General features: G+C 35.2%; 1 protein-coding gene and 1 pseudogene across 1 annotated transcript; both read right to left on the bottom strand.

Annotated features, from left to right (window-relative positions):
- Window positions 1–805: 805 nt before the first annotated feature.
- LOC133088011 (flavin-containing monooxygenase 5-like) lies at window positions 806–10,948 on the bottom strand. Its single transcript, XM_061185775.1, has 5 exons — window positions 10,814–10,948; window positions 6,308–6,496; window positions 4,981–5,143; window positions 3,204–3,343; window positions 806–1,012 (listed from the first exon to the last, which is right to left on the bottom strand). The coding sequence occupies exons 1-5, from the start codon at window positions 10,946–10,948 to the stop codon at window positions 806–808; spliced, it is 834 nt and encodes a 277-aa protein (XP_061041758.1).
- Window positions 10,949–19,777: 8,829 nt separating this feature from the next.
- On the bottom strand, window positions 19,778–58,711 carry LOC133087016 (flavin-containing monooxygenase 5-like; annotated as a pseudogene).
- Between the last annotated feature and the right edge of the window lie 13,378 nt (window positions 58,712–72,089).

Here is a 72,089-nt window from a genome sequence, read left to right on the forward strand (position 1 = left end):
TTTGTAATGAGTGAATCAATAATAACCACATTCTTTTGTCTCATTTGCTAAAACATTTCAGAAATTTCTCTTCAGAATTGCCTTTAAAGATAACTAAGTAGTCATTTAAGAAAAACAACTACTGGTTTATAATCCAGACCACTATTCCTTAGATTGATACTTTGGTTGATACTCTTATTTTACTCTTTTAAATCTCATTTTCTTCATTCTATACTTTCCTTTTTCTTAACTCAGCTTAGTACTGATTCTCATTTCTGTTTTTTGCCTGTTAGCCAGAAGCTGTAGCCTCCATGGGATAGACCTGGAGTCATGGGGTACTCATGCTGAGGAAAGGATACTTAGGTAACTCCCCTTCCTTGTGGTTCTTTCCTGACATTGGCACCCCAACCTCAGTAAAATTACCTACTTCTTACTTTGAGCCTCACTGTACTCTATCCTGACATCTGTCATGACACCAATCACACTTCTTTGCTTTAACCTATTTTCATGTCCATTTCTCTCCTCTAGACTTACAGCCTGGATGAAGGAAGGGGCAATGCATTATTCATTTTTGTGTTTGGCACATAGCAGTTGAATATGAAGTGATTGCTGAATGAATGAGAGTGAATAAATGGCATCAGGAAACAAACTCAACATTTATGTGCAATAATATATATTATATATGTGTTACAATATGTGCTTATGTTAACAAATGCATGAGATTAATTGACCACAATCAATGTTAATTGCCAAAAGTTGAATTATCTTTAAGGCAAATTCACTTTTACACATACACACAATTATACAAATTAAGACACTTTGGTTATCACCTGTGCTGAGGCTGCAGGCCATAGTGTGCATGATTGAATCTTGAGTTCAGTATCTTCTCTAAGTGGTTATTTATTATTGCTGTAGTTCCTATTTTCTGGACAAAACTATTGAACCGAGTGAGGAATGAGTTATCCATGGGATACCCATTTTCCCAAACATGGTGTAAAATCCATGCTCCTCGTCGAGTACTGAGGAATACCTGAGGGAGACAGAAAGCAAGTCAGAGAAGGAGAGAGAAACTTTTACATAAGATTCTTTTTATTGGGAACACTCTTGCACTGTTGGTAGGAATGTAAATTGATACAGTCACTATGGAGAACAGTATGGAGGTTCCTTAAAAAACTAAAAATAGAATTACCATATGATCCAGCAATCCCACTGCTGGGAATATACCCAGAGAAAACCATAATTCAAAAAGACACATGCACCCCAATGTTCATTGCAGCACTATTTACAATAGCCAGGTCATGGAAGCAACCTAAATGCCCATCGACAGACGAATGGATAAAGAAGTTGTGGTACATATATACAATGGAATATTACTCAGCCATAAAAAGGAACGAAATTGAGTCATTTGTTGAGACGTGGATGGATCTAGAGACTGTCATACAGAGTGAAGTAAGTCAGAAAGAGAAAAACAAATATCGTATATTAACGCATGTATGTGGAACCTAGAAAAATGGTACAGATGAGCCGGTTTGCAGGGCAGAAGTTGAGACACAGATGTAGAGAACAAACGTATGGACACCAAGGGGGGTAAACTGCGGTGGGGTGGGGATGGTGGTGGGCTGAATTGAGCGATTGGGATTGACATGTATACACTGATGTGTATAAAATTGATGACTAATAAGAACCTGCAGTATAAAAAACAAACAAACAAACAAACAGAACAACTAATACTAAACTTTCTTTGGGTTATTTGTATGGAAATATGTTAATATAAATGTTTCAGACATAAAAAAAAAGATTCTTTTTATTAATATTCTACCCATTACCCAGTTTTTGGAATCTTGGCTACTGAGAATTAAGAGGTAAAGACTATTCAGTGGTCACCATTCACTACTTTACCAGACTTGTCTACTGATTTCCAGAAAAAGGATGCTCTATGATACTAAATTTCTGAATGAAAAACAGAAAATTTCATTCATTAGTCTGTATGTTTCTGAATTACTACTTCAAAAAAAAATCCTTGGATATTGATATAGCTGTGCTTTGTATGTAAATAACAGTGAATTTAAAAGTGAGTGAATTGTCATCTTAACTACTACATAATTCTACGATATTGTTTACATCAAAACAAAAATGTACATTAAAAACTTTAATCAATCAAGTTATTCAGTGTCCTGCTTAATGGAATGTAACCAGAATCACTTTCAAATCTTTCTGTAATATATTTGTAAGCTTTTCTATATTCTGATGCAATTAGAAAATATGTTGAACTATTTGTTTGATTTTGGTGCTTTCGCAATCTTAAGGTGATCGTGTTGAATCTCAATTCTTGTTGGTCAAATCTATGAAGTAGAAGATAAATTAGGTGGGCACTAGTGACCAAGCATTTACCTCTTGAAATGCTTATTTAATAATCTTTAACTATATCCTTAGTAAGTGGCTTAGCAATACTTTCTCTTAAAACTTAAGATAAATGATAATAAATAAAGATAAATATGTAAACATAATCAAGATATCTGAACATCCTAGGAGGTTGGGCTTTCCATTAATTAAAGTTTAATTATTAATTAAGCTTAATAATCCTGAATTCAAAAGTTATCTCATTTTCTTCTAAACTCAGAGTATTGTTAATTTTTCAATGGAAGAAAGAACACTGACTGATCAATCATAAATGAAGTTCTTGGATAACCTGCTTTCATATGAAATGAAATATGCCTAAAATAGAATTTATTATTTCTTCCTATCTTCCTCCATCACTGTAGATACAATAGTCCTACTTAAAGAGGATCATATGTTTATCATCTTCATTGATTTTCCTCTTTTTCCTGTTCTTTAGTTCTACCACTAAGATCTTCTGATACCAGATGTATTCTCAGTTTCTTGTCTTTACCGCTATTTGCAGTCTATTTCAGGACACAGGTGCTGCTATGGTAGTAAGAAAAGTCAGATTAATTATCTAACATTTTGTTTTATATATGCTAACGTTTTACCTCATTAGCTCAGTTAATGATAATTTGTTTATATGTGTTTTCCATTGTGAATATGAGGTATTTATTTTGCATTTATCATCTGCTTCCCATGAATTTAAACATCTTGAGGCCAGGGTCCATGGATTTTGCTTTCTTATTTTTGTTCCTCATAGACCAAACTTGCATTCTGGATGGCATCCATATATGCAGAGGCTTTTATTAGTGAAAGCTGTGGTTTTCTATCAAACAGATCTGTTTTGCTACATGACTGAGCTCCACAGCGATATCCACTCCAGAATTCCCAATGCCAACAACTATAATTCTCTTTCCTGAAAAGTCCTCAGGACTTTTATACTCCCGACTGTGGAAATAACAGCCTTCAAACTTCTCAATGCCTGTGGCGGAAGAAGAGAATTTCTCATTATAATGAGTACTTTTCACTTTGCTAATTCAACACAGAGAAGAAAGTTGTGTTTTACATAATTTGAAAGGGCAGATTCTGAGTTTAGGTCAGTAAATTGAATATCATCCTTTGCTTTAAAAATTTAAGTTTATATTTCACAGAACTCAAGGAAAGAGGGAGTAAACTCAGAATCAGTACCTGTGGATACAAAATAAAGACTAGTGACCTTGTAACATTATAAATGGTAGATCTGCCTTAGACCTGCCCAAAATGAAAGTTTCACAACAATTTCACTATGATATAATTTTATTCATTATTACATTGTCTCATGTAGTCTTAAGTAAAATGATGAAGCAGGAAACTGGGAGTGGTTGTTTTGTTTTGTTTCATTACTCTCTAAGGAGGTATAGGGCTTTTCTCCTTCAATTTGACATCTCCTCTGACTTCCAAGTGTCTAATGCCCTCATACTGTTCCTTGCTCTGCTGAGGGCTTCATAACAGTACCCACTCTGTGTCTGCCATTCTCAGAGATTGTCACACCCTGAACATGTTTAGCCCCTCCCTATTGAAACCTAACCAAATAAACATATCCCATATATCTCTCTATAAGGAGTGTCTCTCAGGAAGGAAGTGAATCAAAAAGAAGATGAAAAATATGTAACAGTAATATAAACCATAGATTATATCATATTCATATCATGATTTTCAGAATATATTGCATCTTAACATTCAGAAGATCAAGCACTTTCATTTTACAGTGATTGTGTTGATGTGTAGACACAGAAAGGTTATATATTTATCATACATAACTCAGCTAGTCAGTTGGACAATCATACTCCAAGTTTAAGTCCTTTGATTTCCATCTAGGACTCTTCTATTTTGAGTTTTCCTCAACCCCTGAACAGTTTCTTATGATGGTTTTTTAAGCATCATAGAAAGGCACTGATAAGTCAAATATTTCTTGATTGACTTTTGATAGCAATTGATGGAAAGGGAAGGAAAATGGAGTAGGAATAAAGGGAGAGGGTTTAGTTAGTAGTGGGGAGGTTTTTTGTTTGTTTGCCTGTTTTGTCTGTTTGTTTTTGTTTAAGTAATAGTATCCTTTAAAATGGGAACCATTTACCACAAAGAATTAGAAGGGAGCAATAAGATAATAGTTTGTTTTTATTAACCAGTGAAAAATACATGATAAATAAATGCTACTTTCAGATCTTATCCCATACTCTTTTTTATATTGCAGGGAAGCAAATTTCTATGTTTATGGATTTTGCTTGTTTTGCTTGTCATTTGTCTCTAAATTTTATTAATTCCATTTTTCTCTGGAAGAAGATAAGATCAAATGAATGGACATGAAACTAAAACCATTTAAATGTGGATTAATTTTTGTTATTTATTATAAGCTATAAGAAACTTTAGTAAATAAAAAATAGAAATTGTTGTCTTTGCCTACTTTTGTATTTCAAGGTACTACATTATCCTGTTAACATAAATGTTGGACAGTTAGTTGTTTGTTATTGAATGTTACCGGAGATATTTCATTAATTATAGTAATAAAATTTATGCTCAGTCACTTTGCTCTGTAAGCTATTTGGCAAGTACTTTTTTACCAAGTAGATTCTTATGACATACCTGGGAAGGACTGAAGTGGTAAGTAGGGGTCTGTGTGATGTCCGCTGCAGACCAAAATCCCATCAAAGACCAAAGTCTCCTGTTTTCCATTAGCCTCCACAACAACATCCCATTGTCTACTGAAGGAAAAATCTGGATGTTTCCTCACACTTTGCACTTTGGTCTGAGAAAAAGGGCACAAGCACAAATCATATGCAATCACTTTCCTCAGGTTAATTCCTCCTCTTCAAAACCCCATATACCTGAACAACACAATTCATCTGCGGCATCCATACTCATTTATTTCCACTCCTGGGTATTCCCATCATGACTTTGCTGTGGGTGCATGCTTTGGTCTGAATGTTGTGTCTCCCAAAATACATATGTTGAAATCATAACCCCCAAAGGAGATAGTGTTAGCAGGTGAGGCCTTTGGGAAGTGGTCATGTCATGAGGGTGAAGTCCTCATGAATGGAATTAGTGCTCTTATAAAAGAGATCCCACAGAGCTCCCTAGCCCCTTCCACCATGTAAAGAGAAAGAAGGCATGGGCTATGAACCAGGAAAAGAGCTCCCACCTAACCAAACTGGAAACTTGATCTATTTCCAGTCTCCAGAACTGTGAGAAATAAATTTCTGTTGTTTATAAGCTACTCCATCTGTGGTATTTTGTTATAGTAGCTTCAACAGACTGATACAGCACATTTTCAAGATATTATGAGTATTTCATAAAAAAAAAAGTTTTCCACAGAAATAGTTGAGACTTACCTATGAGAAAACAAGGAAGTGACTGAAGCCACAGGAATAATATCCCTTTTCCAGGAAGACTTCCAAATGAAAGAAAATAGTATTCCTTGTAGTTTTCATACTATAGCACAGGCCTGTCCAGTTTCCCTGGTCTCAACTTTTTCAGAGAGGAATTAGTGCTCCACCATGACTATAGGGATGGAGTTTTATGTGACTGTTGAGGGTGGTGGTTGTAGATAGATGGTGGGAGCTATGTGGATCTGAAAATGTCTTCCTTATAGTGTTTCCATGACCCTGGTTCTATATAATTTGGCTCAGTTACTATTGCCATTATTATAAGTCCTTAAACATTTTGAATTTAAGGCTAAGATACCACACCACACCAAAGTATTATCAGAATGGGTAAAACTCTCCAACTTTACATTCAAGTGTAATCTTCAAAACATTGTTTCATTATAAGTGATGGTTTTCTAGTGTGGAAGCGCACTAATGATCTTTTCCTCTGATCATACGATAGGATGCCAAGTATACCTCCTGTGTGTGCACAAGTGAGTGTGTCTGCACCCACCCACACACAATGCAATATTTCATTTATATTGTACCTTAAAACGAATGTATTTCATGAGGCCAAAGTGTTTGACATACATCCTGAAGTAGTCCATGAACTTGGAGTTGTGCATATAATCTGGAAAGTGATCAGGTATGGGGAAGCCACTGAAGCACATCATCTCTTTGGAAGTGTTGATGGTCACAGATTTGTAGATACTGGGCATTTTCTCTGAAGTATTTTTCTACAGCAAAAATAACCCTCTCTTAATAAAATAAACTTTGCAATAGCATGAAAATCAAAATAAGATATTTTAAAGAAGGAAAATAATCTCAGGTATAATAAAGTGGTACTTTGTCTTTTATATTCTCAAAGAATATTTTCTCCCTCACTGCCATATCTGCTAGAAAAAAAAAAGTTTTATTGGATGAACAATAAGGCTTATGACTGACTTTTCAATAAAAGTAATGGAAGTAAAAAACAATGGAATAATATATTTAAAATGCTGAAATAAAAATGTTTACCTACACTTCTATACCCAGTGAAAATATACTTCAAAAATAAAAGTGAGGGGCTTCCCTGCTGGTGCAGTGGTTAAAAATCCGCCTGCCAATGCAGGGGACACGGGTTCAAGCCGTGGTCTGGGAAGATCCCACATGCCATGGAGCAAATAAGCCTGTGTGCCACAACTACTGAGCTTGCGCTCTAGAGCCTGCGAGCCCCAACTACTAAGCCCGCGTACCACAACTACTGAAGCCTGCACGTCTAGAGCCCGTGCTCCGCAACAAGAGAAGCCACGACAATGAGAAGCCCACACACCACAGCGAAGAGTAGCCCCCACTCACCGCAACTAGAGAAAGCCTGCGCACAGCAGTGAAGACCCAAGACAGCCATAAATAAATAAATAAATAAAAGTGAAATAACACGTATTCAGACAAACAAAACCTGAGAGGATTTGTTGCCAGCAATCCAGCACTACCAGAAATATGAAGAAAGTTCTTCAACTTGAATGAGAATGAACCATGATGGAAATGTGCAAACATGGGAAGGAATGACAAACACTGGAAATAATAAATATGTGGATAACATAAAGTCTATTAACACTTAAACAACAACAACAACAACAGCAATAATCTCTTGTGGGGTTTATAGCATTTTTCAGAAGTAAAATATATAATAATACAAAAGATGGGAAGGGGAAAATGAAAAATCTTTGCTTTATTCAGAAAGTGGTAAAAGTACAAAACATAAAATAGAAAACAATGTCAGGATGCATATTGAAATTTTTTGGATAACCATTAATTATAATGCAAGACTGGGTATCTAATAATGTACGAGAAAAATAGAAAAAATATTTGAGTGATATCAAAAGAAAGAAGGAAATAGAATAAAGAACATAAAGATATAAAACAAAAACATGCTAGATATTAAACTAAAGCTCAACGATATTCATATTTCATTACACATAAACACTCAAATTAAAATAAAAAACCAAAATTATCACAAAGATATTTTTTAATGTTGTTTACAAGAGACAAAATTAGACTGAAAGATTGGCTATATCATGTAAAGACTAATCAAAAGGCAACCAGATTGGCTATATTAATGTCAAACAAATTAGACATTATGGCAAGATTAGAGATAAGGAGGGAGAGGTCAATTCTACAGGAGCTATAAAAGGTCAATTCTACAGGAGATATAAAAAGTTAAATATGAATTTGCCTAGTAACACAGTTTCAAAATATATAATATAAAGGTTAATAGAATTAAAAGGAGAAATAGATAAACCCATATTCAATAGCTGGAGAATTCAAATCACCCCACTAAGTAACTGATAGAACAAAAAATGGTAAAAGCATAGAAAAGTGAAGAACACCATTAAACTTAACTGACATACATAGACAAATAAACTCAGCAACTTTAGACTACACATTCTTTTGAAGTTCATATGACACACAAATATAGGCCCTATGCTTGGCCATTAAAATAGTCTTTTAAACAAATTTCAAAGGATTAAAATCAGTGCACATTCTCCAACCATAGTGAAATTAAATTAGAAATCAAGAAGAGAAAGATAACCAGAAATCCATACCCTTCAATTGTTTAGAAATTAAGCAGCACATGTAAATGACCCTTATGTCGGAGAATATATCACAGAGATATTAGAGAACAGTTTGAACAGTCCAGTAATGAAAAAACTGTGAATGAAACAAACCAGTGATGGTAGGAAAATTTATAGCTTTAAATGAACATATTAAATACGAAAAAAGTTACAAATCAATATTCTAAGCTCCAAATAAAGGACCTAGATAAACTGCAAAATAAACCCAAAAATGTAGAAACAGAAAATAATAAAGAAATGGGCAGAAATCAATAAAATACAACTTAGATGTGCGGTAGGGGGAAAAGACATGACTATAAGCTTGTTAATAAACCCCTAGTAAGATTGACCAAGAAAAAAAGAGAAATTATAAACTATCAATATCAGGAATAAAATGAAACATCATTATGGAATCTACATATAATAAAAATAATTATAAGAGGATACTATAAACAATACCCCCCAAACTGACGACTTCCTTGACAAACAATACTTATCAATCTGACATGAAGAGAAAAAGAAAATTGGGAAGTCTTAAATCTTATTAAAAACCTTCCTACAAAGAAAACTCAAGGCCCAGATAGCTTCACCATTGAATTCTTCTAAATATTTAAAGAAAAGTATACCAGTTGCATATAAATGCTTTAAGAAAATAGAAGAGGAAAGTACACTTCTCAATTTATTTCATAACTTTGAGGTTGAATAATCTTGATACCAAATCTGAATCAGACATTATAAGAAGGAAAAATTATAATACAATATCTTTCATAAATGTAGACAAAAATGTTCAAAAAGTTTTGTATTATGTTATCAATTTACAAATATCAGTAAAAATTATGAATCTCATCTAGGAACATATAAAACAAAAATTACCAAGTAGGGGTTTTTCCAGGAGTGAAACTTTGCTTTATCATTTGAATATGAATCAGTACAAAGCATTGCACTAACAGAATAAACAGAAAAAGCATATGATGACCTCAGGTAATGCAGAAGAATTATTTGATAAAAGTCAATATATGTCCATAATTTTTAAAACTTCTTCACAAGTTATGTGGAAATTTTCTTAATCTACAAAAACCTTAGCTAACATGATTACTGATAAAATATTGAACAATTTGTATCTGAGGTTGGCACAAAGAGAAGGATGTTTTCAATCAGCATTTTTATGCAACACTGTTCTAGAGACCCTAGCTAACACAATAAGTCAACAAGAACAACAACAACAAAAAAACCCAAAATCATAAGTATTAGGAAGGAAGAAGTAAAGCTGTTTTTGTGCATAGAAGTTATGTATATGTAGAGAGAAAATCCAAAAGAATCTACATGTAAAGCATTAATAAATTCATCAAGTTGTTGGACACAAATTAATGGTTCTTTATACCAGCAATAATGTGTAAATTGAAGCTTTTGTGACAGCTAGCATTTACTAGAGTAAAAACATCAAATACTGAGGAATAATCTAACAAAAGATATGAAAGACTTCCACACTAAAAAGTCATAAATAAATGGAGAGATAAGCCATTCAATGAATGAGATGATTCAGTATTATTATGATGTCGATCTTTTCCAAATTTATCTATAGATTCAATAAGATCCTACATAATATTCCAATAGATACTTTTTTGTGAAAACTGATAGGGCAATTAAAAAATTTATATGGAAATGTAAGTATCCTTGTAAAATTAAGACAATCATTATGAAGAAGAACAAAAATACCAAACTTTACTATAAAGTCACAGTAAGATAGTGGTACATGGATAGAAAAATGGATCAATGGAACAGAATTAAGAAATAAATTCACCCATAAACAGTCACCTAATTTACAAAAAGAGACACTCTTTCAATTTAGTGGGATAAAAGATAAATAGTGTTGTAACCACTGGATATCTGTATGAGAGAAAAAAAAAAAAAGAATTTTGACCCCTATATCTCACCATATACAAAGAGTAATTCAAAATGGACCATAGACCTAAATATTAAAAGTAAAGCAATAAAGGTTCTGGGAGAAAACATAGTAGAATACCTTTAAGACCTTGGGATAAAAAAAAGTTACTTATATATGACACAAAAGTACAAACCAAAAAAGAAAATCTCCATCCTATTTACCGTATACCGATGTTAAGTCAGAAAAAATAATCTGTGACATCCCTAACCTTAGGCACAATACCATCTGATCAGCTGAAGGAATCCTCAACTACCATCCCCTTCTAATATTTCTCATGGTCACATGGAATCTCAGCTACCAAGAATAGAATCTCTTAAATTTCATGCCTAAGTCTGAAATTGACATATATGTACAAACTTCTTCAGTCAGTCAGTAATGCAAGCAAGATTAAGGTCATCAATTTATTCTTAAGAAGTGTGGTGTACTGTATGTTCCATTTGAGGAAACCACCATCCAAACAGTTACAGATATTTTTAAAAGTGACCTTCTTAAAACAAAGTAAAATCCAAACTTACTCTAAATTTCCAGAGACCTCCAATATCATCATTTCTTTCAAAGCAGGTGGGCTCCAAATTTTCCTCTAAGCAGCACTTAAAGGCACCCAGTCCACTAATTCCAGCTCCAATCACAGCAATCTGTTTCTTGGCCATGGTGCCTCAAAACTCAGCTGGGTGGTAGAAATGGAAAGCTCTGTCACTACCATCCATCCCATTTAAAAGAAAATTAATTTGTCACAGCACCTACAGTTCGCTGTCCTAAAGTCTGGTTTTCCTTATTAGCAATGAGAACACCAATATGTTGATCATCTGTCAGAGGCTATGATAAGTTCACAAAAATATACAAAAATAAATGCATTCCCTCAAAAAGTTCTGCATATATTCGGGATAGAAACACAAACATGTAATTACCAGACTATGTAACAAATGCAATAATACCACCATACCATGTGTGCTATAGGCAGGCAGTATAGCGAAGGAATACTTGAACTGCTGGAGGAAGTGACATATACTAAAACTTAAGGGTGAATGAATATAAATTCACTAGGTAAGAGACTAGGAAGGGTGGTGTGTGTGTGTGTGTGTGTGTGTGTGTGTGACATTCCAGACAGGGGAGACAACTTGAGTGAAGGCAGAAGTGAGAAAATATAGAGAACCACATACAGTCTAGTAAAACTGAATTCAGTAAGATATGGACTGAAATAGGTCCATTAGATTTGCCAAGGTAATGGTCATGGGTGATCTTTGCCAGAGAAATTTCACTGGAGCAGTGGGGTAGAAGCCATCTTCCAACAGTTTGAGGAGAAAATAAGACCAGATAGAAGTAGATACAGTGACTGTTAATTACACTCCAGAAAAGCCTATGAAAACAAAATAAATTCAATATATTGATATTTTCCTCTTTCTGAATGACCTAATACAAGCTAACTGAAATAACTTGGGAACTTTATAAAAAATAAACTGTATTTTCGAAGTATGTAATACAGTATTGTTGACTATAATCACAAGGTTGTGCATTAGATCCTCAGAACTTATTCATCTTCTATCTGCAAGTTTGTAGAGTTGCTAAGAGACTAGATCTTAAATGCTCTCACCATAAAAAAGAAATGACGGTTATATGATGTGATAGAGGTGTTAGCTAAAGCCACAGTGGTAATCATATTGCAATACATAAATGCATCAAATCAACATGTTGTATGCTGTAAACTTACACAATGTTATATGCCACTTATATCACAATAAAAAATTTAAAAAATTAAAACACATGTAATTAAAGATGGTCTAAGAGTGAAAAAACTGTATTTTTGAAATTATTATGGAAGTATCAATACTTATTATCTCTGAGCCTTAGATTGTTTATTCACTTGTTTGTTTACTCATTTATTTATTTGTTCAACACTTACTGTTCTCCAGCTACGGACCAGGTACTGTGTCTGTTGCTGAGGCCATGAAGAATATGACATAGTCCTTGACCTCAAGGCTTCAATGTAAAGGAGGAAAGCAGTGCAGATAAAGAAAGACACCACATCATAACTGCTAAGGTTAAGACACATAAAGTTGTGCCTCGACCTTGTTGAACCACTCGTAGTGACTATTTAGACCCATGCCTTTTCTTGCTGAAAACGCCATTTGTTGCAGATGCTGTTTCCACTGCAGAAATATCCTCCCTTGTCTACTGGTTACCTCCTATGTAACATTTTCCATGAAATTCTCCAGCATAGTTAAGCTCATCCTAAGAAGGTAACCACACAGTATAGATCTCTTTTATTGCATTTAGCACATCCATTTATTTATTCTTCTATCTGACTTATTTTACTGAGTAATAAACACCTAGCAAGAGTTGAGACTCAGCTGATATCTAATAAATGCCTTTAGAATAAAATTTGAGTGAATAAATTAATTTCTAAACTTCCCTACTTTTTTGTACTTGCTAACATAGTTGGACAGTAAGAATACTATACAACTATAATCAGATAAAATATACTGGTGACTATCCCCACAAAGCAATATATGTTATAAGGCAAAGTTAAAAGACCAACCTTTGGAAAAAAGAAAAATCAAGTTTAATTTCAGCTTCTCAATGAAAGTAGATCTTTTGCTCCCTCTGTCTTCTTTAAAACAAAGTCATTCCACGGCAATTTAAAGATTTTATAGCTTATTGAACGAGTTACTGTGTAATCCCTTCCCATGACTCCTCCTATTTGGATTCAAAAAATTGCCATGAGCTTTGTAGGGAAGGGACCATGTCTAATTTGATGAGATTTAAAATTCAGCCACTGGTATTGGTCTGTAATACATTTTAATGCTAATTGGCACGTTGAAAAGACCATCCAAACTAAATCATTTGCATTGGCCTGGGAAAGCATAACAAATATTTTGGAAAATAAGCAATGTTGTTAATTACTCTTCACAAGTTGAAACATTTTTATCACTTCAGATAATTTTATGTTAAGAAAATTTTAATGTATTTATGTTAAGAAAATTTTTTATGAAAATAATGTTTAGTTAATGCTTATAACATAACTTTTAAAAGAAGACAAAACAAGCTGTAAATTACAAAAAAAATAGCAATTGTTATTAATTATTGTATTTGGGTGATGGAACAATAGATGATAATGTTTTTAAATTAAATTAAAAAATTTTTATTGGAGTATAGTTGCTTTACAATGTTGTGTTAGTCTCTGCTGTACAGCAAAGTGAATCAGCTATACGTATACATATATCCCCTCCTTTTTGGATTTCCTTCCCATTTAACTCACCACAGAGCATTGAGTAGAGTTCCCTGCGCTATATAGTAGGTTCTCATTAGTTACCTATTTCATATGTAGTAGTATGTATATGTGGAGGATAATGTTTTTAATCTTTATACCTTTATATATTTAACAATATATATATGTAAAGCAAATTAAAAAATGATTGCTGCTAAACACTTAGGCATTGGGCTCTCAGTTATAATCCAGGGGGAATTAGAGATTCATATCTTGAGTTGGAAGGGAACTTAGAGGTCGCCTAGTCCAATCTTGTACCAAATGTAGAAATTCTGTTTATAGTAACCTCACATATGTTTATCAGGTCTTGACTATATATAGTGATGGGGCTGTTGTTGTTTCACAAGTAGTACATTCCATTTCCAGAAAGTACTAATCTTTAGAAAGGTCTTTCCTACCATATATTAACATCTACTTCTCTAACTTACGTATAATAATCCTCATTCAGTAAGTCCACTCTGTTTTCTATATGATGACTCTTTTAGACAGCTATCATATACCATCTAAAATTCTCTTTAACTAGGAAAATTTCCACAATTCACTCAACTGTTCTCTTAACACAATGTGAGACACAGTACCTATTCAGGGTGTTGAAAAGGCATTTGTTGGATTGACCAATAAAACTAAGTAACTAGATCTTTTTATCAACTTAGTTACCATCCTCTGGATGAAGAGAGTTAAGATGTGCCATGCAGACTTGTGAGAACTTGATTTCAAAGACAATCTGCTCACTCCTTTCCTGGTTCTAACGTAAATTACTTACGTTGGTTACATCCAATGTAATGGGGGAACTGATGAAGGGGCAAGAGAGGAAGAAGGAGGATAGAGTGGCAATGCAAGATATAATGAGTCCATTATTTTCTGGGGGTGTCTCAACAACTGACATCAATATCAAGTCCTCATTTAGCTCTTTACTTCCAGGATACTGGTGGTGGTGTTTGGAGATGGGGATATAAGTCGATGGAATTGTTCTAGTTACTCTGGTTTTATTTATCTTGTTTATTTATTTGGCTCTAAGACTTGGAGAATTCATGTGTTGGAGGCAGCTGAATCAGGGACTCAGGTATACCTGAAGTAAGAGGGAAGGTGTCAGACTCATAACAAGTGTAATAAATTGAAGATGACATCCTGATAGTGGGTCCACTTAACCCTCATTTACTTCTTTCCCTGACTCAACTCCCTATATGCTGAGAGTTAGGTACAAAGGAGGCTGGAGAGCTCCACTCTAGGGAAACATACTGATCTAAGAGGGAAAAACCATCTAGATACTGACATTTGGGAGTCTCTCTCTGAAAAATCGTGTTCCCTGACTGACTACCTTCCAGTGAAACTCACCATTAGATGAACCCTACCTATGCATAAAGAGCTTCCAATAAATCTTTCTCCTCATTCTTAAAATGAACAACCACTGAGGGCTGGGTGAGAGATGTTGAATTACAATAGTGATGGAAAGAAAGGATCTTAATTCATATTTAGCAGATAGAATTGATAAACGTATATTCTAGCTGATTAGTCATTTGTGTCTTGGAAGGAGCAACAAAAGTGGAGTGAAGACAATGAAAGAAATTCTTAATATCTTTATTATATCCCATCCACTTTTCAAATTGTGTTGTTTTAAAGATATAGTTTATTGTAATCAAAAATATAAATTATTTACTTTTATTATGATGGGGCATATATTTTCCTGAATAAAAAGTTTTTATTTAAAAATTTATATTAAATCCAAGAGAATATTACAATAAACTCTTATGTACACATCACTAGCTTCAACAATTACAATATATGGTCAATTTTGTTTCATCTGTAGCACTGCCTACTTTGTAATTGGATTATTTTGAAGAAAATCCCAAACATGTTATTTCATTTGTAAATATTTTATTATCTATTCTTAAAGGCAAAGGACTCTTCTTTTAAAATATAACTATGATATAATTAGCATACCTAAAATAATCACATTACTTCCTTAGCATCATCATATATTCAGTAATGATAAAATTTTTTGCATTGTCTTATGAAGTTTTGTTGCTTTTCAAATCATCATCTAAGTCCACACTTAAAAAAAAAAGAACAACCAAAGATATTTTAGGAAAGACTATATCATGAAAAATAGAAACCAAAATAAACAAAGTGGAAAAAATAATCTCAGAGAAAAAGGACAGTGAAGGGAGAAGAAAATTAAAACAAAAGACATAACTAATATTCTTATGAATAAAAGAAGATATATATGCATGAAACAAGTCTGGATGGCTTTAAGGAAAGAACATCAGAGAAGCAGAACTTTTGGAAATTGAAAATATGGTAGCAGCAATGTAAAACCTCAGCAGGAGATCTGGAAGAGAAGACTGAGGGGAAAAAAATCTTCCAGAGAGTAGAATAAATAGACAAAGAGATGGAAAACTTAAGAGAAAAGATGAAAAAAGCAGGTCATCAGGAAAAGAGATTCAATACACAAAAAATAGAACCTCTAGAAAGAAAATAAGAGGAAATAGAATAAATACTTTTAAAAATATATTTCCTAAAATGGAAGGATTCAAATTTCTAAACTAAAACTTCTCTGCATACCCAGTACAAAGAATAAAAAAAAGATCTCCTCCAAGGCACATCATCATGAAATTTCAGATCACTGGGAATAAAGAGACTATCATCAAATATCCCAAGGAGAAAACAAGCCACACTTAAAGCTATAAGACAATGCATAAAATCCTCAACAATTCAAATAAAAAATCATTTTGAATCCAGAATTCTATATCCAACTACAGTATCAATTAAACACAGAAGTAAAATCAAAACATTTTAAGGTCTGATAAAACTTACCATCAATGAACTCTGCCTCAGGAAGCTACTGGAGGTTATGTTCAACCAAAACAAAATGGTAAACCAAGGGGAAGATGACACAAGATCCCGGAAACAGATGATTCAAATCAAGAGTAGGGCAAAGGAAATTCTCAGATGGTGAAGAAGAAAAGCCCTGGGATGGTAGCCAGTCCAACCTTAGTAGGAGGTCAGCAGACTCCAAGAGACATGCCTCCATGAAGGAAAAAAGAAGAGAGAAATATTCTTAACTAATGTCTTTAACCAAATTAAGAGGAGATTTTCAATTTTGCTGGAAGGTTTGGGTTATATAAGTAGATGGAAAATTAAGGAAATAAAAATGGAATAATTAACCTGAAAGAAAACAAAAATTTATAACAAGAAAATAAATGTAACCATAGTGTTTTTACTCAATACCTAACTTTGTCCTACAGCTAAGTTTGCAGCCTCATATGATATACATATACCTTATGAAATAATCACCACAATAAAGCTAATGATCATATCCACCACCTCACATAGTAACCATTTTTCTTTTATTTCTCCTTTCTCTCCTCTCTTTCCTCCTTTCTTCTCCCTCCCCCTTTCTTTCTTTCTTTCTTTCTTTCTTTCTTTCTTTCTTTCTTTCTTTCTTTCTTTCTTTCTTTCTTTCTTTCTTTCTTTCTTTCTTTCTTTCTTTCTTTCTTTCTTTCTTTCTTTCTTTCTTTCTTTTCTTTCTTTCTTTCTTTCTTTCTTTCTTTCTTTCTTTCTTTCTTTCTTTCTTTCTTTCTTTCTTTCTTTCTTTCTTTCTTTCTTTCTTTCTTTCTTTCTTTCTTTCTTTCTTTTCTCTATAGAACACTTAAGATCTACTTTCTTAGAGCATTTCAAGTATACAATACAGTACTGTTAACTATGATCCTGTACATTAGATCTCCAGAGCCTATTCATCTGGATAACTGAAACTTTGCACCTCTTGACCAACATCTCCACATTTCCTCCTCCTTGGAGTTCCCGTCAACCACCATTCTACCCTCTGCTTCTATGAGTTTGTCTACTTTAGATTCCACCTATAAGTGCAATCATGCAGTATTTGCCTTTCTGTGTCTGGTTTATTTCATTTACTATAATGTCCTTTGGGTTCATCCATTTTGCTTCAAGTGGCAGGATCTTTAGTGATGGATTTTGTTTGTTGAAAGGTCATTCTGCTTCAGCAAATAATGTCAAGATACAGCTCCACTGCATGGACTATAGAAAAATCTAACCAAATTCTTTGAAATTTCTGATACAGCAAAAGTTGAAATGCCACATATTTAAAATGACTGGATAGCAAATTGATTACAACTTTTATCCTTTCTTCTCATCTCCAATTACTCTTCCCTTTTGGCTCTTTATAAACATATATCCTCAGAGTTTACCATATCTGTTCATTGGTTCCCTACTTTCTTTCTTCTGGTTTATAGTGGAAAATAAAAAAGCAACTTTGTATTGTATCTAAGTCCATGGGAAACACATAAGGACAAAAAATCATTACATAGTGGATGAGAATTGGCCAGAGAGTCACAAGGACCAGGTTTTGATCCTGATGCTGCCCACCAGCTAGCTATATATTTAATGCAAGTCACTTAGCCTCTTTCATTCTGTGTCCTCATTTATAACACAAAGGGTGAAGTAGATGACCACTAAGCCCACATCTAGCCCCCAAATTCCATGGTGTATAGACAAGCAAACATGTATGTAAGGGCTGAGATAGTGTGGAGTTCTGCCTTGGTTATCCTGCTTGGAAATTTTCACAGAAGCTAATAAACATTCATTATAACTATAGAGAAGTACAAACACCTGAATGACTGTAGTAATTTTCTATTACCAAACAACAAATAATAATAAACATAAGGAATTAAAACAAGACTCATTTATCACCTCATACTTTCTGTAGGTCAGAGTCTGGGCACAGCGTAGCTGGGTTCTCTGCTCAGGGCATTACCAGGCTGAAATCAAGGTGTTGGCCAATGCTGAGGTCTCAGTTGAGCCTCTTCCAAGCTCATATGCATGCTGGCAGAAGTTATTTCCTTGTAGCTGTAGATCTCATGGATCTGTGTCTTCAGAGTCAACAGAAGCATGTCTCTCTGATGCTTCCCTCTCTTTTAAAAGCCTTAGGCCACTCTAGATAATCTCTTTTGATTAACTCAGAATCACTGATTAAGGAATTTAATTACACCTGCAAAATCCCTTTTGTCATATATAAAGGAACATAATAATGGAAGTGATACTTCATCATGTTTACAGGTTCTACCCATGTTCCACGGACGGGCATTATACGAGGGCATAGTTACCGGGGTTATTTTAGAATTCTGTCTATCCTTCTTCTGATCTTCACTGATTATGTATAAAGAATCTTATAACAATATCATACAATAAGATGTCTCTTTATCAGTCAACACCCTGTAACGTCAAACAGCAGGGTGAAAAGCTTTTAATGAGAAAAAATCTCAGCACACAACTAATTGATAAAATTAGATATGTAAAAGCAAATAGGAAAACTCCAAATGCACAAAAGTTCTTTGAACATATTAGATTCTAACTTCATCAAGTAATAATGTAAACCTCAGCATTCCACTGTTGCAAGCATCTAACTGAGTGTTTTATTTAGTGTATTTCTTCTCTGTGCTTCAGAGGCTGTAGGAAGTGGAGGACATCATAGACTTATTAAATTTACTGAAAATTTCTAATGGATTTTTTTTGTTCCTCTGAAAGCTTATTTTCTCATTTTTGTTTCCCTCTTTCCAAAAAGATCCATGGATCAAACTCTCTCCACTTCTTTGATGGACCACATCCAAGCTTAATTTCTAAGTCATATAAAAGTACAAGATTTCTATTCCTACAGGCTCCCCTCTCTCCCACGTCCTATTTAAGACACACACCATCTTGTATACCTGCTTTTCTCATCCTGATGATTAACTCTCTTCTTCTGGATATAGATATGGAAAAAAAGAGATAACCATGCATTTATAACCAATGAACATGTTTTCCTAAAGCATTCACGAAAACCCTTGTCTGAATATATAATATGCAGTAACACTAATTTTCAGTAAAAGAGGATTCATATTTGACTCAGTGTGCTAGGTATGGCAGAGAAATGCAGTCCTATATTCCTGAAATATAAAGAGTGAATGTTCTACTTTTCTCTCTCTTGGCTTAAGTGTATCTTTCGGTGATGGTTCACATACAAAGAGGACTCTTGTTTATCTTTCTTCTCTGCTTGGATTTAATAAGTTTGATATGGCTGTAGAAATTAGCATGCTGTCAATGTTTTCTAAACCCAGTATCATGGTTGACTTCACAGGGAGGAATTGAGCTAAAGGTTTGTATTGAAAAAAATAATCTGCTAATGAAGTGTTCAATCTCATTGGAAATTTTCAAGGAAATCCTAATTTGTAGTGCAGATTTCGTTGAGAACTGTGGCCACACCTGCTGCACTAACTTGACTTCTTCTCGGTGCTCCAAGTTTACCATGACCACCACCACCAACAACAACAACACTTGGTGCCTCCCCAGCTTTGGGCATGTCTTCTCCAAGGTCACCTGCGCAGCACTCCTCCTCTGTGCTATCGCTGTACCTGAGGTACATTTTATTTCACTGCGTTAAAAAATAATTTCTCTGTATTGTTACATTTTTACATGTCCATCTCCTCTCCTAAGGAATGAGATCCTTATGTACAGAGTCCATGTCATTTATCTATGTTATAGGATAAGGAACAAATTAGAATAGAGGAAAAGGATTGTAAACATTGAAGAGATGGGATGGTTTCTGATGTCTAAAAAGAGTGGGCCAGAATTTAGTGCCTAAGCTTTCTACTCAAATTTCCCAACACCATTAGCATGATGTACCCCTTTATGTCTACTTATGGGAAATAAACTCCATTACGAAGTTAGTTGAAAATGCATTAAAGAAGCAGAGCAAGCTCCAAGTCTTTCCAGTCAAGGGTTTGGGCATTTCATCATGGTCCCTATCACTAAAATACACCACCCCCCAACGTCCCTCTCTGGTTTCTTTTCCTGTGGCTCCTGTTCTGTCGCATGTTACCACATCAATGTGCTTCCACAGACTCAGTCCACCTGAAACTCCAACACTTCTGCTGTGAAGGCTTAAAGATTTAACAGCCTACACAATTCTAGCTTTATCCTGTTAGGAAGACATTTTACTGCAACCCCATTTTTGCCTAACATATTTTGTTGAGAATCTTCTACTAAGGTCCCTGAGAAGTGTATCTTCTCTTCCAGTCAGGGCTTTTCAATAACTCAAACATACAGAAAAGTATAGAAAATAATATAAAGCAGAATTTCCCCACTGTGTGCAAAGGGGTACTGGGGTGTGGCAAATGGGCTATGGGTGTGCTGGGACTTTATGAATCCCCTCAGACCTCAGTGGTGGCAAGAGTGTCCTGGGGCTGCTGGCTGTCTCAGGCCAGCCTCATTAAACTGCCAGAAGCCTCATATGTTTACTCACTATGCCATAAACAGTTCATTAAATTCTATGTGTGCCATAAACTAAAAATGGTTGGGAAATATTGATATAAGACATTTGTGTATACACCAATTAGATTTAACATATATTGTCATTTTGCTATGTTTGTTTTAGAACATTTTTGAGGGAATAAGATATCACAGATACAGCTAAAGTTCCATATCCTCCCCTCTATGCCCCTTCTTTCTCACTCTCCCTAAAAGAGAGAGTGGTGTGTATCTTTCCTGTGCATGTATAAGGCTAGAATTATACATGTATATTCACTTAGCAACCTAAATTATGTGCTTATGAATTTTGCCTAAGTGATCTCACACTGTATGTAAGCATTCTTTCACAATTTAGTTTTAGTTAGGCATTATATTTTTATCATTCCTTCTGTATTGATTTTCAGTTTCATAATGTTGTGGCTGGAAAAGATTCTTGATATAATTTCATTTTTCTTAAATTTGTTAAAAATTATTTTGTGGCCTAACATATTATATAATTGAGAATGATCCATGTGCACTTGAGAAAAATGTATTTTCTGCTATCATTGAATGGAATGTTCTGTATGTGTCTGTCAAGGTCATTCGGTCTATACTGTTGTTCATATCCACTGTTTCTGTATTGGTTTTCTGTCTGGATGATCTATCCATTGTTGAGATTGGGATACTGAAGTCCCCTGCAATACTAATAGTATAGTAATAACATTACTGTCTATTTCTCCCTTCAGTTCTGTTAATATTTGCTTTACATATTTAGGTTCTTTGATGTTGGATACATATATATTTATAATTGTTATATCTTCCTGATGAATTGATACTTTTATCATTATATAATGACCTTCTTTTTCTCTTGTGACAGTTTTGACTTAGAAGTTTATTTTATCCCTGTAAGTAGAGCTATCATGACCATTTGCATGGAATATCTTTTTCCACTCCTTCACTTTCAGCCTATGTGTGTCCTTAAAGCTAAAGTGAGTCTCTTGTAGATAGCATCTGGTTGGATCTTTTTTTTTTTAAATTTATTCAGCCACTCTATGTCTTTTGATTGGGGAAATTTAATCCATTTACACTTAATATAGTTATTGATATGTAAGGACTTACTATTGCCATTTGTTAATTTTTTTCTGTCTGTTTTGTAGCTATTTTGTTCCTTTCCTCCTCTCTTGTTGCCTTCCTTTTTGATTTAATGATTTTCTGTAGTGGTATGCTTTGATTCCTTTATCTTTTGCATATCTACTGAAAGTTTTTTCTTTGTGATTATCATGATGCTTATATAAGTCATTTTATATTTATAACAGTCTATTAAATGCACAATAACTTTACTTACAAGTGTCTGTACTTTTACTTCTCCCCATGTTATTGATATCACAATTTATATATATTTTTAACTTTGTGTATCCTTTCACTACTTATTGTAGTTATAGTTATTCTTAATATTTTATTTTTGTCTTTTAACTTTTATGTTAGAGTTAAAAGAGATTTTGCACCCTTATTATGATATCAGATTATTTTGTATTTGTCTAAATATTTACCATAATCAGTGAGTTTTATGCTTTCATTTTGTTATTTAGTTTCCTTTCATTTCTACTGGAAGAACTCCTTTCAGCATTTTTTGTAAGTCAGGTCTAGTGGTGATGTACTCCCTCAGCCTTTGTTTATCTGGAAAAGGTTATCTCTCTTTCACTTCTTAAGGACAGCTTTGACAGCTGTAGTATTCTTGGTTGACAGTTCTTTTCTTTTCTTTGAATATATCATGCCACTTCCTTCTGGTCTGCAAAATTTCTGCTGAAAAATCTGCTGATAGTCTTATGGAGGTTCCCTTGTACTTTAGTTGTTTTTCTCTTGATGTTTTTAAGATTCTCTCCTTGTCTTTAACTTTTGAATATTTAATTATACTGTAACTCTGTGTGGCTCTCCTTTGGAAATTTTGAACTTCCTGGATCTGGGTACCTGTTTCTTTCCCCAGGTTAGGGGCATTTCAGCCATTAAAAAATATATATATTTAATAATTATTTATTATTTATGGTTATAGGAAACAAATTTTAAACAAATCTGCATACATGTTTTGTTGCTGTGATATATGAGAGAGTGATCAATAAAACTGTCAAGCATAAAAATATCAATGCATTACATCAAGATAAAATTCTGTGGGGGAAGTTAAATGGAAATTCAGCCATTATTTTTTTGAATTAGCTTTTTGTCTATTTCTCTCTCTCTTTTTCTTTTAGGACCCCTATAATGTGTATATTGATCTGCTTTATGGTGTCCTTTAAGTCCCTTAAGCTACTTTTATTATTTTTCAGCCATTTTTCTTTTTGCTCACCTGATTAGAAGAATTCCACTACCCTGCTTTCAGGTTCACTGATCCTTTCTTCCACTTGATATAGTCTGCTGTTGAACCCCTCTATTGAATTTTTTAGTGCAGTTATTCTTCAACTCTGTGATTTCTGTTTGGTACTTAGATTTTCTGTCCCTTTGTTGAAGTTCTCACTTTGTTCATGCATTGATCTCCTGACATTGGTGAGCATCTTTATGACCATTATTTTGAACACTTTATCAGATAAATCTCTTATTTCCATTTTATTAAGATCTGTTTCTGGAGTCTTAGCTTATTCTTTTGTTTGGGACATATTGGGTTGTTTCTTCATTTTCCTTGACTTTCTGTGTTAGTTTCTTCACATTACTTAAAACAGCCACCTCTCCCAGTCTTGACAGAGTGGTCTTGTGTAGGAGATGAACCTTATTGTTCAGCTCACACCAAGCTCTTGGTTGTGTCTCAAACCCTTGTGATTGTCCAAGCTGACTTTTTTGTTCTTAGTAGCTCCCTGTAATTGAAGGTGTGCCAAGACCTGTCAGTGTCACAAAAAGGAGGATAGAAATCTAGATGCAGGTTGATAGGAAGCCAGTTCCTCAGGCAACAGCTGGGAAAGTATGTAGTTAGACACCTTCCAGGGAGAAACTGGGAGATGGTCTCTTTTCGCCTGTTCCCTCTCTGCCCCACAAAAGCTGGGAACCAGACGCGTGTACAAACTCTTTCCATAGAGATATTGGCAATTTGGAGTGGGTTTGAGGGGGAAGTTAGATTTAATATCTGCTGGCTCTGGGAAGTCTCTGGGAATGATTGCAGTCAGCCTCTAGAGTTGTGCTAAATTAGAGGGCTTACCCTCAGGCAGAAGTTTGTAATGTATGCTAATAGGCCTTTTTCAGGGGAATACTGGAAGATGGGTGTTTTTTTCCCTTGTTCTTCTGCAGAGTCCTGGGGGTAGCCCTGGAGAGTCCTTGTGACCCACAAGGAACTGTTTCTTTGGTTGTTATAGTTCTGTGGGTCTCATGGAAGCAAGCTCCGTTGACCTTTTGAGCTAGGTGTTTTGGGATTCCCTCTCTCAGGTGGGAGTCTTAGAATTTGGAGTGCTGGTGGGTGTACAAACCCTTTGCTCCTCAAGGAGAAGTTGGGAATTTGGAATTCCCTCCTGGTTGTTTGATGCTATGCCAGAGTGGGGAGCATGTCTTAGCCTTTCCTACTCATTTCAGTGTGGGTGATATATGCATTTTCTCATTTGTCTGATGCGTAGGAGTTGCTCAGCTAGTTTCTAGATTTCTTTCAGAAGAAATTGCTCCATGTTTAGCTATAGATTTGATATATCCATGTGAGGAAGTGAGTTCAGAAGGCTCCTATGTCACCATCTTGGACTGGAACTACACTAGTTTGTTAATATTTTGTACACTGTTTCATTTTGCATCTCATTTTTCCTTCTGAGTTAAATTTCCTTTACTTTGAAGAATATGCTTCAGAGTTCTTTAAGTGTTAATGAATGGTAAATTCTCAATCTTTGGGGGAAAAAAACTTAGTTTTATTTTGCCCTCCTGAATTATAGTCTTGCTGGGTATAGAATGTTTAACTTTACAGTTGTTTTTTCCTCATAATTTTGAATTATTTTTTTCTCTCTTTTCTTGCTGATAAAAAACTTGTTAATATAATTATTTTTCCTTTGATGATAATGACGACAGTGTCTGGATAGTTTTCTTTCTCTGTATGGCTGTATTTCAGATTTTTTCTTTTTCTTTAGCATTATGTAGCTTCATTACAATATCTTTGAACTGGAATTTGTTTTAAGGCTTAGTCTGCTCAAAACTATTCAATATAAGGGTTAATGTTAACAATGAATTCTGAAAAATCTCAGTCATTACCTCTCTGAACATTGTCTCTCTACCATTCTCCTGATTCCTTCTTTCTAGACTTCTTATTAGTCATATATTCAACTTTCTCATACTAGCCCAATGTGTCCTAATTTTTCTTTAATTATTCTATCACTTTATTTCTCATATTGCATGCTGGATAATTCCTTGACTATATCTTCTAGTTCTCTGATTCCTCCTGCAGTTATGTCTAGTCTATTTCTCTTTTTTTATAAATTTATTTATTTTTTATTTATTTTTATTTTTGGCTGCATTGGGTCTTTTTTTGCTGCACATGGGCTTTCTCTAGTTGCAGAGAGCAGGGTCTACTCTTTGTTGTGGTGTGTGGGCTTCTCATTGCAGTGGCTTCCCTTGTTGCGAAGCAGGGCCTCTAGGCATGCGGGTTTCAGTAGTTGTGGCTCACGGGCTCTAGAGTGCAGGCTCAGTAGCTGTGGGACACAGGCTTAGTTGCTCCATGGCATGTGGGATCTTCCCAGACCAGGGCGCGAATCCATGTCCCCTGCATTGGCAGGCGGATTCCTAACCACTGAACCACCAGGGAAGCCTTGTCTGTCTATTTCTATAATAATATATATTTTTAGAAATTCTATGTATTTTTCCATAGCCCTTTTAATGAATTATATTCATTCTTTTGTCTCCTTAATAATCTAAAACTCATATATTTTTGACATTGTGCTATTGTTCTGAGATTGCTCTATTGTCTTCCATTTGAAACTGTCTTATCTCAAATGTCCTATTATCTTAAATATTTCAGGAACTAATTACACTATTTTTGTGTGTTGATACTGTATCATCTTGGACAATTTCGACTTATGTCATTGAAATTTTTGATCTCACCTTCAGTAGAGATGTTTTTTTCTTCTGGGACTTCCTTGCAGCTTGATGTAAGAACAATTCCACAATTGCTTTTGCTGTGTACTCTAGCTATATTATGATCTATCAATTTCTTGCTTTAGGAATTTAGACATCTTGTACATTTGGACACCACACCCGTGTATGTCTTAGGCCTGAAGTTTCTATTTCTCATGGGAATCTATTTTCCCAATCCAGAAACCCATACAAAATAAATCTTAATGTTTTCCTGTGATAAAGGTAAAAGTTTTTCTAGACTCCATTTCACTCAGAGGGTAGCTCTCTAAGCTCCCTACTATATGCAGGAGTCATACTTTGAAATCTGCATGTCATGTGTTCCCTATGCTTAGTTGGGTTTTAAAATTCTAGCCCATAACTCATAGGGTCTCTTTAGCCCAATATTTCCTCTGGCCGTCTTGATATCAGCTCATGTACGTACTGCTCTGGCTTTAAGTTCCCTTTTCATTTCTGAGTCCAAGAATTTCCTATTACTTATTTTGAATCCACTTTATATCATTATTGTTATATTTATCTGTAGTGGGAAGAGGTGAATAGTTGTCAATGTTAGCTCAAGCTACCAGACTGTTAGAACCGGAAGTCTCTCAATCCTGTTAATCTTAGAACCCAGAGAATTTTAATAATTTCTACAGAATCCTCTTTTATTATGCACTATTAATTAAGATATATATCAGGTATATTCATATATATTCATATTATATATACATATAAATTCAGGTGTATTCATATATGTATTAACACGTGAATATACCAGATTTTATTAAAAATTCAATCCCATGAAATAATGTGTATGTGTATTGGCTCACTACACGGACAGCATCTGTGTTACCTATTTCATTGATCAAGTCTGAGCTGCTTCTTGGCTGTTGTGCATAAGATCAGACTGATTTCTTGGAGATCACAGACAATCCAGACTCTGGGGAAAATGAGATAATTAACCCTTATGAAGGCTCTGAAATCTCTTTTTGTTAGAGAATCATAGAATTTCATGTCTGTTCATGTCATCAATCAGATCTCATCACGTTTCTTACCGTCTACTATTACATCCTTGTGTAAGGAACACCCATTCTTTCCTTAAACGTTTCTAGAAATGGGGATTGTGTCACTTCCCAAGTTAGCCTGTTCATTTTCAAACAGCTCTGGGTATTAGAACAATCTTCTTTACTTTGAGCTGAAATCTATTTCTCTCTAGTGTCTATTCATTAATTCTAATTTTGCCTTCTCAGGTGACATAGAATGAGTGCATGTTCTTTATATAACAATTCTCAAATATTTGAAAAAACCATTATCAATTTTTTGGTGAAATATTCCTCTTTTTAATGATTTTAAATCAGATTACCATCCTAGTTGTTTACTTCTTGACTTGCTCCAGTTTGTTAAGGCTCTTCATAAGATGTTGTTCTCAGTGCATAGTATTCCATATAACAGATGAAAGTATAGTGCAGAACCATGGATGAATTCCTACATTTCTTTTCCTAAAAGAGCTTTTGTTGAAAGTTGAGGCTTTAGTAAGAATCATTAATACACAATACTATGATTTGGTCGGGATTTGTTTCAGATTTTTAAGAGTAATTTGTTAATCTTCATAATTATCATATATAACATAATAACTAAAGACATCTTAATAAGTTATGGCTTTTAGGAAGCAATTTGGGAAATTGAAGGTAGTAAGACATAAAATAGAATAGACATCTTTCTTATGTTAATTACCCATACTTTGCATACCAGTATGTAGTATCAGGGGATCACATCTTGTTTTGTGCTAATCCAAATATTTGTACAAATGGGTCATTAAAAAACAAGAGGTCTCAACAGAAATTAAATTCTCGGTGAGTTTTTCTGGGTCTCAAAATAAAACCACCTTACAGTGGCCAGTTTTGCCTACTAACATACAGGTGGTCAAATCAATAAAGACTAGCTTACACTTATAAGTTTTCTTAAATAAGTCTCCTATGGATTCAAAATATTATTGCTTTCTGGTTTCAAGCAAATATTTAGTCAGAAAAAGGCAAAATACATTTAATAATAAAAGTCACACTTATATTCTAGAGGTTATATCCAATGAGTAGGGCATAAAATTAACGGTTTTAGACTGCCAAGATTCAAATTCTGATGGGATGTGATAAAATAGCTCTAGATGAAAAAACATGCATTTGGAACAATACTGAAGTAGAGAAAAAAGACACCGGCCCCTGGCATTGTGCTGAAACAGAATGTTGACTCCAGTAAGGTGGAATGAAATTTAGATGAGCTTCTACCTCTTACGGGGCACTGAGCAGAAAGTCAAGACATCCTCATTGCATTCAGTTCGGTAGTCAATTTTGAGACATAAATTGATTGGTTTAAGCACGCATTGAATTAGACTTGGGGTAGAATCATGAATAAGACAACACTCCTTACCTTCAAGCGTCTTGCTATTAGTGGCAAATACAGATTTACAAACAAATAATATGCTGTGATAAGGGTATAGGAAGGTGCCCTGAAGAGAGGGAGGGATCATGGAGAGCAGTAGCTTTGGCAGTTGGGGAAAGCAAGCAGTGAGATATATGGATTTAAAGCTGTGCTGTGGAATGATTGGGGTTGCAGATGTTGCAGGAGAGCAGGATGCAAGGGTGTAAAAGTGTTCATGAGATAATTTGCCTTAGGTAGCCTATGGGTATAAATGGGACTGGAAGCTTGCAGATGTCCGAAGTTCAACTAAGTTCAAGATGCACAAACAAAACATTCCAGACACCACCCACTGATGGCACTCGGGCTTAATGCACTTCGTCCTGTCAAGGTTGACTGAGGACCTGGGAAGGGCTGCACAATGACATGAAGGATTTTAATGACTATCACTGACCAGGGAAGGGAGACAAGAGGCAGGAAATTGCATGTTCAAGTAATTAGGGTAGTTTGAAATGGAGAATTGTCTCTGGCTTTATGTAGAGTGTGATTTTTTAAAATTAATTTTTATTGGAGTATAGTTGCTTTACAATGTTGTATTAGTTTCTACTATACAGCAAAAAGAATCAACTATACATAGACATATATCCCCTCTTTTTAGGATTTACTAAATGACCATTTAGGTCACCGCCGTGCATTAAGTAGAGATCCCTGTCCTATACGGTATGTTCTCATTAGTTGTCTATTTTATACATAGTATCAATAGTGTATATGTGTCAATCCCAAGCTCCTAATTCCTCCCAACCCTCCCTTTCCCCTTTGGTATCCATGCATTTGTTCTCTACATCTGTGTCTTTATTTCTGCTTTGCAAATAAGATCGCCTATACCATTTTTCCAGAAAGAGAAAAACAAATATCGTATATTAACACATATATGTATAGTGTGATTTTATGTAGGCTTGGTTAGCAAATCATATGCCAGTTTAGTGATCTTCAAAGAGAAGTCAGTGAGTGAAACCATCCAATGGGGAGCAAGAAGAAAACATTAGACTTTTACTGTATTTTTGTTCTAAATATAAGAACTACATTAAGCCTTATTGTACTTAACATATGTGTTGATGCTGACATATATCTGCGTCAAAAGGTGGAGGCACATGCCATCCGCGGTGACTCTGAGGGATGCGGAGAGGATGGCAATGGTGCCCCCACTTGGTCTTTTGCTCTCAGTGTCTTGTGGCCTGAGCTGGGTTATGTGGGTTTATAGATTATATCAATCAAGTTCAACCAAACTAACGTCTGCAAAGGAACATGTGGCTTAAAAATGGTTACTGCCAAGAAACCTTGATTGAAGATAATATTAATAATGTTATTAATGTAATAATAATTGTTAATAATCAGTTAACAAGAAAGTCTGAGCTGACACTTCTTTTATTCCAAGTATGAGCTCTTTATCTACTCCATTAGAGGTAAAAAATAATGATGACACCATCAGATTTGTCAACATCTTTTGTTTGGTCAGTGTAGAAAAGCACTCGAGTGCCATGTACTAGAATTCCCTACCTTTAACAGACTTCTCCTAAAATCTGTTAGTGACTCTCCTTTTTCATTTACAATATGATTTGATTTGTGAAGGGTGATTTATAACAGAGATTGTCAAACTATGGCCCATGGGCCAAATCCAGCCCACAGAATGGTCTTTACATTTTAAATAGTTGGGGGAAAAAAGAATATTTTATGAGATGTGAAAATTATATGAAATTCAAATTTCAATATCCATAGATAAAGTTGTGTTGTGTTTTATCCACAGATAAAATAAACAACCACGCTTATTATTATTATTGTTATTATTATCATTTTACCTATTATCTATGGCTGCTTTTGCACTACAACAGCAGAGTTGAATAGTTGCAACAGAGACTATATGACTTGCAAAGCCTAAAATATTTTTTATCTGGTCCTTTGTAGAAAAAGTTTGACACCTTTTGGATTGTATACACAGATTGTAGAACTCATATGATATGTAAAATAAAAATCTCAATATAAATTTTTTAAAACTTGCATTGCAGGATTATTACGTGAAATTAATTTCATGAGTAAGTGGCAGACATTGTTCTAGTTGCTTGGAATACATCAGTGAAGAAAACGAAGGTGCCTGCTCTTGTGGAAGTTACATTCTTGTGGGGGTAGACTGCCAAAAATCAATCAACATGATAAATAAGTAAAATATAGAGCATGTTGGAAGATGATAAGTGTTATGGAAAAAAAAGGTAGAGAGGATTGAGAATATAGCTGGTGGAATAGGGGGTAGGGGTGCCTTATTCTTTAATTTGTTTCCTTAAACTTAGTAATTTATTATCATTTTCCCCTCCAAACTTCTTTTGAAAATACAGGACCAATGATTTACTTTAAGTATTTTCTGAATCAAGTTATGGGATAGAACACAAAATGAATTATTGGACTATAAGACTTATGTGTTCCTCTGAGTTGCTGGGAAAAAAGAAGAAATACAGATAAAATATTCTACTCCTTGGAACACTTACTTCCAGAAATGGAAACTCAATTGTAAAGATGCTTGCGGAAACTCCTTGGCAGATAATGCACATAATCCTCTAAGTTGGACCCTGGGCACAGGTCAATAGTTTTCCAATAAGATTAAATGGAAATAAGTAATGTTTCTCACAACATCCTGTTGAAGCATCATATCAATAATAATAGCTGACCTACCAGCTAAGCTACTCTTCTGCTTCTCACTATTTGCTTGATTTTAATTATATGTACGATATGTTTAAGACCATTCTTTAGTAGTCATTCTGCTCTCACTGGTAAACATGGAAACAGGTGAAGTTGACATCGCCACAGTCACCTGTATCCAGTCATCTGTCCAGTGAGGCTGGAAAGGTTTGTTCCACTCAGCTTTGTTTTCTCCTCAGAGTACCTCTCTCTCCTTGTTTCTGAAACCTCTTCGTTCAAGCTTATGGAGTGCCTTCTAAGTATGACAATCTGCTAAGTACCAAAAAGGATACAATAACAAATGAAGAAAATAAAAGAACAAGAAAGAAAATAAAAGCAGAAGATATAATCCCAGTGTTTGAAGAATTTGCATTGGGGAAGAAATACTCATAAAAGTAGGTGCTCCCAGCATTTCTGTTCCAGCAATCTTTCTTTAAATTTTTATTTCCTTCATTAAGAAGTATAAATAAATTCTATTTATCTTGCCAAGGAAAAAAATGTACTGGGACTATCCTCTAAAAAGATCTTTCACTAGCATGATCCTTGGAAAAAACTAATTATTGTAACTTCATTTTTTTTAGATTTAACTCTTTGTTAAAAATTGCATTATAATTGACATATAACATTATATTAATTTCAGGTGTACAATGTAATGGTTAAATATTTGTATATATTGCAAAATGATCACCACAATAAGTCTAGTTAACAATTGTCGCCATACATAGTTATAAAATTTTTTTCTTGTGTTGAAGACATTTAAGATCTACTCTCTTAACTTTCAAATATGCCATAGAGTATTACTAACTATAGTCACCATGCTCTACACTATATCCACAGGACTTAATTATTTTATAACTGGAATTTTGTACCTTTTTGTCCCCTGCACCCATTTCACTCACCTCCTATCCCCTGCCTCTGGCCAGCAGCAATCTGTTCTCTGTATCTATGAGCATTTTTTTAACATCTGTATTGGAGTATAATTGTTTTACACTGTTGTGTTAGTTTCTGCTGTATAACAAAGTGATTCAGCTGTATGTATACATATATCCTCATATCTCCTCCCTCTTGCATCTCCCTCCCACCCTCCCTATCACACCCATCTAGTTGGTCACAAAGCACCGAGCTGATCTCCCTGTGCCATGCAGCTGCTTTCCAGTAGCTATCTATTTCACATTTGGTAGTGTATATATGTCAGTGCTACTCTCTCACTTTGTCCCAGCTTACCCTTACCCCTCCCCATGTCCTCAAGTCCATTCTCTACGCCTGCATCTTTATTCCTGTCCTGCCCCTAAGTTCATCAGAACAATTTTTTTTTTTTTTTTAGATTCCATGTATATGTGTCAGCATATGGTATTTGTTTTTCTCTTTCTGACTTACTTCACTCTGTATGACAGATTCTAGGTCTATCCACCTCACTACAAATAACTCAATTTCATTTCTTTTTATGGCTAATATTCCATTGTATATATGTGACACATCTTCTTTATCCATTCATCTGTCGATTGACACTTAGGTTGCTTCCATGTCCTGGCTATTGTAAATAGAGCTGCAATGAATATTGTGGTACATGACTCCTTTTGAATTATGGTTTTCTCAGGGTATATGTCCAATAGTGGGATTGCTGGGTCGTATGGCAGTTCTATTTTTAGTTTTTTAAGGAACCTCCACACTGTTCTCCATAGTGGCTGTATCAATTTACATTCCCACCTACAGTGCAAGAGGGTTCCCTTTTCTCCACACCCTCTCCAGCATTTATTGTTTCTAGATTTTTTGATGATGGCCATTCTGACCGGTGTGAGATGATATCTCATTGTAGTTTTGATTTGCATTTCTCTAATGATTAATGATGTTGAGCATTCTTTCATGTGTTTGTTGGCAATCTGTATATCTTCTTTGGAGAAATGTCTATTTAGGTCTTCTGCCCATTTTTGGATTGGGTTGTTTGTTTTTTTGATATTGAGCTGCAGGAGCTGCTTGTAAATGTTGGAGATTAATCCTCTGTCAGTTGCTTCATTTGCAAATATTTTCTCCCATTCTGAGGGTTGTCTTTTTGTCTTGTTTATGGTTTCCTTTGCTGTGCAAAAGCTTTTAAGTTTCATTAAGTTCCATTTGTTTATTTTTGTTTTTATTTCCTTTTCTCTAGGAGGTGGGTCAAAAAGGATCTTGCTGTGATTTATGTCATAGAGTGTTCTGTCTATGTTTTCCTATAAGAGGTTTATAGTGTCTGGCCTTACATTTAGGTCTTTAATTCACTTTGAGTTTATTTTTGTGTATGGTGTTAAGGAGTGTTCTAATTTCATTCTTTTACATGTAGCTGTCCAGTTTCCCCAGCACCACTTATTGAAGGGGCTGTCTTTTCTGCATTGTATATTCTTGTCTCCTTTATCAAAAATAAGGTGACCATATGTGTTTGGGTTAATCTCTGGGCTTTCTATCCTTTTCCATTGATCTATATTTCTGTTTTTGTGCTAGTACCATACTGTCTTGATTACTGTAGCTTTGTAGTATACTCTGAAGTCTGGGAGCCTGATTCCTCCAGCTCTGTTTTTCATTCTCAAGATTGCTTTGGCTATTCGGGGTCTTATGTTTTTCCATACAAATTGTGAAATTTTTTGTTCTAGTTCTGTGAAAAATGCCAGTGGTAGTTTGATAGGGATTGCAGTGAATCTGTAGATTGCTTTGGGTAGCAGAGTCATTTTCACAATATTGATTCTTCTAATCCAAGAACATGGTATATCTCTCCACCTGTTTGAATCATCTTTAATTTCTTTCATCAGTGTCTTACAGTTTCCTTCACACAGGTCTTTTGTCTCCTTAGGTAGGTTTATTCCTAGGTATTTTATTCTTTTTCTTGAAATAGTAAATGAGAGTGTTTCCTTAATTTCTCTTTCAGATTTTTCATCTTATTGTATAGGAAAGCAAGAGATTTCTGTGCATTAATTTTGTATCCTGCTACTTTACCAAATTCATTTATTAGCTCTAGTAGTTTTCTGGTAGCAACTTTAGGATTCTCTATGTATAGTATCATGTCATCTGCAAACAGTGACAGCTTTACTTCTTCTTTTTCGATTTGGATTCCTTTTATTTCTTTTCCTTCTCTGATTGCTGCGGCTAAAACTTCCAAAGCTATGTTGAATAATAGTGGTGGGAGTGGACAACCTTGTCTTGTTCCTGCTCTTAGATGAAATGGTTTCAGTTTTTCAGCATTGAGAATGATGTTGGCTGTGGGTTTGTCATATACGGCCTTTATTATGTTGAGGTAAGTTCCCTCTCTGCCCACTTTCTGGAGGGTTTTTATCATAAATGGGTGTTGAATTTTGTCAAAAGCTTTTTATGCATCTATTGAGGTCATCATTTGGTTTTTCTCCTTCAATTTGTTAATATGGGTTATCACATTGATTGATTTTCATATATCGAAGAATCCTTGCATTCCTGGGATAAACCCCACTAGATCGTGGTGTATGATCGTTTTAATGTGCTGTTGGATTCTGTTTGCTAGTATTTTGTTGAGGATTTTTGCATGTATGTTCATCAGTGATATTGGCCTTTAGTTTTATTTTTATGTGACATCTTTGTCTGGTGTTAGTATCAGGGTGATGGTGGCCTCGTAGAATGAGTTTGGGAGTGTTCCTCCCTCTGCTATATTTTGGAAGATTTTGAGAAGGATAGGTGTTAGCTCTTCTCTAAGTATTTGATAGAATTTACTTGTGAATCCATCTGGTCCTGGGCTTTTGTTTGTTGGAAGATTTTTAATCACAGTTTCAATTTTAGTGCTTGTGATTTGTCTCTTTATATTTTCTATTTCTTCCTGGTTCAGTCTAGGAAGCTTGTGCTTTTCTAAGAATTTGTCCATTTCTTCCAGTTTGTCCATTTTATTGGAATATAGTTGCTTATAGTAATCTCTCATAATCCTTTGTATTTCTGCAGTGTCAGTTGTTACTTCTCCTTTATCATTTCTAATTCTGTTGATTTGAGTCTTCTCCCTTTTTTCTTGATAAGTTTGGCTAATGGTTTATCAATTTTGTTTATCTTCTCAAAGAGCCAGCTTTTAGTTTTATTGATCTTTGCTATTGTTTCCTTCATTTCTTTTTCATTTATTTCTGATCTGATCTTTATGATTTCTTTCCTTCTGCTAACTTTGGGGGTTTTTTTGTTCTTCTTTCTCCAATTGCTTTAGGTGTAAGGTTAGGTTGTTTGTTTGAGATGTTTCTTCTTTCTTAAGGTAGGATTGTTTTACTATAAAGTTCCCTCTTAGAAATGCTTTTGCTGCATCCCATAGGTTTTAGGTGGTCATGTTTTCATTGTTATTTATTTCTAGGTATTTTTTGATTTCCTCAGTGATCTCTTGGTTATTTAGCAGCATATTGTTTAGCCTCCATGTGTTTGAATTTTTTACAGTTTTTTCCCCTGTAATTGGTATCTAGTCTAATAGCATTGTGGTCGGAAAAGATACTTGATAAGATTTCAATTTTCTTAAATTTACCAAGGCTTGATTTGTGACCCAAGATATGATCTATCCTGGAGAATGTTCCATGAGCACTTGAGAAGAAAGTGTATTCTGTTGTTTTTGGATGGAATGTCTTATAAATATCAATTAAGTCCATCCTGTTTAATGTGTCATTTAAAGCTTGTGTTTCCTTATTTATTTTCATTTTGGATGATCTGTCCATTGGTGAAAGTTGTGTGTTAAAGTCCTCTACTGTTATTGTGTTACTGTCGATTTCCCTTTTATGGCTGTTAGCATTTGCCTTATGTATTGAGGTGCTCCTATGTTAGGTGCATAAATATTTACAATTCTTATATCTTCTTCTTGGATTGATCCCTTGATCATTATGTGTGTCCTTCTTTGTCTCTTCTCATAGTCTTTATTTTAAAGTCTACTTTGTCTGACATGAGAATTGCTACTCCAGCTTTCTTCTGATTTCCATTTGCATGGAATATATTTTTCCATCCCCTCACTTTCAGTCTGTATGTGTCTCTAGGTCTGAAGTGGGTCTCTTGTAGACAGCATGTATATGGACCTTCTTTTTGTATCCATTCAGGCAGTCTGTGTCTTTTGGTTGGAGCATTTGATCCATTTACATTTAAGGTAATTATCGATATGTTTGTTCCTATTACCATTTTCTTAATTGTTTTGGGTTTGTTTTTGTAAGTCTTTTCCTTGTCTTGTGTTTCTTGCTTAGAGAAGTTCCTTTAGCATCTGTTGTAAAGCTTGTTTGGTGGTGCTGAATTCTCTTAGCTTTGGCTTGTCTGTAAAGGTTTTAATTTCTCCATCGAATCTGAATGAGATCCTTGCTGGATAGAGAAATCTTGGTTGTAGGTTTTTCCCTTTCATCACTTTAAATATGTCCCGCCACTCCATTCTGGCTTGCAGAGTTTCTGCTGAACGATCAGCTGTTAACCTTATGGGGATTCCCTTGTATGTTGTTTGTTGCTTTTCCCTTGCTGTTTTTAATATTTTTTCTTTGTATTTAATTTTTGATAGTTTGATTAATATGTGTCTTGGCATGTTTCTCCTTGGATTTATCCTGTTTGGGACTCTCTGTGCTTCCTGGACTTGATTGACTATTTCTTTTCCCATGTTAGGGAAGTTTTCAACTATAATCTCTCCAAATATTTTCTCAGACCCTTTCTTTTTGTCTTTTTCTTCTGGGACCCCTATAATTCGAATGTTGGTGCATTTAATGTTGTCCCAGAGGTCTCTGAGACTGTCCTCAATTCTTTTCATTCCTTTTTCTCTACTCTGCCTGTGGTAGTTATTTCCACTATTTTATCTCCCAGGTCACTTATCCGTTCTTCTGCCTCAGTTATTCTGCTATTGATTCCTTCTAGAGAATTTTAAATTTCATTTATTCTGTTGTTCATCAATGTTTGTTTGCTCTTTAGTTCTTCTATGTCCTTGTTAAACATTTCTTGTATTTTCTCCATTGTATTTCCAAGATTTTGGATCAATTCTACTATCACTATTCTGAATTCTTTTTCAGGTAGACTGCCTATTTCCTCTTCATTTGCTTGGTCTGGTGCATTTTTGCCTTGCTCCTTCACCTGCTGTGTGTTTCTCTGTCTCCTCATTTTGCTTAACTTACTGTGTTTGGGGTCTCCTTTTCACAGGCTGCAGGCTCGTAACTCCCATTGTTTTTGGTGTCTGCCCCCAGTGGGTGAGTTGTTTCAGTGACTTGTGTAGGTTTTCTGGTGGAGGGAACTGGTGCCTGTGTTCTGGTGTTTGGAGCTGGATCTTGTCTTTCTGGTTGGCAGGGCTGCATCCAGTGGTGTGTTTTGGGGTGTCTGTGAACTTAGTATGATTTTAGGCAGCCTTTCTGCCAATGGGTGGGGTTGTGTTCCTCTCTTACTAGTTGTTTGGCATAGGGTGTCCAGCACTGGAGCTTGCTGGCCATTGGGTGGAGCTGGGTCTTAGCGTTGAGACAGAGATCTCTGGGAGAGCTCTCACCTATTGATATTATGTGGGGTCAGGAGGTCTCTGGTGGTTCAATATCCTGAACTCGGCTCTCCCACCTCAGGGGCTCAGGCCTGACAGCAGGCCAAGCTGTCCAAGACCCTGTCAGCCACACGGCTCAGGAGGGAAAAAAGAAAGAAAACAAATAAATAAATAATAATTTAAAATCTATGAGATTTTAAAGAAATTTTTTATTTTTTATAGGTTCCACGTATAACTGAGATCACATGGTATTTGTCTTTCTCTGTCTGACTTATTTCACTTAGTATAATGTCCTCAAGTTTCATTACATTCAACTCAATAATATTTCATTTATCCTTTTAGAAGCACCTCTGTAGATTGAATAATGCGTTAGTTGAGTGCCTGTACCATAGTCACCTGTAATGTGATGAGGTTCTCTTCAGGGACTCCTAGATAATTTTTCTTCCTGCTGACTTTCACTCTGATTGCTTTATTACTTGAATATAATATGCAATGCCTAAATTTACAGAGGTGCCAAATTATCATATTAATTAACTATTTTAAGGTAATGGTTATATGAAGGGGGAAAATGTTTTCAGAATTAAGCATATAAAACAATTTTTAAATTTAATTAGTGTTTACCTAATATAAAAATATGCATATTATATGGAGCAGAATCAGATACTTTATTTAATAATCAATACAAAATATATTTATTTCTTCCCTTTTTGTACAAGGCTGTTTTTTTCCTTAAAAGATATTTGTTTAGAGTTAAAGCTTGGGTTTTTTGTGTGGAATTACTAGGTTTAAGCAAGTCAGATACAGTCCATGGGAAACAGAAAATTGAAACAAAAAAGCCATTAGGAAATCAGAAGGAAGTCACCAGGTTGAGAGACTAGAGGATGGAATTGAGGAGCAGCAGGCAAAGTCGTTAAGAAATAAGGATGAGAACTCAGAAGCTTAACACTAGGAGGAGAAGAAGAAATATAGGGTCACTAGAGGAACAGAAGAAGACAGAGGGGTTTGCCTGGTGGTTAAGTGGCCAATGCAGGGGACATGGGTTCAAGCCCCAGTCTGGGAAGTTCCCACATGCAGTGGAGCAACTAAGCCCGTACACCACAACTACTGAAGCCCACGCGCCTAGAGCCCATGCTCCACAATAAGAGAAGCCACCGCAATGAGAAGCCTGTGCACCACAACAAAGAATGACCCCCACTCTCCGCAACCAGAGAAAAGCCTCCATGCAGCAATGAAGACCAAATGCAGCCAAAAAAAAAAAAAAAAAAAGACAAAAAGCAAATCCCAGATTAGAGTGCCCTGGACTTAAAACAGTTGACCCCTCCTGGTGGAATCACCTCCCCGCTAGGGAACTTGCAGGGTCTTGACAAGATCAGATTATTCTGACAAACCCTTTTTGAAACAGAGTAGGACCTTATGGTCCTTCTCCCTACCCTCCATGTCCTCAGCCTGCCTTTTGTCTGTGGAAGAACTTTAGTCAACGAATACCTTTAATCAGAGAAGTGAGAAAATGCAGAAACAAAGGAAAACAGTCAAAGGAAACCAAATAATAATAGTTTAGTCATTAAGCATAGTCAAGGACCTTTAGTTCCTTCTCAAGGGCTATAGATAATATTCTGAGCCATATCCTGTGAGCTGTTTTATAGATACTGAAACCCCCACCAGGCAGAAGAATTTAACTACATGATGACCAGAATGTAGCCATGACATAAGCTGCCACAATTCCGAGAACTGGCCTCAGGAAATGGGAACAAACCGACCCTGGAACTAAAGATTAACTGTACTTAAAACAATAAAGATGACACTGATCAGACCACCAATGACCAATTTCAAGATGACTGTCAGAGCTGACTGTGCTGTTTCTACATGTAGCTCCCCCCTTCATCTATAAAAGTTCTTGCCCACTGATGGTCAGTGGGAGGTAGTCGGCCTTTGGACAGGAGGTTGTCGGCCTTTGGACAGGAGTCTGCCATCCTGCTTGGTTGCCGGCATCCAAAATAAAACAAACTTTCCTTTCCACCAACCTGCCCTCTTTATTGGTCTTTGAGTGGCGAGCAGCCAGACCCCACTTTTGGTTACATTTTCTCTCTCAAAACTCACAGTAGCAAGTTCCTCTTGACCCTTGAGTAATTCGTTATCTGTCACTCAACTGTTGGTTAACATAATACTTCTATCTCCTTCCAGATGATAAACATATTATGACATATCTGGGAAAGAGTTGAGGAGATTATGTAATTACAAAGATCACTTTCAGGTCATATGAGACTAATATGCTTTGTAAAAGTGCAACTGTGCACCTCAGATTGGGACTTAAACCCATGTGCCAGGACTCGAACCCAGCCAAAACCCAGACTGGGACTTGAACCCACATGGCTGGGACTCAAATCTGGCCAAAACCCACAGTCTTCCAACTGAGATCACACACCTGGTTTCAGGACTTAATGAAGCTCAGGTTCTTGATGTGTCATCACAGAAAGAATTCAGTGAGAGACAAAGTGATAGGTAAGAAGTGGATTTATTTAGAGAGAAATACACTCCACAGACATAGTGTGGGCCATCTCAGAAGGTGAGAAAGGCACCAGGGTATGGGGTTGACAGTTTTTATAGGAGTGGGTAATTTCAAAGGCTAATGAGTGGGAGGAGTATTCCAGCTATTTTAGGAAGGGGCAGGGATTTCCAGAAATTGGGCCACTGCCCACTTTTTGATCCTTATGGTCGGTCTTAGAACTGTCATGGCGCCTGTGGATGTGTCATTTAGCTTGCTGATGTGAGTGTATACTGAGGCTCAAGGTCTAGTGGAAGTTGACTCATCCACCATCTTGGACCCATTTGGTTCTAATCAGTTTGTGTCATGTCCTCAGGCTATATCATTCTTTCAAAGGTTGTGCCCTGCCCCCATCCCTCCTGTTTCAAAAGGGAATGGCAGTAATGCAAAAAAATCTCAGGTCTGACTCCAGTGGAGCAAAATAGACAATATGCAACTCAGGGCAATGATTGGAATTCACTGCGCCTGTCACCAGAAGGAATGTTGGCCAAGTTTTGGTGGCTAAGTTGAATGACACTTCCACAAAGGTGTACATTTTGTCCTGTTTTCTCATGGAGTCGTGCAAAAAGATGGAACTGGAAAGAAGGTGGAGACATAGTCGGTAGAGACAGAAAAAACACAGCCGCCACTCTGCTGAGCCTTTTCCCCATATGCATGTACAGTACAACTCTCAGTAACCCGAGGGAGCAGTGCATGCAATAAAGATGGCCCTAGAAGAATGTTTCAGGGACCTACGGTGATGGACTTCCTGGAGAATGTGTAATAGATGAATCTCAGGACAGCGTATCTGTTCCACATCAGTGACCATGAGGCCAAGTTTGCCTTACTACACTTGCCAGGTCTTTCTGCTCTTTCCACATGAAAAAAAGCATCACACCCACTGTGTGCCAGGCACTGAAAATATAGAGGTGGATAAGGCTAAAAAACCCGTGATTTCAAGTAGCATGCAAACACAGGATTATAGAGCTAAACTGAATTAACACAAAACATATAGAGAAAAGAAGTATATGCTTAATTTTATGCATCAGTTTAGTTAGGCTATGGTGTCCATGGTCAAACACCAGTCTAGATGTTGCTATGAAGGTATTTTTTAGATGTGATTAACATTTAAATCAGTAGACTTTGAATAAAGCAGATTACTCTTCATTGTGTGAACGGGCCTCATCCAATCAGTTGATAAGCCTTATGAGAAAAGGCTAAGATCCCCTGAGAAGGAAGGAATTCTGCCTCCAGACTCAAGACTGCAACATTAACTCTTCCCTTGGTCTCCAGTCTGCTGGCTTGTCCTGCAGATTTCAGAATTGCTAGCCTTCATAATCACAGAGGCAATTCCTTACAACAGATTTCTCTCTTTCTTTCCCTTTCTCCCTCTCTCTGTCTCTATATCTCACTCTCTCTATGCATAGAAATCTACCTATATCTATCTATTTATCTCTCTCTATATATATATATCCTATTGGTTCTGTTTCTCTGGAGAACCCTGGCTAACACACACAGTGGACATTCAATAAATATTCGTGAGATGAATGAATAGGAGGGAGAGTGGGGTTGTGGCACAACCCTGCTTGTTCCAAATAAACATATTGTCCAGGAGTGTTGGGGCAGGATATTCCACATTAAGACACTATTTCATGATATTAATTACCTGAAGAACTCATAGATATATACACTGTCTTTCATAGATGTTCAAAAACTAATCAGTGGATTAAAATATATGCAATGTATATGTGGGCTCTTTGTTTTGATGACTCAAAAGTGTTAAAGGAACTGGTTTCTTCTAGAGTAGGACTGTCTTGGATCTTGGCATGTAGCCCATGCCAGCTCCAGTGGAGAATTCTTTTTAACTAGAACAGAGTCCTCCAAGACATTAAAAGAGAGGAGCATATATTGCAAATAGGAGATTCATGGTGTTTTCAGATTGCAGTTTAAAAAATTTTATCCAATATAAGAATAAAGATAGAGAAATGTTGCATTTACCTTATTAAAAAAAACATTTTATCCAAAGCATCTTGGTTTAATGAAGTTGTTAAAATTCTTTTGTATGTTGTAAATGCATGCTATACAAATTTCCTATAACTCTTCCTATGTTTAACAAAAAGTCATCTCTGCATTGTCAAACACAGTGCCCAAAGTCTTGTGTTGCTGGGTTCATTAACCCTTCTCTGAAAAGAGGTAAATTCGAGATTGAAGATTTGGTTTAGATAGAAAGAAAGACTATTATTTAACCTTTATTGAATGTAAAGGAAGAACTACGATTTGGGAAATTAAATAAGTCTCTACATAAAGGAGATTATAGTGTAGTTTAAAAAGAAATTGAAAAGTGTGGGTTGTTCTACTCTGAACTCATTTTCCCTTTTAACACTCAGGGATTTTCTAGACTCTTAACGAAGGTTGACATTTTATTCCACTTTATTAATAATATTATAACAATTGATTTATCCCTATTTGTATTACATATATTAATCTATCCTTTATTGTCTAACCTAAGGGTCAGTAAACTGTTTTTTTAAAGAGGCAAATAAATATTTTAGGCTTTGTGGGCCATACGGTCTCTGTGGCAACTAGTCAACAGAAAACAGCCACAGATAATATATAAACAGATGGGCATGGCTGTGCTCCAATAAAACTTTATTTACAAAAATAGGCAGTGGACTGGCCTGGATTCGGCCTGTGGGTCATAGTTTTCTATCCCTTGTTCTAACTTTTGGTGTCACTTTATTGTGTCTTCTATAGTTAGACTTTGTCTTATTCAGCCAATTTGAGAGTTTAACACATTTACATTTACATATTTTCAGAGTGATACCTTTGGACTTTATTTCTATTACTGTGTTTTATGGCTTTCATTTTTTAAGGTATCCATGTATTTTCCTTAGCTATATGGACAATGCTTTCTTTCCTTGTCTCTTCTCTGGCATTTAGAAAGTTGTATATATTGTTGTTGTTGTTTTTTAGTTTTATTGGTTAAACTTTCCAGCTGTATTCTCTAACCTATCTCTGTGTCCTAGACATCAGGGCTGTTCAAAAATTTTCCAATAATATGTGAATGGTGGTGACATGTGTCACTTTCAGGAGGTGACTGAAGAGTGAGTACACAATTTACCATGTTTGCTTTTTCATGTCTCAACAATTTTGGAAACATGAGTAGAAATGCAGCTTCTGCCTGGGTCCCTGATTGACTATGATGTGTGGAGACCTCCTGCTGAACTGCCACAAGTAGAAATAAACATTTGTGATTCTGAGTGATGAGGCTTGGGAACTGTTTTAACCACAGCAAAATCTACCTTATCCTGAGTGATGGAGAAACTGATACCTTGACGTGGGATGTTGCCAAAAATCTAGAAAAAGGAATAAAGAGAATCCAAAATTCGGGGGCTTACAGAATTGGAAGAGGCAACTGATTCTTAATCCAATTAAAAAATATATAAAACTGGGAAGATCTTTGAATGACAAACGTTGATTAAAACTCAGCCTCGGGATCAGCATCAAATTAAAGGTGCAGCTATCCCACCCACTGTTATAGCCTCTGAGTGGATTAAGGTATCAAGGTCCAGCCAGGGCACTAGTGCCCAGTAAATCCATTCAGTTGAGCAAAAAAGCTCAGGGTGTTGCTCTCCCATTGATATCTGCAGGGCCAAGGAATTTGTAATTCACTCAAGACAGGGGTGGGGAAGAAAGAGAAGGAGAGAAACAGAGGAGGTGGGAGTATGTATGGGTGTGGGTGGGGGCAGGGGAAGAAGTATAGCTGGGAGAAGGCAAGGAAATACAGCAGTATAGAAAGTACATACAGAGAAGGCTGTGGTCATGGCTACTGATACTTGGAGCTGACTGGAACTGAACAGATAGGAAGCTAAATTTTTGATAGAGTCGTACTGCCAGAAGAACCATCTGTCTAGACTAAAATAGACTGTAAAAGTTTAGACTGAAAGTGATCCTTGGGCTCCCAAACATCAATGGATGTAGACAATACACAGGAAAAACTGCTTAGTCAGGAGGGAGGGCAGAGTCCCTAAAGCACATTTCAGGTGTGGCCACGGAGGATAACTGAACAAACAGAACTGCCAGGGGGTGGAGTTAGGGGCACAGAACACCAAACTTCCAGAAAGTGGAATCAGAACCAAATCAGAAACATTACCTACGCCCAGTGGTATCTCAGAATTACCACAGTGTGGTCACAAGTAAATAGCATATTTTCAATACCCCTTATTAAGACTGGGAGTTTACCACAAGTTTAGTCTCCTTTCATCTCTATCCCAACTTGTCTTGACATAATTTGAGATTTTTAGACCAGGTTTCCTTGTTATTTTTAAAAACCAGGGTCATTATGTAACTTTTTTTTTCCCAGAAAATAACATTGGCATTTGTGTTCAGTATTGTACTCAGAATTGAAATAATTATTAGATATTTCTATGTTTAGTTGGCTTCAGAGAATAATTCCAGTCTTATGATTTCTCTATTTTTGAGCTCTTAATTTTCTTCAATTCATTTAGTAATTTCTTCAAGAAAAGTGAAGGAACTGTGACTGAGCAGCTGTATTGTTTCAGGCACAACATGTAGCTCTTAAGATTTCCTGGGTATTTAATCTCCACACCCAGCAGTGACTCAGTGTGCAGCCTTAGGCCAGACAGCTTAACATATATGCTTCATATCTGGAGGAGGAAAGGATATTAACACTTTCTGACCTCTGAAGGATTTTGTACAAGTATTATCTGATGTTAAAAAATATAACATACTTGCAATTATTGTTTCTTTGAAAAAGACACCACCAAAGATCCAGGATAAGTATATAGCAAAAAACAAATTTCAAAACTACTTTCCACTTGCCCTAAATCCTGCCAGTATATTTGGGTTCAATGGAACTTGATAATTCCGGTATAAGTCTTTATTGTGAGTTCCACTGATGTGAGCTCTGTGGGAGGTGTTTTGTGTATAGACGCTGATAGAGTTGGGGGATCTGTTGCCATTCATGGGCCCAAACAGTACAAAGAGGGAAGTTTAAAATCTAAACAAAAAAGGAAAGAAAAAAATGGTTCTGATGAACCTAGGGGCAGGACAGGAATAAAGACACAGACATAGAGAATGAACTTGAGGACACGGGGAGGGGGAAGGGTAAGCTGGGACTAAGTGAGAGAGTAGCATTGACATATATACACTACCAAATGTAAAATAGATAACTAGTGGGAAGCAGCTGCATAGCACAGGGAAATCAGCTCAGTGCCTTGTGACCACCTAGAGGGGTGGGATAGGGAGGGTGGGAGGGAGATGCAAGAGGGGAGGGGATATGGGGATATATGTATACATATAACTGATTCACTTTGTTATACAGCAGAAACTAATACAACATTGTAAAGCAATTATACTCCAATAAAGATGTTAAAAAAGTAAAATGATAAATGCCTACATTAAGGGGGAAAAAATCTCAAATAAACAACCTAATTTTATATCTCAAGGTATAAAGGGAAGAGAAAGCAAAGAGAAGAACAAGCAAAGCCCAAAGTTAGCAGAAAGAAGGAATTAACAAAGATCAGAGCAAAAATAAATGAAATAGAAATGATAAAGACAATAGAAAAGATCAACAAAACTGAGTTATTTAAAAAGATTAAAAAAATTGACAAACCTTTCTAGACTAAGAAAAAAGGGAGAATACTCAAAAAATAAATCAGAAATGAAAGAGGAGACATTACAACTGATACCACAGAAATGCAAGGATCACAAGAGACTACTAACAATTACATGCCAACAAAGAAAATCCAGACCAGATGACTTCACTGGTGAATTCAACCAAACATTTAAAGAAGAATTAACACGAATCTTTCTCAAACTCTTCCAAAACATTGAAGAGGATGGGATACTTTCAAACTCATTTTACAAGACCAGCAATAACCTGATACCAAGGCCAGACAAGGACACTCTAAGAAAAGAAAATTACAGACCTATAACCTTGATGAACACAGATGTAAAATTCTTCAACAAAAGTCTAGCAAACTGAATTAAACAGCACATTAAAAGGATCATACACCATGATAAATTTATATTTATCCTTTGGGTGCAAGAATGGTTCAATATACACAAATGAGCCAAAGTGATACACCGTATTAACAGAATGACAGATAAAAATCATATGATCATCTCAATACACACAGAAAAAGCATCTGACATAATTCAATAGCCTTTCATGATAAAAATTCCCAACAAACTGGGTGTAGAGGGAATATATCTCAACATAATTAAGTTCACATATGTTCAGGAACAATATAAGGATACCCACTCTTACCACTTCTATTCAACATAGTACTAAAAGTCCTAGCTAGAGCAATTAGATAAGAAAAAGAAATAAAAGTCATCCAAATCAGAAAGGAAAAAGTAAAAGTCTCTGTTTGCAGATGATTTGATATTATATACAGAAAACCCTAAAGACTCCACCAAAAACTGTTAGAGCTAATAAATGAATTCAGTAATGTTGTAGATTCAAAATCAACACACAAAATCAGTTTCATTTCTATATACTATGAACAAACCATCTGAAAAGAAATTAAGAAAACAAAATCTCATTACAATAACATCAAAAAGAATAAAAGACTGAGGAATAAATTTAGCCAAGGAAGTCAAATATCTGTACATTAAAACCCACAAATCTTTGATGAAAGAAATCGAAGAAGACACACATAAATGGAAAGATATTCTGTGTTCATGGATTGGAATAATTAATATTGCTAAAATATCCGTGATACCTAAAGCAATCTACATATTCAATGCAATTCTTATCAAAATTCCAATGGTATTTTTTAGAGAAATAGGAAAACAACCCTAAAATTTGTATGGAACCACAAAAGGCCTTGAGTAGATAAAGCAATCTCAAGCTAGAAGAACAAAACTGGAGACACTGTACTCCCTGATTTCAAAATATACTGCAAAGCTATCATAATCAAAATGGTATGGTACTGCCATAAAAACAAACACATATACCAATGGAACAGAATATATAGCCTAGAAATAAACTCAACCATATACAGTGAACTAATCTTTGACAAAGATACCAAGAATACATAACAGGGAAAAGATAACCTTTTCAATAAATGATACTGAGAAAACTGGATGTCCCCGTGCAAAAGGATGAAATTGGACTGTTATCCTATGCTATATGCAAAAATCAACTCAAGTGAGTTAAAGACTTAAATGTGAGATCTGAAACCATAATAGTCCTAGAAGAAAACATAGAGATAAAGCTCCTTGACATCGGTATTGGCAATTGTTTTTTGCATATGACACACACAAAAAAAAACAGGCAATAAAAGCAAAAATAAACAGCTGGGACTATATCAAACTAAAAATTTTCTATGCAGCAAATGACACAATCAACAAAATTAAGAGGCAATCTATGGAATGGGAGAAAATATATGCAAACCATATATTCAGTTAGTGATTAATGTCCAAAATATATCAGGAAGTCATACAACTCAATGGGAAAAAAAACAATTTAAAAATGGGCAAAGGGCTTGATTAGACATTTTTCCAAAGAAGACATAAATGGCCAACAGGTACGTGAAAAAATTCTCAACAACACTAATCATTAGGGAAATGCAAATGTAAAATGAGGTATCACCTCACACATGTTAAGATGCCTATTATAAAAAAGTTAAAAGATAAGTATTGGTGAAGATGTGGAGAAAATGGAGTACTTGTACACTGTTGGTGGAAATGTATACTGGTACAGCCACTTAGGGAAATAGTATGGTGGTTCCTCAAAAAATGAAAAATAGAGCTACCATATAGTCCAGCAATCCCACTTCTGGGTATATATTCAAAGGAAATGAGAACAGGATCTGGAAGAGATATCTACACTCTCATGTTCAATGCAGTGTTAATCACAAGTTATGGAAGCAACCTAAGTGTCCATCAGAGGATGAAGAGATAAAGAAAATGTGATACATATACACAATGGAATTTTATTCAGTCTTAGAAGGATATTCTGCCATTTGAGTATAATGGATGAAACTGGAGGACATTATGCTAAGTGAAATAAGCCAAACATGAAAAGGCAAATACTGCATGGTTTCACTTATATGTGGAATTTTGCAAAGTTTAACTCTTATTAACTGAGAGCAGAAGAGTTGTTACCGGGGTCTGGAGGGGAAATAGAGAGATGTTGGTCAAAAGGAACAGACATTCAGTTATAAGATGAATAATTTCTGGAGACCTAATGTACAGTGTGGTGACTATAATTAATAGTACTGTATTGTATACTTGATATTTACTAGGAGGACAGATCTTAAGTATTCTCACCACACACACACACAAAGGTAACTATGAGGTAATTAATATGTTAATTAGCTTCATTGTGGTAATAATTTCTCTTTGTGTATGTATATCAAAACACCACATTGTACACTTTAAAAATATACAATTTTTTATTATCAATCATATCTTAAGAAATTTGGGGGAGAAATCTGTTTTACAGAATATCAGGACTAAGCTCAGACATAGCCTGTAATATAAGTGACTGACCCAGAGACTAAAATATTTCATCTCTTTGATTAATTGTAAAAGTTTCTGTAAATGTTGTAAATAGTTGCTCTTTCTCCCTGTTTCTTCTTTTCCTGACTTCCATTAGTCCCTCTTTTTCTCTCCTTGGCACACCCCATATCCTGAAAATACCCTCGATAATACCTGAAATAACCTGCTACCTCAATATCCATGATTCTATGAATGTGACCCTGGTGGAAAGAGTTTCTAGTGAAGACGTTTGTTCATTGTTAACTTTTCTAAATCATTGAAGAGATACTTTTTCCTAGCCTGTGTTTTACATATAAAACAAAGAATTTGTCAATTCATATAAAAGGAGGCTAGGAGAACTTGGTAACTTAGAACATTTGTCATATTATAGAAATTAAATATACTTTTCATATAAACCATTTCATTAGAAATCTCCAATTTTCAGGTCGGCTTTAGCTCAAGTTGTTACTCTGTCCCTTTGGACTTCCGAAATTTCCAATTTTGCCAAATACTCATACATGAGTAATTTTGGAATTATTAGACAATTCACTGCACTGATCTAATCTGAACTGAGGGATAAACACTTGCACATGCCCAGTTTCTTAATTAGTGTGTGTCACTGTTAATCTCTAATATCTTAATGATTGTAGGAGGATTATCCTTTAATAATGACTAAAGTGAGAACAAAGAGGAGAAGGGCTACACAGACACTTTTAAGCCAAAATGGCACAGAGTATGGAGCCTGGTCACCGGTGAGGATGCGAGTCCTCACGGGCTTGATGATCTGCTCTCTCTGAGTCAGGATGGCTCCCCGGGCCCCAGCCCACTTCCTTGGCCCTTGTAGGTGGTACTAGTAAGGTGTGCATGGCCCAAAGAAAATTTCCAGAGCCAGCTTTGGATCCCACAGGAAAAGTGAGAACAGGTTGGGTTTCACTCCTATTTCAGAGGCAATTTCATCCACGTAATCCTTACACTGCACTCTGCGTGTATCACAGGGATTATTCAGGAATCTGAAACCAGAAGGGGAAAGTATCAGAACCTCCATCTCTCCAAGCACAATTTCCTCTAAACATTGGTTGATGATTTCTCCAAAAACTGAGAGATAAAATGAGTTTTCTTGTTTTCATTGACTATGGTCTCAGTGGTTTCTAACAAAATATTCATGCAGTGTATTTTTCCCCATTAAATCCTTCCAAGGATCTTGGATAGTAATAGGTGGGTTTTGGAAGATTTTTGTCTTTTCCTAAATCCTGTACTTTGGCCATGAAATTAATTCTCAATTAGGATCTAGTCTCATTTTGGTAAATCGGTGGTGAGGAATATGCTATGTGAATTGTACAGGCAAGTTATTTAGATATGTGTGACATTAATTTGATTTTAAATATTAATGAAATGCAATTCTTGGCCCAGCTTCTGAAACCAAAGTTACTGGATAATTGACTGTTCTTAGGATAAAGGCTTTGGCTCATAGAGAACACGCTGTGACCTTCACATTGTAGATTCTCAATAGATATATGCTGAATAGAAATAAATTACATTCCCAGCCCCAGTGGTTGAGAAGAATTTTCCATTAAGAAGATTTGGTGCAACCCACAAGCTTCTGACCTCACATCAGAATTTTAATTGGATTCTGTAATGATTTGCTATCTCATTTCTCACATTGGTTTATCTTCTCAACACCTTAAAAGGGTGAAACAGTCCTTCCATTTCATCACACATATATTCACATGCTTTACATCTCTAAGGCTATGGTAAGACATAAATTTATAATTGTATGTTGTATTTAGTGTTCCATGAACTTTAAACAAAATTCTGAATTTTCCAGGTTAGACCATTCTCTATCCATTCCATTCCATAAATATTCCATATATGATATTTATGCTTGGTTAAGAGGAAATTAAAAAGTTGATAATTTGAGATCTCATCCAGGCAAACAGACTCAGATTCTATCATGAGAAAAATATAACGAATACTTGAAAGACAAACAGCTCCACCTAAACACTTCCAATTGACTTTCATCAAGAAGCCAGCTTCTTACTCTTTTTCAAATTTTTTTTCTCTTCTTTCTTATGTCAGCCATCATGCCACTCCCTGAGGATAATTTGTTCAATCCTAGGAAAGAAATTTCAAATGTGAACATGGTTTTCTTATTGAAAAGACGTGGTTTCAGGAAGAAATGGGTACTATGAGAGTCAATTTGGTAGAGAACATCATGAGTGAGGTAACACAGGAGTGAGGGAGATGGATTCAGGAGTTGCTTTGCAATGCCCTCCATTCATTGTTTTATCAGGTGCACGTGCCTTACAGATGCAAAGACGCGTGTTTAATGAGTTCACTAGCAGACCTCAAAGCTCACGAAGAAGGATGGACTGAAGGGAGTTGCATCCCATGACAAGACACAAGGTAATGTGTGTGTAGTCCCATTACCAGAGTATTCACTCTAGCTCTCCTTTAAATAGTGAGTTACACTTGTTCAGTTATGTTATCCCTTAGTTTTCTAATACATATTGTATTATAGCTACTAATGGTGACTCAGTATCTCCTGATTGTTTTCATTGGATAGAGATCTCTTCTTAATTTTCCATCTTAACTCATGGAAGACACTTTCCTATATCTTCATTTCTTTGATGGATGACATCCTACATTTTGAGAAACAGAATATTCTAGGAAAATATGTGAAATGTTTTAAAGGAGAAGCAAACAAATGAGCAGAATTATTATAACGTGATTGACATCATTTCATTAAGGTAGGTTTGAATCTGTCTTCATCACTTTATTCTCAGCCTTAGAATTAATGATATAATAAAGAATAATAATAAAGAATTTCAACCACAATGGCTAATCTTCATTCATTCAATCAATATTTATTGAATGCCTACAAAAGTCAGGTGCTTAATTGTTAATTCTTACCACTCTGCAAAGTGCATATAAGTATTCCCATTTTTATAAGTGAGGGAATTGTGGGGTCAAGTAATATGTCAAGGCCATGCAGTCAGTACATGGAGGAACTGGGTTTTAATCCCGAGTTCATTTGATTACAAAGCTCTTGCTCTTTTAATTGTGCTGTAGTGTTATTCCAGTTACTTTATGACTCTGCCACAATTTTCATAATTCACAGTTCATAATTCGTGACTCTGCTTGTCTTTTTTATATTTTGAACTTGAGAGAATAACATTCCAGGCAGAAGAAATACCAAGTCCAAAGGCAGGAATGAGCATGACTTATTCCTGGGAGTTGATAGTTCCACTCTTTTAACTCACATACTTGCTACCTATATAATAATGAACACACAGAAGGGGCTCAGAAAATATTTGTTGACTCATTATTCTTGACACTGTTGACCATTCTCTTCTTGAAATTTTCCCCTTCTTATTCCCTGTCCTTACTACTGATTCTCCTACTTCTTCACTTGTAATTTATTTCTCAGTGCTTTTAATGGCTACTCTTCTTCAGATTCCTCTTTAATATTTGGGATTCCTTAGCTTCTGGCCTAGAACCTCTCCCCCAGAACCACACTCAATCCAGATTATTGTTTCTTAAGGCAGCATGAGAAGAAGGGCATGTGTGCGCGTGCACGCAAAGGAGAATAACAGAAGTACCTATTCAAACTTTGCCAGTCTCCTTCTTCCTAATCCTGACAATCACATACTCCATCACTGAGACTCTGATATACATCTTCAGGGCTGATGACTCCAAGCCTAATCTCTACTTTGATTTTCAGAATCATCTATCCTAATGCTTGCCATGTATCTCTGTTGGGATACCTCACAAGTATCCCAAACAGTTTTCTAAACCTTAAGTCATCAGCAAGCCTCCTAAGACCTTCCAAAGTTGCTTTCCTCCTGAATTACTTACCTTTGTAGGATGGTACACTCTCTACTCAATCATTCAAGCTAGAAACTGGATGTCAGCGTATAATCGTGCTTTTATTTTCTATATTTTATGATGTTTTGACATCTTAAAAAGCTTGTTGGCCAGGGAGAGGGCTAGCCTGTTTTAAAGATAGCAAAGAGCTCTGCCAGGAACATGTCTTTCATATGCGAACCAGCCAAGCCCAAGTCTATAGCCCCAAACAATTCTCCCAAGTCTGTAGCCCCAACCAAGTACTTATCTAACTCTCATACCCCAACCCAATATTTCTCCTGCCCTAAATCATCCCAGGGCTAGGAACCAGGCAGATCTCTATAGATTAAAGCCCACAGGAATTATTCAAACTAGCCAATCCTAAACTGTTTACCATGCCCTGCTTTCCTTGTCCCACAGAAACCCCAATAAAGGCTCTGGCCTCAGCTTTTCTCTTGTTCCTGTTTCTGTCTGAACAAACCCAGTGCTCCCATGTGGCCCTGCGTGGCCTGGCCTGTTTCTTTCTCTTAGGAAATGTAAGTAATACATTCTTCCTTCAATGGCATTGACCTCTCCATGTTGTCGCTCAATCACCTCCAAAAACTAAAATCCCAATGAGTATAATTTTAATATAGTTAGAAAATTAATAATATAATAAAACAACAGAAAATTGTTGAGCATTTACTATGTGCTGGGGACTAGTATAAATTATACATGTATTTTCCTCTTTAATGTGCAGAACAACCCTCTGAATTGGTGCTAATGTTATTGCCATTTTATGTATAAGGAAGGTGAGGCACAAATAGTTAACTAATCTGATCAATATCACACAGCTAGAAAGTGGTGAAGCCAGGATCCAAACCACAGCTGTCTGGATTCAGAGTTCTATTCAAGACAAAGAAAGAATGTGTTGAATTTCAAAGGACTCTCCCCAAAGTCTCCCATCTTATTGCTGGAATCTTACCAGATTCCTGATTCTTTCTTTTGGCTTGGAAAAATGGAGTTAATTTTTATGACATAATATACCATTTGCTTGTCCACCATCTAAGGTCTCAGAGCCTAAAGACGTGCATATTAGCTTGAAAACATGAAGGGTGGGGACAGATGAAGCTGCTACCATGTCCTGAAATTCAATTTTTTTCTTCTAAGGTTAGTAAATAGAAAGGTCCAAAGAAACATGAGAAAAGAAATGATTAACAGTCTCCTAAGATAGTTGAAGTCTATTTTCAAGGTGGTAGAACTGAACTCTAAATCTTCCTTATGTTCCAAGTTTGACCTGCTGACTCCAAAAGGCAGGAGCAAAATTATTTTTAAAAAAATCCTAGAACATACCTGTGTTGAGGCAGCAAACCATAAATGTCATGGTTAAAGCGAGCATTTAATTTATTCTCTGCCCATCTGTTGATTAAGAATGTAGGGTAAACTTGGTTGACAACAGAGTTAAAATGAGTGAAGAGAACAATGTCCATGGGCATCCCATAATCCCAGAACCAGTTCCAAATCCATGCACCATGCCTTGTGCTGAGAAATACCTAGGAGAGAATGCAAATAAATGCACAATAGATGCTTCCCAATATAACAGTTTACTTTCATAGGATCATTTTCTCACTTCTTCAGATATGTCTCATTTGGCTCATGAGAAGAAATGGATAAGAACTCTCTTGTCATTTTAGCTTGAAGAGTTCTTCTTTCTCAAGACAGGAAAACCAATAGATAGTCACACACATTCCCACATACAGAAACATCTAACTTGTTGCTTATAGCTCCAGAGATCTCCTCAAGCTTTCCTCTGGACCTCACCCACTATCCCTTTTGAACCTTCTCCAAGGCAGTCTTTGATGCCTGCAATCTTTTAAATTCCAAATTCTGGAAAAACACAATGATGCAAAAAGACTAGAGATCAACAAATTGACACAAAAGATCCCATCCATCTGTTAATTACTGTATTGTAGTATCTAGAACACTTAGTTAATCTGTATCCCTATTGAAGGAATTGGAGTTGGAAGACGGTGTCAAGTGTCATGTCAATGAAAAATATTAAGGGATTTTAAAAATGGTTTTCTGGTAAGTTCATTTTTGTAACTCTTAGCTGAGCTGGTAAAGCCTCCACACTCTGTTAAAAATAAACATTATGGAAGGCACTAAAGTTTGAAATATTTATTTGTATTCCATTCTCTATTTTTTTTGGAATGGATTAACAAGATATCTATTGAGGAAACTGGTGTGAGAAGGTAATTAATCAGTATTGAAGCAGTGTATGAATACACACCACACATATTTCATGCAATGATCACATCTCAGAAGGTAGTGGGCAGGTTGCATCTCAGGAAAGAGAATTTAGGCACCAAACCTGTGCAGCTACATGACTGAGGTCAATCGCCAAATCACCTCCAGAATTTCTAATGCCGATCACAATGATTTTCTTGCCGTGAAATTTCTCTGGACTCTTGTATTCCCAACTGTGGACACACTGACCTTTGAAACTTGTGATTCCTGAATTGCTCAAGTATTGACCATTATTTTATTTTATTTTTTAACTGCTGGCCTATTCTAAAGCTTATTGCTAAACTCAAATGCTATGCTCTTTAAACCTCTCATTTTCTGGTCTACTGTTCCTGGTCTGTGAACTGTGCTTGCCGAACATTATCAGACAGAATTAATTCTCCTACAGTTTTGTTCTGGACCAAAAATTTTATGATCTCAGGTTTACTAGAAACTCAGATATTTTATTTCTGCCTCCTTTTTACTTACCTGTACCCTGCCAAGACTTCAAAGAAGAGCTTGGCTCCTCATTAAGTAATATATCTTCTTTATCCATCATCTTTGTTATTTACAAATACTGCTCTGACCCAATTCCCTGTCTTGCTTTCCCAAACCATGCTTCATCCCTGTCTAGCTTGTTTCCATCTCTTTCTAGGCCCAGTACACCATTCCTGCTAACTCTAGCAGTGTTCACTCTGCTCTCCTACTAGGGACAAGTGCTCACAGACCCTGAAGGTGAGAGGACATAAGAACTTATTATTTTTGTTTAAAAATATGCTCTGACTTAAACAAAAACCTCATATGGCAAAGCCATAATAGCTGGTTGATTTTTTAGCCTTTCATCTTTTAAACAACATTGGGGCATGCACATGTGGCCTTCATTGCTCCTCCTGTGACATTGAACAGCCCTACTCCATCCTAATTGTGGTTCATTCCTTGCCCTGTTCCTTTTTCCATAGAGAATATGCTCCCAAACTTCAGCTTTCCCCTGGAAGCAGTTCTTTGATCACCTAGTGAACTCCTGGCACAGATCTAAATGTTTCTGAACTCAACCATTGTCAAGTTCAATTTTCCATTCAATTTCTGACTGCAGCTCTTTCAATTATTTCTCCTCCCCTTGGCCCTACTGAAATTCCTCTCACTCTCTGAAGATAACCTTTTCTTCTCCTTTGTTATGAAACAATAAAAATCTGAGGTGCCTCCCTCAACACCTAAAAGTTACTATGTTTTCATCTATTCTTCCTCTGTCTCCTTTCCCCAAGATAAAATGTTTCTCTTCTATTCCAAAATGAACCCTTTGCCCTGTGGCCCAATATGGGAGGAGACCTTGAAATCAATCAAACAAATCAAATCAAACAAACATAAGCCATAGTCCAAACAATGGCCTTTAAGGTCCTTCTTGATCTGGCGTAACATTCACTCTCTGACATCATCTCCTTCTACTCTTTCTTCTACTTCCGCCACACTGGACCTGTCAGGTACACACCCACCTCAAGTCCTTTGCACTTTTTTCTTCCTTCTGTATGATCTGCTTTCCTCATATATCTGCATCACTTCCTCAACTCCTTGGGGTATTTGTTCAAATGCCCCTTTCTCACTGAAGTCTTGCCTGGCCATCTTATCTAATCTTGCATCACAAGCCCTTCTCCCCAACCACCCACCCCTTTGCCCTCCCCTGGCAATTGTTTCTCTTCACAGTCATCACCTTCCACATATTTATTTCTTTTTGTGTCTCTCTCCATCTACTGCTATGTACATTCCTTGGGGACAGAGATTTTTTCTGTTTTATTCTCTGCTAAGTCTCTGGTACACAGTTGGTGCTCAGTAGATATATCTTGAATGAATCCTGAATGAATGAATACAGGAATATTTAAACATCTAATAAGCTAATAACTAACTAACTAATAGACTTCTTTTGACCAATTTTAACTTTATCATCTCATGCACTGGGAAACAGACATTCAGAGCAATGGAAGTGGAGGGAGTCTAGCATCTCCTTAGACCCCAAAGGAGTCTCAGGTCCAGCCCTCTTTGAAAAGACCAAGTATATATCCTGCTTCTAGAGATAAAGAAGGAGATCTTGTGCAGGTAAATCATTCCTGTACCATTCCTTATATTCAGGGTGCTTAAGCTTCCAAATAGTAAACAATAACACTGCAGTCTTTTCTAAGATGTATAGTGACACTAGCACAGAGCTATTTATATTCATCATGCTATGCATATAGATACATTCAGGAATAAAGCTAATTATTAATATATATTTCTGTATCTTTGATCTTACTATTTACTCCAAACTATTACCAACACAAAACAATTCCCACATTTTGCCTTCCAACTGTGGTAAAATGTAGCACTTTCCTCTTAAAATAGCCCAGAACTGGTGGTTGTATTAGTAATTTTTATTTTCAATTTTCTAATATGTATTATTTGAATGGAACTTGAAAGAACATGCATTTCTTTATAATCAGAAAATATCATATTTATTTTGAAACTAAGATGCCTTTCAGAATTATAAACTTTCTCCTAAAATAACAGTAGCCACTATGATAAAACCCCATAACACCAGTGCCTTAGCATTCGGTAGGACATACCTGGAAAGTTATGGAGTGGCATGAAGGGATCGGTTTCAAGGCCACTACACACCATAATCCCATCAAAGACATGGGATTCCTGCTTCCCTTCAGTCTGGACGACAACATCTCACTGTCCTGTGCAAGAGAAGTCAGAGCGCTTCCTCACTTTGCACAGCTTCGACTGGGAATGAGACAAACTCAGACTTGTGACCGCTCTTCCCAGCTGCCCTCCTGCCCAAGAACTCTTTGTCTCAATGAATAAGGTTGGTTACAGCTACTCTCTTCTGGGCTTTCATTAAAGAGTTCATTTATAACTGGTCTCCCTACCAAGGCATTTTTAAGTAGAGATGTATCTCAGTTTGTTCCAACTGCAGTCCTGAATGTAGTTAGGGGTGAGCCAATACCGGGTGTACAGTCTGGCATTTCAGCCAATCCACCATACTTTTTTTCCTGAGGAAAGTGAGGAGAGAAGCTCTCGCCGAATTCTCTGGAGATTTATGTAAAGCTCACCTCCAAGACTGAATGGATGCTTTACTGCATTTTGCTCTGGCCTGGCTCTTGGCTCTAACAAGAGGGTTCCATGCATGCTGAGTGGTCTCTGCCCCACTTACCAGAAACCGGATGTGCTTCAAAAGGTGAAAGGGTTTGACATACATCTGGAGATACTCCATGATTTTGGAATTGTGCAAGTAGTTGGGAAAATGATCAGAGAAAGGATAATCACTTCAAAGTGTTGCTGGTGGCAGATTTATAGACACTGGGCCTGCCACCTTCAGTCTTCTCCTACCAAGAAAATAAAGGACACCTTGATAACTGAAGCCAAGGAGGGATAAGGAAGTATCCTAAGGAACCTGCAAAAAGTTAAAAGACCGGAAGACTGAGAATAGAGCTATAATCAGCAACATTTAGAGGCCAAGTAGAAAAATATTGAGAAGGAAAATCAGAAAGAAAACAGAGTGAAATCACAGAAGCTAGTGACAAGTGTTTCAAAAAGGAGCTGGTTTTTAACATCATTGGATCCCCTTGAGAAGGCAATAAAATTCTTGGCAGAAAGTCCATTCAATTTGTCAACTTTTATTGGTAATGGCAGTGACAGCAGTTTTGGGGAAGTGCTGGGATGACCATCATGTAGTGATGGTGGAGATGAAGGAAGAGGAAGCACACAGTTCTCCTTCAAGGAGCTAGACCCTGAAAGGAAGAAAGATTAATTGAACATCAACCTTGGGAGGAAGGAAGGAGTGGGATTCAAAGCACATGTGTAGGTGCTGATAAAGATAGCAACTATTATGCTGGTAGTTGAAGGATAAATCAGTGCTGTAATCCTTGCATTCTTATTTCCCAGATAAGAAAAAATGTCATTACACATATAGAAGCATAAGTCTATTCAAACTTATATCTCCACATCCCTCCAATGTCACTGCTTCCTTCAAAACAGATGGGCTCCAGTCCTTCCTCCAGACAGACCTTAATGGCGCTTAATCCACTGACCCCAGCACCAATCACCGCAATTCTTTCTCCTGGCATTGTGTCTTGTATCTGGAAACATATTAGTATAAAATCAGATTTTTATTGCCATGTAATTTTTTTCTATCATGAAAGATTAGTGTTTTTTTTCTAAAATTGCTAGTTAATGCATTTAAGGAATATCCTACTCAAAGCTGTTATGCCTTTCAAAGGCACGTCGAATGAGAGAAAATCCTAGCTCACGTGGGCTTTCTTATTTTTAAGTACGAAGGAGATTGTTTTTGAAAAAGGTTTGACTCCTAAAATTTTCCTGGTCATATGACTTCACATTTTTACATTTCTTTTTTTGATAGTTTCCTTCTACCTAATACGTTTACGCACACGTGCGAGCGCACGCACACACACACACACCGTGAAAAACCTCTTTATACACAAATTTTGCCCAACTGACTTTTTTTCTTTCCATTATGGTTTATTGCATGATATTGAATATAGTTCCCTGTGCTATACAGTAGGACCTTGTTGTTTATCCATCCTATATGTAATAGTTTGCATCTGTTAATCCCAAACTCCCCACCCAACCATCCCCTCCCCCCCTTTGGCAACTAGAAGTCTGTTCTCTGTGTCTGTGAGTCTGTTTCTGTCTTGTAGATAAGTTCATTTGTGTCATATTTTATATTCCACTTATCTAAATTCCATATTTAGATAAGTTATATCATATGGTATTTGTTTTTCTTTTTCTGACTTACTTCACTTAGTATAATAATCTCTAGGTCCCTCCATGTCGCCGCAAATGGCATTATTTCATTCTATTTTATGGCTGAGTAATATTGCATTGTATATATATAGCACATCTTCTTTATCCATGCTTCTGTCAATGGACATTTAGGTTGCTCCCATGTCTTAGCTATTGTAAATAGTGCTGCTGTGAACACATAGGTGCATGTGTCTTTTTGAATTACAGTCCAAACTGACTTTCAATTCCTTTCACTACTACTATCTGCTTATAGAAACATTTATGTTGGGTACTTTTTCACAGTTTACTTTATTTAGGTCAGAGAATCCCTACTTTTGTCTCATGATAGGGTTTGAAGTAGGAGAAAAAAGAAAACCCCAACAGAGATTTCATCATATAAGTATCATTAGTTACACTCTCCTTGGGGCAGAGTGTGCATTACGTAAGAGTGAGGGGTCTTTAGAAAACTAGTCCAACTGCCTTCACACCAGAGATTAATATTCTGCCATTCATTCATCCAATAAATATTTATTGGGTACATTCTATGTACCAGACACTACATTAGTGGGGCAGATACACCAGTGAAAATATCAGACACAGTTCTTTGAAAACATTCTAATGAGGTAGAGACCAAACAAATAAGCAAATAAGTAGTAAGCCAGATGATGACACATTCTTTGGAGAAAAACAAAGCAGGGTAGGGTCTATAGGAAATAGAGGAGCGAGGATATTATTTTATACAATATGGTCAGAGAAGGACTCATGGTTGACATTTAAGCAGGAAGTGAGGAATCAAGACGTGTATATCTGAAAGAGAATTTCAAGCAGACAGTCTAAGACAGGCACTTGTTGGACTTTATTTGAAGAAAAGTAAGGGAAGTTTTATGACTGGTACCAAAAGGACATAAGGGGTACAATGAGGTTGGACAGGAAGTGTTAGGCACCAGTATCAGAGGCAGTATCAACATCAGGGGTCAGATTAGGCTGGGTACTTTTTCAAAGGATGGAGCAAAGAAAATATATGGTATTCAGAAATGCCACTTACCTGTAAGTGCCTCTGAGGACACTACTTCTATTCTCATCCTCTCTACTCTACAACATTATGCTTTATCCTCTGCCACTTAACTGAACCACAAAGTAATAGAATTTTCTTAAGGGATGTTTCCTTAACTTATGATGTGGTGATTTTCTCTCTGTATCTTTGCTCTCTACTCTGAATTGATGGAGAAACTGAATGGTACTCTGTACTGCATTTCAATAAGTTTTTATTATAGTGGATTAGAGCAGCTATTAAAATATGACTATTTTTCAGTCTAGATTCCTTGGTAAGTTCTTTTCATTTAAGGCTTATTAACGTTACCCTGTACCACTGATGTTTTGTTACTACTTGAAAATGTATCCAGAGGCTATAAGCAATCAGTTTAGCCAAAGACAACAGCAAGCACCTAAATAATCTCCCCTGAGTACACCAGTTAATGCATAGCATAGGTATTCCAAGTATTTAGCAGAATTATAATGTCAGCTGCATGCTGGACCACACAATAGCAGAATGAGACTATATTAACAAGGAAAATGAATCACAGAAATACGTGGATAAAGAACATTGCATTTATTAATTTGAAAAGTCGACCCAAATACTCACTGTCCATTTTTAAATGCCAAGGCTATTACATTTCCACTAAGATATATAAATTTGTTTGAAAAATCACCTTTCAAATGTCAAAAATGTCTAGTCAAAGACTTTTTTTCAGGGTATTTAGATTCCTTGGCTGTTGAAATGAAAAGCTATTAGCACATATGATTTGTGTTTAGTATATTATAGGTGTGTCCTTGATCATTTATATCCCCTCAGGACTCCGGCAGCTCCCCTAAAACTCTAGTTTCTGATCATGTCTGTCCATTTATCCTCTCATCCGAAACAAGCCCAAATAAATTCTCAGCAGGCCAAATCCCTCTCCATACATGCAGCAGATGCTATTCCCAATCCTTCTTATACCCTGCTGGAAATGGTAATAAGTTGCTCTTTTGATGAATTCTTGGTCTATTTTTTCCTTCCCTTGTGAATATTCCATACTAATTAGCCTTTTTCTTTCTATTGCCTATATAGAACACAAGGATATTTTTCTAATTATGCAATTATATGCCATAAAATAAAAATTTTGAAATACCTGTTAAGCTCCAAGTTCTTCGAGGAAATAAAGATCATAGAACTAACCTGTAGCAAGAAGAAAAATAAAAGCAGATTTGCTCTTGAAGTCTCCAGGCGCTGTGGTAAGAAATGGGCTCCAGAATGCTTGTCTTCTAAGGAGACCACTGGTTTCTTCTTTGCTCTTTTCTGTGATGAGGTAGCCCACCAGGTGTTTTACAAGATGGCTATTTTGCAAAACTCCTCTCCATGTCTCCCTCCTTTTCACCTGGCTTTTAAAATTGGGGTCCAGGTAAAGAAACTGGCATGTCATCAAATTTTTCTAAACAGTAATTGTGTTGATCTCACAAAGTCTAATTAAATCAAAGGTATGATGAAGCCCAGAGTGCACAGCTAGGGAATTGATCTATAGTGAAACTCGGAAAATATGGGGTAACATTTTATCTCCTGGGCTGATAAAAATGAATGTAAATGCATTGCAATTGATAGAGCATTATCACCAAAGCTAGAATAGGGAACAGGAGGAATTGACCAAAAACACCCTGTACACAACATTTTGTACATTTCTATTTCTTTATGGTAAATTCCTACAACTGCAATGGCTGAGTCAAAAGGCATTTGAGGAACAATTTTTCAGATCTTCAATACATCATCTCCCATAAAGATTACAGCAGTTTCATTATGATTTAAAACGTTTGAAGATACCTTTTCCTTCTCCTTGCTAATTACAAAATATTCAGTTTTCTTAATGGAATCTGCAATTCTTTGAATATCAATAAGTCTAAGCTCTGTACATATATTTTTGTCCATTTGTATTTCTTCTTTGGTGAATTTGATGAATATCACTTCTACATTTTTCTATTCTTTTTGTTTAAAGGAATCTTTTAATGTTATTAATAGACACCATTTTTCCTCTCATACATTTTTCAAATATTTTCTCTCATTTTGTCATTAGTTTTTAAAAATTACAGATTTTTCTTCCATTTTGATCAAGTGATATATATTTTTTCCTTTATAGTTAATGGCTATTGTATCATACTTGTAGTCTTCTCTATCTCAAGATTGTGAAATTATTCATGTATATTAGTTTTCTTCTTATGGTTTTATGTTTTTATTTAACTCTTTGGTATTTCTAGAGTTCAGTTTTGACATATGGTGTAAGTCAATACTTCAACTTGATCCTGTTTTTCAATAGTTCATCAGGTGCCTCTGACCATTTCATTGAACAAATCATCCTTTCCTTACCATACTGGAAATGACACCTTTATAATATATTCAATATTTATACTTTTGGTTTTATTGTAAATCTTTATTTCCTGCTCCACGAATGCTTCTTTACATTCAGATATCAAAACCACACTAGTTATTGTTGCTTTAAAGGATTTATGATATTGCCCTGTGCAGTCTCCAATTGTTACTCTTCTTCTTCGATATTTCCTTGACTTTTCTATCGTTTATTTTTCTCAGTGAAACTTGGATTAATTTTTCATAGCTCCAACAGAAAAATTTTATTAAATTTATCAGCTAATTATGGGATAATTGACATCTTTATAACATGGAACTTCTCTGTTTATTCACATTTTTTGTATCCTATTGTAAAAATTTTTTTACATGGGCTCACAAATTTTGTTGTTGATTTCTGGTTGCATATCTGATTATTATTGGCAATTTTAATTTTTCCATTGTATTTTTTAAACTTACTGCTGGCATATTAGTTAATAGTTATATACATATATCATTTACTTATATATTATACAGAAAACTATACATATGTTATCTTTTAATAGTTCATACATACACATATAATTTCAATCATTTCAAACTCATTCATTCTAAGTATTTCATAGATTCTCATGTCAGTCCACATTAAAAAAATCAAAGAATCAAAATGATAACATAATTTATTTTCTCCATTTCTGATAAGTATTCCTATGTTTTCCCTCTCATTTACTGAGTTGTCTAGAATTTTCAGAACAATTTCCAACAAATGTGCTTACTGAATATGTTCCCTTGTGTGTTTCACCCTTAAGTAGGATGTTGGCTCTTGGTCTGAGGAACATACTCTATATCATATTAAGGAAATATTTTTTCTCTTTCTAGGTAACTCTGTTTGTGGGTGCGTGTGTGCACCCATGTGTGTCTGATCAGGAAACAATATTGATTTTATTGAATGTATGCCTGAATCTATTGGTAATCATATAGTTTTTTTTCATTTTCATCTGTTGCTGTAATGGATTATATTAATAGATTTCATCATTTGATTCATATTTTCATCTCTACATTAAATCTTACTTGGTATTGATATACTAGTATTCAAAAATGTTGTATTCTATTTCTTAGAACTTTGTTAAGAGTTTTTGCATTTAAAATTATACCTAAGATTGGTCTGTTGCTACTTTTTTGTGCTGTCTTTGTCAAGGCTATGCTATCTTTGTTACCAGGGTTACAAAAAAGCTTTCATAGTTGCTTTATACTTTGCACAGTTTACATGGTATGGTAATCATCTGTATATTGAAGGCTAATACCCATTTTCCTGGGTAACTCTATGAGCCCAGTTATTTTCTTTTACTTCTTTAAACTCTTCATTTTATAGGTTTTATATTTTTTCATGTATCCGTTCAGTTAATTACTCTTTTCATTGAAGATTATTCATTTATATGAGTTTCAAAAGTTTCATCTGCTATTATGTATAATCTTATGACTTTTAGATTTCTATTGATTTGTAACTGTCTCTATGTTCTTTATTAATTTTGTATATTGTGCATTATCTTAATTTTATTTGGACTAATAGCAGAGCTTGTCCAATTAGTTCACAGTGAGATAAGAGGCTTGTATCAGGATATAAATCAATGCACAGCTTCAAGAGAAGCTAGCAATGACACCAAAAAGTTAGTTAACATCAGCAGTGTCTTTAGTGATTTAGTCTACGTTTTTGCACAAACCCCTTGTCTCATAGTAGATAAATTACAGTCAATTTGAGAATACAACCACACTGAGCTAGAGCTGGAGCCTTGTTTATTTTATTTTACTTTGCACTCCCTAAAAAATCAGCTTTTCAGTTTACCCATCAAGTCTACAGATTTTGCTTTATTAATTCATGAATTTATGCTTTTATTTTTATTTATTTTCTTATGCTTTCCTTAGGTTTGATTTCTTGTTTTCTAACTTCTTTTCTATTTACTTATTTATTTATGTATTTTATTATCTTTTAATCTTCTGTATGGTTATAAATGTTCCTTCAATTATTATTTTGGCCATGTCCCCCCTTAAGTTTTTAAGATATAGTATTCTTATGCTCATTATTTTCTAAAATGATCTATAATTATGGTCAAATTTCTCTCCTTTAACTTGAATTATTTGCCAGATCTTTTTTGAAATTTTGTTTCATTTTATGTTGTACTTTTGTCCTTAATTTCTAATTGTACTTGTGCGATTGTCGATTGTCAAAAAATATTGCCTAAATGGTTTCAGTTGACAGATATTTATTGATACTTTCTTTGATACATAACATATTATACATTTTATGTACCTCTAAGCTCTGGAAGAGAAGGTAGTTTTTTCTAGGGTATGGAGTTCAGTATAAATTTATTATCTTTAGGGTCCTTATTTAAATTATCTTGATTATCTGTTAAGAAATAAAATCGTTATTGGACTGTTATCAGTATATTTTTATTCAGAGATTTTGCCTCACATATTTTGATTCTGTTATTTAGCACACAATTCTGATATATCTCCATTGTGGATCAAGCTCTTTTTATATATTATTGTGTATAAAATGACTTGTGAATCCTTTATACTATTTCATGCATTTTACTTTGCTTATTATTTTGAAATTCTTTTTTTTATTGGGGTATAGTTGCTTTACAATGTTGTGTTAGCTTCTGCTGTACAACGAAGTGAATCAACTATATGTATACATATATCCCCTCCCTCTTGGACCTCCCTCCCACTCCCTCCTCCCCATTCCACCCATCTAGATCACCACAGAGCACCGAGCTGAGCTCCTTGTGCTATACAGCATGTTCTCACTAGCTACCTATTTGACACATGGTACTGTATATATGTCAATCCTAATCTCCCAATTCATCCCACCTCCTCTTCCCCCCGTGTCCTCACATCTGTTTTCTACATCTGCATCTCTATTCCTGCCGTGCAAATTGGTTCATCTGTATCACTTTCCTAGATTCCACATATATGCATTAATATACGATATTTGTTTTTCTCTTTCTGACTTACTTCACTCTGTATGAAAGACTCTAGGTCCATCCACATCTTTACAAATGACCCAATTTCATTCTTTTTTATGGCTGAGTAATATTCCAATGTATGTATGTACCACATCTTCTCTATCCATTCCTCTGTTGATGGACATTTAGTTTGCTTCCTTGTCCTGGGTATTGTAAATAGTGCTGCAATGAACATTGGAGTACATGTGTCTTTTTGAATTATGGTTTTCTCAGAATATATGCCTAGTAGTGGGATTGCTGAGTCATATGGTAGTTCTACCTTTAGTTTTTTAAGGAACCTCCATACTGTTCGCCATAGTGGCTGTCTCAATTTACATTCCTATGAAATTCATTTTGTTTATATTTGTTCATATATTTTGTCCGAGTCTTTATTTATACCTTTCCTGAGCCATTTTATTATGGTATATCTCTTGTAAGCAATATACAACTAGATGTTTTTTTAAGTATATTGTTTTTAAAAACCTCAAAAGCAAAGCAAAATAAAACATAATCTATAATTCTTTATTGACCTCCCCGACTAGGCAGAATGAGTCTATTCAGCACAACTTCACTTCTTTTCCCAGTACTTGTTTGGAGTTTTAAAATTTTTGGACTAGTTTTTAAAACAAACTATAATTCCTTTAGAAAAGGAATTATTCTTCATAAAAGAATTCTTAATGCCATTTTCATGCTTTGGGGGACTGTACTGAGAACAATTATTAAGACTGGAACATTTGAATTGTTTTACTATTTGCTATTAATTCATCTGTACCATGATTTCCCTGTTCTTTTGTTCTTTATTTCTGCTAATATACGTTTTGAAATCAGTTTTGTTTTAATTGAAATAATACCCGCACAGAAGAGTGCTGAAAGTACACATATTACAGCACAATGAATTATCCCAAAGCAAATACCCTTATAATCACTATCTAGGTCAAGGAATAAAATATTTCCAGATAGCAGAAGCTCCTTTCATGACCTCTCAATCACTACCCACCTTTTCCCCCAACAATGACCATATCTTAGTCTCTACAACTATGATCTAATAATAGATGAAATTAAATGGTATGCATTATTTTATGTGGGGCTTCTCATTCAATATTATGTGTTGAGATATGAATCTATGGTGTATTCCTTTTCACTTCTGTATAGTGTTTCAATATATGAGTATACCACAATTTGTTTATACATTCTACTGTTTGATGAGTTCCCAGTTTGCAACTCCTATGAATAATGATGGCATAAATATGCTTATATATACCTATAGTGAGGATAAGCATTCATTCCTGATTAGTATACATCTCAGTATAGATTTCCTTTTTACTTTCTTGACTTTGCCTTTTGAAATGCAAAGTTTAACTTACTAATTTTTTCCTTTATTGTAAGTGCTTTTGGTATCATATCTAAGAAATTACTGCCCAACCCACAACATGAATATTCATTCCTATATTTTTGTAAGAGTTGTAATTTTAGGTCTGTGATGCATTTCGAATTAATTTTTGTGTATGGTATGAAGTAGGGACTGAAATTCATATTTTTGCATGTGAGTATCCAATTTTCCCATAGTTTTTTGTGGAAAAGACTATTTCTTTTTCATTGAATGATCTTGGCATCTTTGTTGAAAATCAGTTGACTATAAATGTAAGGGCTTATTTCTGGACTTTCATTTTTATTCCATCAATTTATATGTTTGTACCTATGCTAGCAAGACACTGATACTGACTTCATTACTGTAGCTTTGTTGTAAGCTTTGAAATTGGGAAGTGTAAGTGCTCCAACTTTTTTCTTTTTCAAGATTGTTTTGGTAATTCTGGATCCCTTGCCTATTTATATGAATTTTAGCAATTTCTGCAAAAGAGCCACTGGGGATTTTGATTGGGATTATGTTGAATCTTTACAATAATTTAGGGAATATAGCTATCTTGAAAATATTAAGTCTTCTAATACAATTAAGTTCATTCAAACATGGGATGTTTTTCATTTATTTATGTCTTCTTTAATTTCTTTCAGCAATGCTTTATGGTTTTCAATGTACAAGTCTTGCACTTCCTTCATTAAATTTGTTCCTAAGTATTTTCTTTTTCTTAATGCAATTGTTAATAGAGTTGTTTTCTTAATCTCATTTTCAGTATATTTATTCCTAGTGTATAAAAATACAACTAAACTTTGTATGTTGATCTTATTTTCTACAATCTCACCAACTTTTTAAATTAATTCTAGTAGTTTTAATGTCTTTTATTTATTTTTCTTGTCTAATTGACCCAACTATATCCTCCAGTACAGTGTTGAATAAAAGTGGTGAGAGTAGACATTCTTATCTTGTTCCTTATCTTAGAGGAAAAACATTCGGTTTTTCTGCATTAAGTATGATGATGTTGATTGTAGATTTTTCATAGAAGACCTTTATCAGGTTGAAGAATTTTACTTATAGTCCTATAAGGTTTTATCATGGGGTGTTGGATTTTGTTAAATGATTTTTCTACATCGATAAATATTATGTAGTTCTGTCCATAATTCTACTAATACAATGGATTACATTCATTTTGAGAAATTAAAACAAACTTTCATGCCTATGAAAAATTCCACTTGCTCAAGATGTATAATTTTTTAAAATATGTTGTTGGATTCAATTTTCTAGTATTTTGTTGAGGATTTTTGTTTATATTCATAAGAGACATTGGTCTGTAGTTTCATTATGATGTCTTTGTTTTTGATATTAGGGTTGTGAATGAATGAGAAGTCTTCCTATTTTCTGCAAGAGTTTGCTAATAATTACTATTAATTCTTCTTTAAATGTTTGCTATTAGCCAGTGAAGCCATCTGGGCCTGGGATTATCTTTATGGAAAGATTTTTATTGCTAATTTAATCTTTTTGTGTGTTATAGTTCTATTAAGATTTTCAATTTTTTCTTGAGTCAATTTTGGTAATTTATTTTTTTCTGGGAATTTTTCCATTTCATATAGTTATCAAATTTGTATACAGTTGCTTATAGTATTCTTTTATAAATATTTTTAAAATTCTGTGAGGTTGGTAGTAATGTTCCCTCTTTCATTCCTGATTTTACTAATTTGAATCTTTGCTCTTTTTTTCTAAGTCTACCTAAAGGTATGTTAATTATGTTGATCTTTTCAAAAAACCAACTTTTGGCTTTGTTGATTTTCTCTATTTTTAAAAATTTTCTATTACATTTGTTTCTACTCTAATCTTTATTATTCCCATACTTCTGCTTTCTTTGAGTTTACTTTGCCCTTCTTTTTCTAATTTCTTAAGTTGGGAGGTTAGATTATTTAATTTCTTTATTTCTACCATGGACTTTATGACTATAAATTTTCCTTTAAACATTGCTTTTGCAATGTTTATCACAATGTATATCCCAAACATTTTGGAATGTTATATATTCAATTTCATTCATCTCAAAATATTTTCTGATTTCTTCTTTGATCCATTGGTTATTTAAGAATGTGTTTTTAAATTTCCACATGTTTATGAATTCCCCAAATTTCTGTTTGTTGTTGATTTCTAATTTAATTACATTGTGGTCTGAAAACATACTTTGAATGATTTCAATTATTTTAAAACTGTTGCTACTTCTTTTATGGCCAGCTTATGGTCTATACTGAAGAACATTCCTTGTGTTCTTGAGATTATATGTTCTCATGTTGAGAGGAGGGTTCTATAGGTATCAGTTATGTCTGATTTCTTAATAGTGTTGTTGAAGTCTTCTATATCCTTGCTGATTTACTCTCTAGTTGTTCTGTTCTACTTTATTCTTTTCTACTCTAGTCTATTCTAAATAGTATATTGATGTCTGCAACTATTATTGTTGAATTTTCTAGTGCTCCCTTCAGTTCTGTCAGTTTTTGCTTAATATATCTTGAGGGCCTGTTGTTAGATACATATATATTTATAATTGTTATATCATCCGGATAAATAGACCCCTTTATCATTAAAAATAGTCCCTTTTATCTCTATTAACATTTTCATTTTAAATTCTATTTTGTTTGATATGATATCAGTATGTCTACTCTAGCTTTCTTATGGTTGTTATTTTCATGGTATATCTTATACATTTTTTTCATCTTTTAGACAATTATATTTTTAAATATAAAGTGTGCCTCTTATAGACAGCACATAGTTGAATCTTGTTTTTTTTTAAATCAATTCTGACAACCTCTTTCTTTTGATCAAATTCTTTAATTCATACACATTTAATGTTATTTTGCTATAGGTGATTTTATGTTTGTCATTTTACTTTTTGTCTTCTATATGTCTCATTTAATGTTCCTCTGTTCCTCCTTTACTGACTTCTTTCCTAGTAAGTGGATATTTTCTAATACACATTTTAATTCCTTTTTTGTTTATTAACTATATTTTTGAGTTATTTTCTTAATGGGTGCTATAAGTTTACAATAAAAAACTTGTTAGAGGCTACTTCATATTTTATACTTACTTAATTCCAGTGAGATATAGAAAATATGTCCTACTATAGCTCCATTCCCTGTCCCCTTCTTTGTGCTATTACTGTCATATATAGTATGTCTATATGTATTCCAAACCCAACAATACAATGTTATAATTGTTGTTTTATATAATCATATGTCTTTTGAAGAAACTAAGAAAAAATATCTTTATAAAGTTTTTATATTGATTTTCTTATTTATCATTTCCAGTTCTCTTTATTTTTTGTGTGGATTCAAGTTATTATTGATGTCACTTCATTGCTCTACTATAGTGTTATTCTCTCCAATTTTAAAATATATGGTCTTTTATTATTTTTACATAATTTCCTGTAGAGGCAGTCTTTGTTTTTTCATGTAGATTCAAAATACTATCTGGTGTCCCTTCCTTTCAGTTTGAAGAAATTCCTTTATTTTTTCTTGTAAGGTGATTTTCCTGCTAGCAATTTTCTCAGCCCTTGTTTGAGAATGTCTTTATTTCACCTTCCCTTCTGAAACATAGTTTTACTGAACATAGGATTCTTGGTGGACAGTTTTTTGTTTTTTTTTAATTTAAGTACTTTGAATATATTATCTCACTGCCTCCACACTTGATTATTTCTGATGAAAACTAAGCTAGTAATCTTATTGGTGTTCTCTTGTTGTGATAAGTCAGTCTTCCTCCGCTGCTTTCAACATTTTCTCTTTGGCTTTCACTTTCAACATTTTAATAATAATGTGTCTAGGCATGGGCCTCTTTGTGTTTATCTTACTTAGAATTTGTTGAGCTTCGTGGCAGTGTAGATTAATATGTTTTCACAATATTTGGTAAGTTTTCAACCATTTATTAAAATATTTTTTCTGCCCCCTTCTCATTCTCCATTCCTTTTGATACTTTCATTACACATATGTTGGTGCACTAAAGGAGGTCTCTGAGGCTTTGTTTATATTCCTTTATTTTTTTCATTCTGTTCTTTAGGTTATATAGTTTCTAGTGATCTCTCTTCAAGTTCACAAGTTCTGTATTCAGCCAGCTCAAATATACTATTGAGCCCTCTAGTGAATTTTTCACTACAGTTATTGTACTTTCAACTACAGAATTATTATTTGGTTCATTTTTATAATTTCTGTCTCAATGATATTCTTTATTTGATGAGTCATTGTCATCATACTTAGTTTTAATTCTTTAAATATGGTTTCATTTAGTTCTTTGAATGCATTTATCATTGCTGCACTGAAGTCTTTGTCTGCTATGTCTAACATCTGGGTCCCCTCAAAGGTAGTTTTATTGCCTGCTATTTTTTTTTCCCATACAAAGATCACACTATCTTGTTTCTCCAAATGTCTCATGATTTCTTGTTGAAAAATTGACATTTAAGTTATTGTAGTAAGTCTGGATTCTGATTAGTTCCCCTCTCCCATTCCGGGGCTTTTTAATGTTGCTGGGGGTTTTTGTTAGTTTATTTGCTTGGTGGCTTGCGTGGACAAATTCTGTGAAGTATATTTTCCCTGCGGTGTGTAACCTCTGATGTCACTGCTCAGATTTTTTCCTCTTCTTTTGTATATATATTTTAAAATATTTATTTCTTTATTTGGCTGCACCAAGTCTTATTTGCAGCACTCAGGATCTTCATTGCCACGTGCGGGATCTTTAGTTGCAGCATGCAGGATCTTTTAGTTGCAGCATGCCAGCTCTTGGGCATATGCTGTGATATTCCATTGGAGGTGGAGACAAGGGTAATGGGGTGGCCTACCTTTTGTAGAGTAATACCACACCCTACCAATTGGAGATGTAAGAGGGTGGCAGCCCTATTTTTCGGTATTTCCCCTTATGGCATGAAAACTCTGCCCTACAAGCAGGAGCTGGGAATGGAAACAATCAGAGCTCCAGTG

The sequence above is a fragment of the Eubalaena glacialis genome, chromosome 3 (assembly GCF_028564815.1).
Source record: "Eubalaena glacialis isolate mEubGla1 chromosome 3, mEubGla1.1.hap2.+ XY, whole genome shotgun sequence".
Taxonomy (NCBI): Eukaryota; Metazoa; Chordata; class Mammalia; order Artiodactyla; family Balaenidae; genus Eubalaena; species Eubalaena glacialis.

What these genes read in the sequence shown, in the direction of transcription:
- LOC133088011 (XM_061185775.1), bottom strand. Translation starts at nt 10,948, where the DNA reads ATGGCCAAGAAACAGATTGCTGTGATTGGAGCTGGAATTAGTGGACTG. An exon ending in TGAAATACATTCGTTTTAAG is followed by an intron (nt 5,144 to 6,307) that starts GTACAATATAAA and finishes CCTTTTTCTCAG; the next exon opens with ACCAAAGTGCAAAGTGTGAG. An exon ending in ACCACTTCAGTCCTTCCCAG is followed by an intron (nt 3,344 to 4,980) that starts GTATGTCATAAG and finishes CTTCCGCCACAG; the next exon opens with GCATTGAGAAGTTTGAAGGC.